The sequence below is a fragment of the Rhopalosiphum padi genome, chromosome 2, assembly GCF_020882245.1.
Source record: "Rhopalosiphum padi isolate XX-2018 chromosome 2, ASM2088224v1, whole genome shotgun sequence".
Lineage (NCBI taxonomy): Eukaryota > Metazoa > Arthropoda > Insecta > Hemiptera > Aphididae > Rhopalosiphum > Rhopalosiphum padi.
The window spans coordinates 67,327,373-67,399,461 of record NC_083598.1 but is presented as its reverse complement, the minus strand read 5'-3'; the positions used below and the strand labels follow the sequence as shown (position 1 = coordinate 67,399,461).

The 72,089-nt window shown below is 28.0% G+C and overlaps 3 protein-coding genes and 1 long non-coding RNA gene across 4 annotated transcripts; 1 reads left to right on the top strand and 3 right to left on the bottom strand.

Annotated features, from left to right (window-relative positions):
• Positions 1 to 10,329: 10,329 nt before the first annotated feature.
• LOC132923144 (medium-chain acyl-CoA ligase ACSF2, mitochondrial-like) lies at positions 10,330 to 21,980 on the top strand. Its single transcript, XM_060986978.1, has 13 exons — positions 10,330 to 10,595; positions 13,270 to 13,447; positions 13,544 to 13,672; positions 13,757 to 13,980; positions 14,040 to 14,157; positions 14,276 to 14,371; positions 15,097 to 15,245; positions 15,654 to 15,831; positions 19,210 to 19,317; positions 21,017 to 21,165; positions 21,256 to 21,397; positions 21,453 to 21,563; positions 21,652 to 21,980. The coding sequence occupies exons 1-13, from the start codon at positions 10,564 to 10,566 to the stop codon at positions 21,784 to 21,786; spliced, it is 1,749 nt and encodes a 582-aa protein (XP_060842961.1). The 5' UTR covers positions 10,330 to 10,563; the 3' UTR covers positions 21,787 to 21,980.
• Positions 21,981 to 25,689: 3,709 nt separating this feature from the next.
• Positions 25,690 to 38,602, bottom strand: LOC132923145 (elongation of very long chain fatty acids protein AAEL008004-like). Its single transcript, XM_060986979.1, has 8 exons — positions 38,217 to 38,602; positions 32,567 to 32,646; positions 32,229 to 32,419; positions 28,315 to 28,395; positions 27,543 to 27,599; positions 27,379 to 27,484; positions 26,569 to 26,705; positions 25,690 to 26,459 (listed from the first exon to the last, which is right to left on the bottom strand). The coding sequence occupies exons 2-8, from the start codon at positions 32,628 to 32,630 to the stop codon at positions 26,283 to 26,285; spliced, it is 813 nt and encodes a 270-aa protein (XP_060842962.1). The 5' UTR covers positions 32,631 to 32,646; positions 38,217 to 38,602; the 3' UTR covers positions 25,690 to 26,282.
• Positions 38,603 to 46,235: 7,633 nt separating this feature from the next.
• LOC132922511 (uncharacterized) lies at positions 46,236 to 48,275 on the bottom strand. The gene is made up of 3 exons (XR_009661025.1): positions 48,001 to 48,275; positions 46,754 to 46,931; positions 46,236 to 46,464 (listed from the first exon to the last, which is right to left on the bottom strand). It is a non-coding gene; the product is annotated as an uncharacterized LOC132922511 (long non-coding RNA).
• A 15,655-nt stretch (positions 48,276 to 63,930) lies between these two features.
• On the bottom strand, positions 63,931 to 71,365 carry LOC132919048 (uncharacterized). The gene is made up of 2 exons (XM_060980399.1): positions 71,312 to 71,365; positions 63,931 to 67,992 (listed from the first exon to the last, which is right to left on the bottom strand). Exons 1-2 carry the CDS (start codon positions 71,363 to 71,365, stop codon positions 63,955 to 63,957), a joined length of 4,092 nt encoding a protein of 1,363 aa, XP_060836382.1. The 3' UTR covers positions 63,931 to 63,954.
• Positions 71,366 to 72,089: the final 724 nt, after the last annotated feature.

Genomic DNA, 72,089 nt, shown 5'->3' with positions numbered 1-72,089 from the left:
CGCTCTTCAAAGGTTAAAGAAGCCTTGTGAAATCAATCAAAATTTTGAACTGCGTTTCTTCCCTTTTTTTAAGATTATTCTTAGTGATTTTCTGAATTTCTCAAATACCACCGAAAATTTTTCAAATTTGATTAATTTGAAATCGATTTAATGTTGTATGAAACTTTTTGAGGTTTATAAGTTATAACCATCTCAAAAATATATGGATAATAATGTAATATATAACTTTCGTATCTCCCTTTTCACTGTTATTAGTATCATTTCGCCACTGTCACGTTACATACGTGTGGAGAATATGAATAGTTGTTACTTGTTGGTAATGTAATAATAAAAATATATAAAAATGTTGTTCATTTATATTAATGTAAAACAATTTTGGGCGCTGGTAATTTAAACGCAAAGAGTTCTAATATACTATTACCGAGGTCAACAATTGCCTGTGATCACGGCTGGTATATTCGCAAACAATTGGCATGCATATTATTATTGTTCAGTGTTGAGTAAATGTTGAGTCAATTTCGAGTATTTAGAAATTAATGACTCTTTTGTCCCAAACCATGTATACCTTAATTTTAAAAATAGAATCGTCTTCACGCACCGGTTGATTACTTAATTTGTCAAGGTAAAAAATTAAAATTGTATAGACCAATGACATGTCGACATTTCTTTGGCAATAAGTATTCTTTCGTTTAATTTGTAAATGTTTAAATTATCGTGATGAGTACTTAAATCTCGCATTAGATCGTATAGAAACACATAATCGACTACACAGGGAAATATTAAAGAAGGGCAAATTATAATCATGAATAACATAATGTATTTAGATTACTAATGTTTAGAAATTAGATGAATTTTAAAAATTCTACATATAATTTATTTGTAAATAACTATTTGATTGCATGATGATGCATATTACAATAAAATAAACTTAGCAGAAAATCAAAATTACTGCATTCATTTGCTCCAACCGTGACTATAATAGTCTATGTATATACTCTATATATTAGAGACTGCATGTACGTGAAGCAGAAGTTTCTTGAAAATATTTGGTACAATATTCAAACTCACTAAAGTTTAAATGACTCAAATAATAAACAATTGGTTCAATATAAAATACTTATAAATCAATACTATTAGAAAATTATTTATCTTTAATATGAAATATTGAAAATGCGGGGTTTACAATAAAAAAAATTTTTAATAAAATAATATACATTTTTTTTGCAAAATGTAATGTTTAGTACAAAGTTCAAAATTTTCATTTACATTAAATATTTTTTTTCAAAAAACAAAAAAATTTAAGTATTATTGTATGTGAAATGTATTACATTTTTATGCAGCTATATTGAAAGCCGAAGTGCTGTACACCGATGACCGATGATTACAATACTTAACGTTACCTAAATTATAATTAACATTTTAATTTTTGAAAATATTTTTTTTAACAATAATTAATAATAAGATACATTTTAATATTTCTGCATTTATATTATACTATATAGATGTTTAACCCGACTTCGTTAAGGAAAAATAGAACATTGGGAATAAATATAAAATACAGCACTATATCGTCTATATTAGTGTATCTCGGTTTTAGCGCAGATATGGATAAATCTACAGCGCCAGTGCACCCCATTTTATAAAGTAATCCTACCGGATGTGTATTTTATCTATGTTGGATTGGATATAACATTCTGTTTATTTTTAAATGCGGTTCAAGCTACGAGTATATTCTAAATTTTTCTGATATATCTATAAGAATAATTTCCGAAATTTTTGTAATAATTGGTTCAGTAGTTTTTACAAGTCTATATACAAATAAACAATACTGTTAATGATAAATATATGTGTATATTTTAAGAATTTTATAGCAAATGATGAATTTGATCGCATATAAATAAAACCAATTTAGCGTGTTAGATGCGTACAATCGCCCACACCCTATACTCTATAGGATCACAAAATATCTGAGCAGAGTTTTACGGCGGAAATCATCACACAGCAAATTATTATCGTACATACATACTCATTTAATGCAATCAACATTGCTCAACTGTTTGTGTGCTGTCGTATTTTTTATAAATTTTTTTTTTTATATAGATAGTCTATATTTATTATTTGTATAAATAAATATGGTACCCCGTGGTGGCTTGAGACACTTGAGTCTTCAAAACTCAAGGAGCAAGTTTCAAAACAACCTAACCACCAACTAAATTTACTAGGACCAATGTAATATTTTTAGGTTCTTCTTTAGTTAAATTTTTTCATTAACTTTTACAATTTATGATATGAATACACTTATTTTTGACTTGAATGATCAATCTTGTGTTATGAATTATGAATTATGATTAAACCGGTTCAACTTAAAACATTTTTTTTTCATTTTTGAGGCAGTCACTCCTAGTATTATTATTACAAGCCGCTCCTGAATTGGTAGGTACCTAAATCTATCTCATGGAAACTGTTGCCGAGAGTTGTCTTGAATAATAATAAAAGCATGTATATCCATTATATATATATTATATCTATATGACTACAGAATACATCTTTTACCTATCAATCAAAGATAATATTGATTTGTTGTGGATTAGTGGTTATTATAATTCTCAGAAATTATTGAAAAATTTAACACAATTATTATTAATCTATAGGCTAGTAACGCATATAATATATTATTACCTATAATAACTGCACAGAAATGTATATATGTATTATTAACAGACTTAATGGATTTATAACGATTTATAGCTAAATTTAAACTACCTATATTTTAGAGTAGAATCATAAGATTGAATAAATCATACGGATTTCTAGTATATATGATGCATTTTTCATTAGAATTAGATAGTTTAATCATAGAGTATATAATATATATAATTGTATTTTATTAAGTATAATATATATATTTCATTGGAGTATAATTCAGAGGTGTATATAAGATTTTCTTAAGGAGGGGTATATGAAATAATTTTTTGGTGTTGTTGTTATCTTTTAACTTTAGTTACTCCATACAAGGCATTTTATAACAATAAATGTATTGATCATACCCGGTCAAAAAAAATGGAAAGGGAGGGATCCATCCCCCCTAAATACGTCACTGATATAAATAGGTCAGAATTGTATGACTATTATATAATTGTAAATAATGTATTAATAGTTATAAAATATTTTATACAGGAACTTAAATTTAATTAAATTAAAATATAACATAGTTCTTAATATAGGTAATGCAATAATATCAAAACAGGAAACCATATAGAAACGAAACTTAAGAACGGGTACAGCCTCGAGCATGACTGTATATTTTTGTATCATATAATAATAATAATAATAATATATAGGTAATATATTATTATAATTTTATTATAATAATAATTATATAACTCTAAAAACGGTTCTATGGAGTTTTAAATAGGCATCTATAGTAAAGTATTGAAGTATAATATAATTTATAAAAATGAAACGCAGGATACATTCATTGTAAATAGGCAGTACACTGTTTAAAATCAAGTTCATAGTAAATAACTCTGAGGGTTTCTACATTGGTAGGCCTCATTTCTCGTGTAATTCATGTTATTATTTTCTTTTTTTGAATGTTTATTGTGTGTGTGTTCCGTGTGGACTGTGGATGTGTAATAACTAACAACTGTGGTAACAATAATATAGTTTAATGACGACATAGCAATAAATTAAGGAAGTAGTTTAATGATAGCCACGATGAACAGTCATTTAGAGAGTGTTGGAGAGTGCTGGCCGAGTATCAAAGGAGACAGTCAGGGAAATGAAGACTTTCCATCAGCTAGTTCAGTAAATCAGTAAAAATTAATGTAGTTAGTATCCAATTAATTATTTGTTTAGAAATAAATAATACATTTAGTACGTGTAATTAAATTATTATATTATATACATATACAAGTGACAACTTATAATATATATAGTGGTTAAAATACTCAACCGCTGTTGTTGAATTTATTCCCGAGTTTTACCTCATGTATTAGTTAATTCCCGGGCTATTAAGAGGTATGTACGAGTTGATTCCCTTATTAAATTTAGCAATTGCATTTTATTTTGCACTAGGTAAAAATTTGAAAAACACTGTTTTTAAAAACTGATATCTGGTATTTGGTAATGATTACCAGTAGGTATACTTGTTATACTTGTTCATCACTTATCTCATTAAATTTTTTTTTCTCGGTTATTCTTGGATTTAAATGGATTAATTTTATTTGAATGGTTAAATGGATTCTAATACCATTGCTCCTGTATTTAATATAAGTTTCTGACTGCAATTCTAACAGCTCATCTATAAATTGATAAATATTTGGGTGCCTACTATAAAAATAACTGTTGAGTTTCGAATGATAACTCTCACAACTATTCGTAGTTATGTTTATAGAAGTGGAGAATTGAGCTCATATATATGTACTTGGTGGAAAACTTGCTTCTGGGTTAATATAATTATCAAATACATAGCTCATAAACTCCACAATTCTTTCGTCATCTGTTGGTAGAACTGTCATCAGTTCGTCATAAAATACCTGTTATTTTCGTTACTGATATATAACAATAAGGGAATTAATTCGTTCATACCTCTTAATGGTCGTATCCCATTTCGCCGCATAATTCTCAAATTATTTTTGTTTTATAATATGGTTATGAATTTGTGATTTTTTAAGTGATAAATAGACATGTTATATTCTTATCATTTGAAACGATCTTATTACTATTATACTATTTAAATTCTGAAGTTATCGATCAATAAATCCCCGATAATTATATAAATAAAATAGAAAGAATAATATGTCGTGGTAACGATAACTGCAAAGTCAATGGCACAGTCAATGTTGTATGAATAGATAAACTGTAGTAATTGCATAAGTACGGAGTAGTTACTAGCATTGAGTATAATACCAAGTGATCTATTTTACATATTACACTCGTAATTTTATAAACTATTACGTTGTATTTTACGTTACATGGATCATCCCGTATACATTATACATATTATACTCAATGGTACTAAGTAAGTACCTACTATAGTGGAATTTCTTGAACTAATATAAGTCAACAATATAGGAAATATCTGTTACACGCAATCATATTGTGTTTTTTCAGGTAAAAAGCTAAACAGTGCGCAATAGTGTTACGTCCAAAAAAATGAATGTGTTTCTACAGCATATTTTTATTTTAATATAATCAAAAAATCGTTCAAAAAACTTATGAGGAATATTATATTAAATTTTCAAGCTTTTTACTCAAAAACAACAAATTCTATTAAACATAAATTTTAAAATAACTAATAAATATAGAATATTTCAATACATAAATAGCGCAAAAAGTAATGTATTTTTACCGTTATTAATTTTTTGAATTATAACTAATAAAAAAAATTAATTTTTAAAAAGTCTCGTTTATCTTTAGGTAATTTTAAAAAGGAAGCATTAGAATGTTTTGGTATACTCATAGAAATAAGAACCAACTTGGATACAACAATAATTTGCTACTGCTACTGCTTTTAAAGATGATTAAATGTGACTTGAAAAAAAGAACATTCAACGCTCAACTCGTAATTTAAAAATAAAATCTAAAAAAAAAAAATTCAATTTTTTCATGGTAGATTCATTTTTCTATTTAATAAGTATTATTTATATTTTTAATTCTGAGTGGAGCGATTGTATTGACTTTACAATTATGTTTTTTTTGTACGACGTGTATACAATACGTAGTCGATAAAATACATAGGTTTTAAACTTTGAGGATGAATTTGGATGGAAAATTAAATCTAGTTTGTACTTTGGAGAAGTCAAAATTAAAAATGTCTAGTATTTTTTTTAAATAATTGGAAAAAACAAACAAAAACTTAAGGAAAAATAATAATTTTTACACAAAATCAGTTTTTGACAAATTTGATTTTTTTGCAATTCAAAAATATTCGTAGGTAATTGAAATTTTCACCAAATGTTTGTATTACCATTGTCTACATCTTGTTTAATTTTCATAATATTTTAATTATTTTTAAACTTTATATAGACATGATAAATTTTCGATTTTTTTTCTATAATATCGATTAAACATTTTTCACTGAGTCATTTCCTTAAAAATTGAACATAAGATCCCTTATAAGTTGTTCTTGTATCTGTTTAAAAATATATCATTTAATTAAAATTTAACACACACATTACCGTAACCTATTATTCGACACCTAATGTACCACACAGTTGTACCTACTTCATACTTGCTTACTTTTTTGAATTTAATTTTTATTTCAAGTTAGTACATACTTCATAATTTTGTAGTTCAATAAATCATTTTAAATTAAAACGTTATTTCGTTTTTTTATAATTCATTTAATTGTGATTTTTTCATACTTTAAATTATTTTAAGCGTAAAACAATTTTTTTTAAATATCTGATGTCTATTGATTAGCTTATTAATAATACCTTTTTCAGTTATCTGTTTTTTAAAATTATTTTATAAATAGTTTTTTCTGTTCTCTATGAATAGAATACGTATACTGTTGTTATACTATTATCCAAGACATTAATTATGAGTTAACGTAGCTTGGTATAACCAAACACGACCACTATACTGTGGTAAGAAAGGTCATCAGCGTGCCGGAATATATGCAAATATTATACGCATTACTGTGTGTAATATTTTTGCTGGTGTAGTGGAGTGCAAGGGTCAATGACTGTTGTTTTTGCGCGTTTACTGCAAATTGTTCTGATGCCGATGGGATGTATGTTGCCAGTGCTGTTTGCATATTTTGGGTCCAACTGTGGGTGAACAGGTTTTTCGTTACAAGTCGCCTGCTTTATTCTCTCACATAGATTGGATATTATACAATTATGGTTTTTCAACTACAACAGTGGTAGTAAAAACAGAACGTTTGTGAACGTTTTCAGAACGCATGTGCAAAAAAAATATATATAATGCAGCTCTTCGCAAAAAAATTGTTTTATTATTGTTAAAAAAAAAAAATTAAATTGAAATGATTGCGATAGTTTTTTAGTTCTTAACAGAGATGTAATGGTTAGGTGATTTTTATTCATCACAGTTTCAAATTTTCACCACTGTTGCTTGTCACCATAATTGTTTTAAAAACATAGATTATACATTGGACTAATTTGTTAACAATGTTATTAACCAATAGAGTTGAATTGGAAAGTTTTATTTCTATACTATTTTATTATTAGATAAATTATACAGAAAAGAAACAGTGTCACGTTCATAATACAATGTTTTAATATTATAATACTTCTAAGGTACTTATATACTATGTATACATACCTATATTGATGCGCAGGGCTCTGAATTTAACGTATTAAAAAAACTGTTAAATATGAGCATAATGCATTAGAAATTAAACAATAGATTATTATCAAAATATTTTTTTAAATACAATATTATCAAATAAATCTTTGTCAAGATTACCAATATTTGTTGTTGTTCTTTTTTTATTGTTTATATTTAATTTATTGTTTAGTATTTAAACACAGCAATTAAATACAGGATGCATAATATTTTTTTTCGCTAGGTAGGTATTCATTAACATGTAATATATTGGCAATAATACCGTAAAAATTAATTTTTCTATTATTAGGAAAAAGAATGCTGAAGATAATTTGTACGATTGCTTCCTTATCCTCACAGATAAAAAAAAATCAAACTATAATAAACTATTAAAATATGCGAAACACACTTTGGTACACACGCAAAAAGATATATGAAACTTAACTAAACTTAAACTGTCTATTTTATTTTTGACTTATTGTTTTATAGGTAATTAATATTGTATTATGTAAAATTCAAAATGTATAAAATTATAACTAATGTGCCGAACATAATAATAACTAATAAGCATACTTAATTAATGAAATGTGTTTTGATTTATTTATTTTATTATAAATAGAATGCCTAGACTGCATTAGTCATTAGCCGCTATTAGTGTGTATATTGGTTTTTAGTGCATCATTAGGATACAAATTTTTTTCTTTTGATTTATTATGGAAATAACTAATTGTATAATATTATGAAAATTTTTTTAGTTTTATCGTATCTACATTCCACATCATGTTTCTACTGATTTCAAAACAGTGTTCAGACGTTCTACCTTAGACTATTGAGTGGGATATCAATGTTTAATTTCAGCTATTTTACGGCGATGTTGTATAAAATAGGTTTATAACGATTCGAATTAAAATAGTAGACAAAACTGTTTGTATGTCAAATGTCAATGACCTAATGATGGGTTAGGAAACTTAGGGTACAAAGTTTTTATTTTGACACATATTATACAGTTTATATATTTAGTTTATTATGCTGTTATCTTATTTCAATATAAATATTGATTACTATATAGAAATATTAAATTAGTCTTCCTAATATAATTTATAATAGTAAATTTGTAATTTGTTATAATTAAATATTTTACAATTTACTCGGGTTTTGGATTAAAATTTGGGTGTTTATTAAAAATGTTGGATTAATTTAATAAGTATAATCGTGCAGTAGAAAAAATAATATTAGTTTAATGATAATGATAAACATTAGGTTAAGTTAAATCTATTCTATTAACTATCTATGCTAACTGGCTATTAGTAAAAAAGTATTTAAAACGATTTTTACTCTAATATTAATTGGTTATTAATTAATCTTTTGTTTAAGTTCTGATGAATTTGACAGTGAAGCTAAATCATATTATTATTAAAATAAATATTATAGTCAATGTAAAGGATTGTGAGTGCAAATCTTATATAATACTTTCGTTACGTCAACAATTACAATTTACATCCTTTGGCTTGATAATTATAATTTATGTAAATTGTAGTATTGTGCATAATGCTGAAATTAGATCGATATAAACTATAAAATGATGATTTGCCATGTTCATAATAGAGATATAATATTGGATATGTATAATATGCGTAAATATTTAATTATGTATAATATGTCAAAATACATTAAAGTATGATATATATATATATATATTGATGCTTTATTAATCGTTTTTAAACTACTATATTTAAATTCCTATTCGTTAAGCTAACAACAAAATTTTTTTATGTTAATCATAATGAGCTATCGATAGTAGAAAGTTGATTGATATTAAAATGTATTGTTTAAATATCAGTTTAGAAAAACAAGATAAAACTGTAAACATTTTTGGAATTATTAAGTCTATGTGTATATTGGTGTTAGTTATTTGACTTATTTTATATCTATATTATAATAAACTTAATTTTATAAAATATATTTTAAATACAAATAAATTTGAAAAACGGCAGTCACGTCAATAGTACTAATACCTATGCAATTAAAAATATTTATTTTGTATTATTAAAATATCCGAGTCTATACCTTCACGTATTTATTCATATGAAAAAACACATTAGCACTTATAATTGTTTTTTGGTACTAAAATAACTTACCTTTTATTATTTAATTAAGGTAGGTACCGGGTACCTATTTGTGTTGGTGACCATACAATTTTTTTTTAAATGCATTTTTATTTATAGTTTTTGCAAGTATTATTATTTATTATAATACAAATATATCATAAGTAAATTTGTAGGCACTTATTATTTATTTATAAGACATGAAAATATGGGTAGAGTTATTACATCAAATAGACATAAATATTTGAGAAAAAATGACAAATAACCTAATAATATGTTTTTTATTTTAGTTTTTGAATATAACAGAAATATAATATGCAGTGTTAAAATATAATTAATGATGTCTATAGGTAGGTACCGATCAACCAAGTACGTTCTACCCAATAAATTAAATTATATAGTTGCAAAAATTGATTTAAATTAAATTTAAAAGTAATTTGAGAAAATTTCTGCTAAAGTGTTTAGTTCCATAATCATTATATATTTCTACATATTATAACTAAATACCTATGTATAATTAATTTATTATATAATATAGTATTTATACATGTATTTGTATTTCATATGTAATATATTACACGTTTTAATAAAATTGTATTGTGCTGCAATGAACAACTTATATAAATTTGTATTTATGCTTAAGAAGTCAATTTACTTAGAGACGATGGTATGCTCAAGGTTTGGCAAAAAAAAAAAAAAAATTATAGAAAAAAATAATAAATTGACACGTGTGTCAAGTCAATTCTAAAAATCAACCTTTGTAATGCTATATTGATTATTCATAGAATTAGGGGACTATAGAAAATACCATTATAAATTGAATTCTGTGAATCATAACAAGAAATAAATAATTTTAAATTATAATTTCAAATAGGTAACTACTATGCAAATACAAATAATGATTTAAATTTCAATGGAACGTTATTGTTTTAGTTAGTCATTTTTTTACGGATCTACATTTTGTTGAAATATATTCGATCAGTATTTCATTTGTGTATAAGTTTATTTGATGATTCAAATCACAATAGTTAGTTGATTTTTTTAGAAATTTTGCAAGTTGGATACAAAATCAACTGTAGATTTAATAGTTTACAGTGCGTATCGTATTCAATTATTATAAGTTTGTCATCAGGTCTACATAAAGAATAAACCTAACGCCTATAAAATGATTGAAGATTATTTTGGAAAAGGAAATAAGTAAGCATAAATTGCAATTTTATATAAGAGTATAAGGAGTTAGTTCTGAAATTAATCTATTAATAACAAACCTCGACAAAAGTGTATAAACATATATTAACTATAATATTGGTACAGAAATAATATTCAATGCATTATTTATAACGATATTATAATTATTAGGTACAATTGTCTATTCAGCTATACAAAGCCTTATAGTTATTATTGATTATATAGCAATACATTTTTTAAAGTGATTTTTTACAATTACATAACAACATACGTTTAGTATCTAATGTAATGACGTAGGTACGTGTAAAATGTAATTCAAAAATACAATGGAAATTATTACGAATTTATGAATATAGCTATACCAGTTTAATAATTTAATAGATAGGTATGTATAAACGTATAATGTATCTTACATAAAATATATTTTATAAAACAATTTACTTTTATTATTGAGGGTTATACATCAACACGTTGTACTTGTACACGCAAATAATATTAAAAGGCAACTTTTCATAATACAGTTCTAAGATGTATTTGAATCGTAATACTATATGCATCACAAAAATTTCCGATTGTTTAATTAAAATGTTGAGATATTAATTATATTATAGTAGGTAACTATATACTAATTGGCTGTTGGTACCTAAGGGTATATTATAATATAATACTCAATACTGTTTAAGTATAAAAACACCATTATTTTAACATTAAATTGACGTTTATTTAGGTAGGGTACGTTATAAACAATGAAGTATAAATCAAAATTTGAAATCCAATATATAAATAATAACGTTTGAACTTATTGTTATAATATTATAATACACGTAATAATAAAGGCTAGGCAATATAATTTTGATATTGAAAATATGCAAGTTTGGTTACATAAATATGAAATATCATATTTTTACTAATTAAAATCATCTATTATTGTTATGCATTTATTTTGTATGTACTTATATATATATATTTATTTAATGATAAAATGATAGTAAACATTTGCATTATTATTATGTTTTTAATTCACAGTTATTTAATCAGTAAAATCAAATCATTCTATTAATTGTATATCGTCTATAATAGTAAAGTATGATATTTTAAAATAAATTTCTCTATTTGTCTTGACATTTAAGTGAAAGTCAATAGGCATATTATAAATTGCCTATAGTAATAAGTAATAATAACAGTACCTACTACCTGCTAACGATAAGCAAGCGGCGTGTTTAATACTGCATCTATTATAATATTAATAAGTAGGTAAATTGTTGCATAGTTAAATTTAAAACTAGTTTATAAAAACCTAAAAAATATATGTGCATATTAGATAATAAAATAATATTTTAAATATCATATCTATTATCTATTGCAGAATTGTAAGAATACCCGAATATCTACAATATTTAGTTGATTATTAATTTAAAATAATAATTAACTAGCATAATATGCATATGCCTATCCCTATATTTATTTAGAAATTCAAATTGAGATGTATTTTATTAATTAAGGTTTGTCATCTACTTACATGGCTACATTTATTATGTTCTTTGTTTACGATTTCCGAGTATCACCATGTTCAAACGTTTTACATATTAAAACGATGTAATATATTGCAAATACATATATATATATATAGGTATGCACTTGGCGTACAACTATCTAAGTTAAGCATAATTTATGTTTACCCACAAAGCGTCTTCCTTATAACTCCATCCGGCCCATCCCGCCAAAAACAAGACAAATATGGTTTTGTGTAAATGTATTACAATATGATTTATGCTTAATGGTTTTATGTCACGTATCATTGTTGTTTTTGAACAAGTACTACTTAATAGGTATAGTTTGATAAAATGTTGAAAGAAATTACTTGTGTTGTTAGTACAGGAACACTAAACGATATTTATTTTTAAGAACTCATCATAACCGTTAACAAAATATTATTATTATTGTAATAATATGAGTTATTTTAAATCCTTGAAAAGACGAAATATTTGTCTATATTCACGATCATATTTATATAATATATCATATTTAGTTTTTAGTTAAATTTAGTTTAAAATTTTATGAAGGTTATAATATTCTTTAGGTTGTGATATGTGTTATCTATAAGATGATCTGATGATTCATTAAAATATAATATGAGTAATACCCTAGTATAATATTTTACCGTATGTTATAATAAAGTTGTTTGAATTGGTACATTAATGATTCTACGATTTAATTTATTACGTGCTTTATTTTATTATTATAATTTTTTTACCTCAACGTAACACGATACAGTCCTTGTTTTGAAGGACAATTTTTAAAGTCTAACTTATACTATTAGGATGTATAAAATACAAATATATATTATATTTATTTACAAAATATATTTAAAATTATGCAAAAAGCAATTAACTCGTTGTATACATGTTAATTGTTAGTTGTCTATGAAGATACGCTATCATAATTTAATATTTTAAAACTATATAGATATACATAGATTAGTCCATAAAAGTTTAATTTTTTTTAGTTTTTGTAAACTTAATAAAATAATTTCAAGGATTATTATTAGATGTCGCTTTTATTATTGCAATTGTCCTTTAATATACGTGTACTTAAATTTTATTTTATAGTATTAATGTAATTTTAAGCAGTATTAATAATCTTAGAATATTTTATATTTTTATAATTGCATGATTATCCACAGATCGACTGCTTCTATTATTCCAAAACCTAGTTACTATAAAGGCCCTAAACATGAACCGTTGAAAAACATGACCGTTGGAAATTTGATTGATGAAGCGGCAGAAAAATATCCGAACAGAGAAGCTATAGTTTCTGTACATCAAAACCGAAAAATTACTTTCTCAGATCTTAAGCATGAGGTTGTAAAAATTATTTTGGACCATATCTTTTTCAGCAATAAAAAATAAAATTAATTAAATATAATATGAAAAAATTGTGTTTATTAAACTAATTAGGTAGACGAGTTAGCTGCTGGTCTTTTGGAAATTGGGATGAAACCAGGTGACCGGTTATGTTTAATGGGTTCGAATTCAGTAGAATGGGAAATCACATTATTAGCATCAATTAAAGCTGGCATAATTGTGGTAAGTTTGATTTCCAATCTCGGTACTGTACTTGAATAAGGTAATACGAAAAAACGAGTTGAGCATTAATTTTTTGATACGTAGGTAAATATAAATCCATTGTATATGAAAAATGAACTTCATCATTGTCTGAGCAAAGTTGACGCAAAAATGCTGATTGCCCTCGAATTTCACCCAAATCAAAACTATTATGAGTTACTGAAAAATATTGTTCCGGAAATTGCTCAGCAACCTCATGGTAAACCAGTTACTACTAGACACTTGCCTAATTTAGAGTTTATAGTGATGAACACAGAAAAAAACCTACCGTAAGTCAATGAAATTAAGTTTATTCAACTAAATCACTGTGTCGCTTATTGTATTCTAGTGGAGTCATTAAATACTGGGACGTATGTCAATCGGGCACGATCAAATCAACATCATACTTGAAAAAAATTAGCCGCGAATTAAATCCTCAAGCAATATGCAACATACAATTTACTTCTGTAAGAACATGTTTTTTTTACAGATTGTTATTTTTTTTTTTTATAACAACTAGAACGACAGCAGTCTGTATTTACAATTGATATGTTATTTTCGCTATAATAATTATAAATATTACAGGGGACAACTGGTGCACCGAAAGGAGCGTGTTTGACTCATAGTAATATTGTGAACAACTCCTATTTCTTTTGCAAGAGAATGATGTTAATGGAAAAGGTACTTAATTTTGGACAGCACTGAGTGTTATAATAATCATTGATAAATTTTAATATGAGTTTTATTTTGTGGACTATGAAAATTTCATCACTCACAGTACACCTAAATCGAAATTCGAACGAATAGTTTCTGAGTTATTAAATTTTGATAACCAAGGATAAAGCACTTTAATAATGGTTAAAATTTAATATGTAATATTTAGTATAATGCTTATTCTATTCTAATAATATTTACGAATAATAAAATGTTAATAAATCCATATTAGTTACTATAGAACACTATGTTTTCCAAATTTATAATATCATAGGTTATTATTCTTTGGATTTTGGATACAACGTTAATTTAATCAGTAATTACTCGTTCGAATTGACATATCAACATTTTCAAAAAAATCAAAAAAACATATGCTTAACCATTTACAGTAAGAAGGGCAATTTCTACTTGAAAAAAGATCACAGGACACTCCTCATGTGACATATACTATCTAATTATTTGAAAATACGTACTAAATCCTGAAAATCCTGATTTTTAAGTAAAATTAAAAAAAAAAACAGCAGTGAGCATGCTTGGTGAATCACTCTGTATATATAGTTATGAATAATTATGATGAATTGATTGTTATAATATGTAATTTAAAATTATTTGAAATAATGAGCATTTACGTTTAATACTTATACTTGTCTATATAGTATTGATATATTAATTCATTTATTTATTTGAAATAGGAACACCGAATATTGTTGCAAGTTCCATTCTTTCACACTTTTGGAACTGTAATTGGCATTATGGTAAGTTTAAATAGCGGTAGTGCACTGATACTGCCAGCATTTGGTTATAAACCAATTGAATCTGCGAAGGCCATTTTTGCTGAAAAGTAAGTATTGATAAATTAATTTATAATATACACTCGATTGGTTGTTAAAATTATGATTTTTATTAAAAAATAAAAATAAATAAATAAACCCTATACCTTACCCCTATACATTAGTTTATTTATAATTCAATGTAATTCATTTCATTACTATTCATGAACAAAATAAACGTAATAATACATCATGCATGTTAATTTGTTTAAGTAGAAGAAAAACATCATCACGTGTACATACACTTTATAGGTTACCTATATTAATTTAATTTTTTTTTTTTTTAGTTTTTTCATAAACGGTTTAATTGATGTTAGTAAATTATTTAATACAAATGAATTCGTTTTATTTTAAACTTATATAACAATATAATGTAAGAAAATTAAATATGTAGTTTGTAGTATATCATGTTAATCTAGGTGTACAATTTTGTATGGAACACCAACGATGTACATAGATTTGATTAACGCTTCCAAAGAACTATTGGATCAAGGGCATACATTTACTACTCCTGAAATTGGATTATGCGCAGGTGCGCTGTGTTCGCCCAGTTTATTCAAACAAATTAAAACCACATTCAATCTCAAAAGAATCGCGGTAATATATTTTATTATGCGGGAAAAAACGATCTGTGCTTGTATTTGTATATACAATTTGAATGCGTTTGATCTGAGGTATCTTTTGCAACGTTTTCGTCACAGATATCTGATAAAATAGTCGTAGTGCAAAAATTGATATATTCCACTTCATTAAAGACAAAAACCGTATTATAGGTCAAATGAAAAGTTAAATTTGCAGTTATTCAATCGTATACGCTACGGCGAGAACGAAAAATTGAATTGGTATATAATAATAACCGACCAGAGGGGAAATATTGCAGTAAAACGTATTCTAATAGGTATTATAGCGCTTCACGCGTGTAGTAAATATAGTTTATGATCGAATTTGGAAATATGTATTGAATTTTCGCAACAGCGTCTAGACTAAAATGTTCCATCTCATAGCACCGCGTACTATCTATTCGCAGTTACCTACTCGTATAATAGTCGTATATCACAATATCGCATATAGGTAATTAATTTCAACTAAAATAGACTGGCTAGCTCGTGTTTATCTATGGAGTGGTTATATAATATTATTGCAAATTGATACTTTTCTTATAGTTGTTTACTATACGTATAAGTATACAGTAAACACACGTGTATTATATATACAAAATAATATATTATGTACATAACGCGATATAATGTCATATAATAATATCATTTTATACACGGAAAGCGTATTCCGTCAGACTTCAGATTAACATACAAAGTACGTAACTATTTTTGTATACAATTGTATAACATCTATAACTAAAACTCAAAACCTTAAAAAGTAAAATGGCGCTGTTTGTTTTTAATTTTCTTGAACGCATCTTATTATAATATATATATTATCTGTTAATTATACATTTTTAATATAATTGTTTGAAAATAATAATCAATGGGTAAGTGTTTAAATTCTGATCGGGATTAACAGGCAGATACTAAAAAGGTCGATTGTTTATTCCGATTCGATAATATTTTTGCATTGATAAAACTATTACGTTTATTATAATAATTATTCAAAGCAACAAATAATGTGCATACATAAATTGTGTAAAACTAAAAAAATCGAAAGTTTCTGACAACTACGTTTACAAAGTACAAAAATAGCGAAATATCAATTTATATAATATGCATCATCATGGTGTACTATTTAAAAATAAATTATTTCATGATTATATAATCACGATTTTGAAATCAAAAACAAACCCAATTATGCAATTTCGTAAATTTTTCAATAATATGAACACAATAAATTTATTAAATAAATTAAAAATTCTTTTTGATAGAAAATAATGAGATTTATATCTTCTCATTCTGTTGTTCTTTATGTAATGTTAAATGATTTTCAAAAGTAAACACTATGCGAACTTTACATAATGTACCTTCAACATTTTACTAAATCGAAAACCAACTAATACATCAACATTTCATTGCTCGTAAAATCGGTACTGAGCTTATAACAAACTGCAGTCCATTATACAACTTACTAAAATTAACGAGTTGAGTTTACAAACGTCATAATTAATACCAAGCTTATAGGTATTCGTTAACATAAAAACAATATCAGTATTGATAAATTAACACAAATAACGAGCATTTAAATAGTAATTAAATCACTAATTTAAAAGATATAATATTTTATGATGTAAACAGATTATGGAAAATTTTTTAGTTTAATATTATATTATATAAATTTAATTTTTTTTAAATAATAATTAAATAAAAAACAGTTAGGAGTAAATAGTTAAACAATTTAAATACAATAATTAAAATTTTTTTTTAAATCACCAGCACTAGGAAATTAAATGTTTTGAATAGCATACAGTTTTTTACAATTATTATAAACTAATATCAATATAATATTCATGTGTGTACCTATGTATTTATTTTATGTTGTGTACTTACATTCTATTTTTTTTATCCCCCGCAACCTAATGTAACAATACACCACCTAACTTAAAGATGAAAATAAATTTATTGTAGCCAATGGCCCTAGTTGCCGAAGCAGTTACTATAATGAAAAAACTAATATGTTTATCAATATGAAATGGTAGTTCAATGACCCGTTGTTAGTCCTTATCTGGAATTTATGTAACAAGAACTCATGACTAGCAGGATTCTCAAATTAGATAAAACCTTTATCAATTTCTCTGGCTTTTGTACTGTAAGATTAGAAGATCTATAATTTGCAGTTCATTAAAAAGCACAATAGCAAATGAATTAATCAACACGAAAATAAATTGTAATTATTACAATAATATCTTGTTTTGTATGTTTTGAATATAATTAATAATAAACTATTACGTATTAAGCTGAATTTCTTCAAGACAATTAAAACCTTAGCCATAATTTCTAAATTTCCGAAAGTAGGACTAATAATCAAACAAACATGAAAGCATACAAATAATTAGTTTAAAAAATAAATATTGAAATAGAAGTGGGCAATTTGATAGTTATAATTTTTATAGATATTGTTTTTTGTAAATTGTGAACAAATTAAATACCAATCAATAATATAATTTTAACTACCTATAGGTTATTTTATAACTATTTTCTGTCGATTTAAATTTTAATATGGGTTAAATTTGGTTTTCAGTACAGTTATTATAATCTTTTTTTTTTTGGCTGTAACAATTTTACATTATTAATATTAATTGTTTAATCTAATTGTATACTATTAAAAATATATTTTGTATGATACACATTTTAAATAAAAATAAGTTCTTTTATGTTCATAGTAAAATAAAGTTAGGTCGGGAATTTTTTTATAGAATAAATATTAGATATTTTTTTTTATTGTCCCGGCTATTTTCCAACATATCTGATTGTGAAGTTATTGTTAACTAATTAATTTACGAAGAGAATAATATGGAATAAATTAGATAAATTAATATTTATGTTCATAATTAGGATATATTATTACAAAATTAAAATCACGAGTAAAAATAAAAAACTCAAAAATAAGATAAAACGTGATGGTTTCGATTGCTGTGTATACAGATCTGTTGGTAAATAATAATAATAATAATTAAAAAAATGGACACTTTACACCATGTAATGTTCTTGTTAAATTTCCTTGGAACTAAAATATGATCAAACACATTTTCTATTTTGCAATAATTATTGCTTCAGGTACTTACACGCGTTAAAAATAAACTTAAAGATTTTTTTTACCTCAATAATTAAATAACAGGTTTACCTACACGGTATAGGTACTTAGTAAAAATATATTATTATAACAGTATAATTCTATGTTTATTAAGGAAGTTTAATTTATATTTTCTTACGATAATAAGGGCAAACGTTTACATTTTGGCTTATATTTTAAAATGTGTATATTTTAATGTTATTTATTATATTATCTATACAATTTTTTTGATTTTAGTCGATCTACGGCATGACAGAAGCGAGTCCTATTGTGTTCCTTTCTAATGTCGATGAGTCTGAACACAAAGCGTTAACTACAGTTGGTCAAGTGCTCGATCACTCTGAAGTAAGTTGTAGATGAAATTAAACACAGATATGCTATTTATTTGTGATATCTTGCAGATATTTGTTGTTCACCTTGAATTGGTGCTCACATAGGAAAAAATAAACTAATGAACAGTATATATTTATATATTAATTTGTTTTAATGATTTCTGCAGTTTTTTCTTCTTATAGTATGTACTTAGAATGTCGTTTCACAATTTGAGATTGTAATAAATAGAGCTGTGAATTTAGTGCCCTAAAAAATCTTAATATACGGTCTATAAATGCTACATTTTTTATTTTGCTAGTAAATAAATAAGAATCTAAAAATATAAATATAAAATTAATAATTTAAGGTACCTACATTTTATTAGTTATAGCAGTTAATAATAGTAACTATTCGGTAGGTACTTATGATACTTGTATAATATTGAATTTTAGTTAAAATGAAGACACCAATAAACAATTATTTGAGTAGGTAGGTACATTAAAATACGAATTTTTTTTTTAATGTAAAGTTAATAACAGAAAATTTTAGTAAACATTTGGTTATTATTATCGAATATGTTGCATAGTCAATTTAATCTAATGTAATAAATATGTATTCCGAAAATGTTTTGATACACGAATCCGTAATCTTGTGTCAATCACGAGATCGGGTCAACGTTGGCAAGCAACGAGCAACATAACTGGTAGGTACTAGCGATTGTTGATTTTTTTTTTAACACAGTGCATTCCTGGTTCAATCTTCCGAATTCGCATCTTGGTCAATATACAGTAAAGTAGTTTAGGGTCCGGGATATAAATAAAGGAATTGTATCAAATAATAATTATATTTCTTAATCATATTTAACTAAACATCGTCATACAACGATGAATGAAAACAAAATTTTACTAGGATTTTATTAGTTAAGCACGCATGCATTATAATATTTAATAGTATTTAATTACAATTTATACAAACAGTTCTAAATCGTCATCAAAGAGGTGGCTTAGGGTCATTTAGTTTTTCAGAGACACCGGCTCTATCATATATTCATATGTATATATAAACGAACTTACAATTGTATTACTGTGAAAAATACATACAAATAAAAAAAATAAACTATGCTAATACAAAATAGAAACATAAGACAGCCATGAACATGCATTATCGTCTAAAATATTGTGCAAGCGAAAATAATATACCATGCTAGGTAGATTACATTTTGCATATTTTGAATGCTATTGACTTGAATGAGATTTGTATCTCATTACTATTTATCACAATTCCTGAATAAATTGATTACTATGTAATGCCATGTATTGCCAGAACCAATTAACAACTATTATTCATAAACTATAATATTAATATAGTTACTCAGTGCCAAGTTTGATTTTAATACATTTATAAACCCCTTAAACGTTATAACTATAGATCAATTATACATATTTCTAGTGCAAGGTTGACTACTCAAAGCGCCGTCCAATGTATTTATCCGTTTTATAAAGCATTATAAACATGTATTAAAAAAAAAATAATAACGAATGTATAGTATAATCATTATGAACGTTTCATTAAAGCTTCATATTTAAAGATTTCATAATACAATTTTTCAATTATATCAAATGCGTTTGAAATATAAAAATTACATTACTCTTTATAAAATAATATATCGTTTTAAAGTTTCAATATGATTTATTTATCGTAATACGAGTATAATACTATACTTTATATCCAGGCTAAAGTTGTGGATAAAAATGGGATCACTGTACCGATGGGCAGACCTGGAGAGGTTTGGTTTAAAGGCTACAACGTTATGCCTGGCTACTGGAATGACGAGGAAATGACGAAAAAGGCAATAGACGACGACGGATGGCTTAAATCTGGGTACCTATCTATTATAGTTATTATAGAAACGTTATTTTTTTCTACGTATGAAAATGATAATAGTAATAATATTTTGTTTTTGATGTTTAGTGATATTTTAATTATGAGTGAAGATGGTTATGGTGTGGTGACGGGCAGGATTAAAGACATTATAATCAGAGGCGGTGAAAACATACAACCGCAGGCAATCGAGTATTTTTTGGAATCTCATCCAGAAATTATCCAAGCACAGGTTTGTATTGAAAACCAAAATTTTATTTTTAATAATTTTGTTGTTCTTGTAAAAGGTGTTTGGAATACCAGATGAGAGACTTGGTGAAGTAGTATGCGCCGCTATAAAAATTACAAAAGGATCTACCATTGACGAAGAAACTGTAAAAAATTATTGCAATGGCAACGTGAGTGTTATTATTATATTAAGGGTTTATGCAGAGCTGTATAAGAGTTCATATACATTTCAACAAGTTTTTTTTCATATTATAACAGATCGCAAGATTTAAAGTTCCAAACCACGTTATGATCATAGACGATTTTCCAAAAACAGTCTCTGGGAAAATTCAAAAGTTTAAACTTCGTGACATCATGCAGGATTATATAAGAAATATGAAAAATTGTCAATGATATTTGTTAATTATTTTTTTGGTTCAGCGCTAATATGAGTGAATTAGTCTTATAATAATTTATTGGAAACACCTAATTGCAAATTATGTTTTGAGTTCATAGACAAGTAGGAACAGTTGTTAATATTAATTATGATGGTCTTTGTTGAAACATCAAAAAGATAGTTACATTATATTATGAACATTGAAGTATAATTATATAGTTTTACATATATTATTACATTATATACTATCAAAAATGACATGTATTACAATTTAGTTAGTATTATATTGTACTACAACAATATAATACACGTATATGATGATATAATATTATGGTATGTGAATTTAATAAACTACCAGGATAATGCAATGCCCAAGCAGACACGACGTTAGGAGTTTGCACGACTAAAAAATTAAATTTTACAATTTTGACGATTAAGGTTGGAAGATGAGCATAACCTTGTGGAAGTTTTCTTACAATATTTTTCCATATATTAAAATAACAATGTATTTTTAAGACCTTCAAAAATAAAAAAATGAATAAAAATATAAAACTACGCATATTTAAAAACTTTAATATTGTTTTATAAAGAAAATGTATATAAAAAAAAACAATCATTTTAAAATAAAAATTGATCTATGATGTGGAATACATGAAACTTGATAATATATCAAAAAAAATGAATGAATACTAGACATGATATTATTCTCAACAATATATCATTGTAACGATACTTAAAATCAAACTATGAAACAAATTTTGAGTAATCATATTACATCATATTATTATTCATTTCATGATGAAATGTACTGTTATTTGGATATCTTTTCGATTCGTTATTTCATGCAACCGATAAAGTATTTTTATTTTTCGACTAAATCGATTTTTTGATTTTTCTGTAACTTAAAAACGAATTATTGAAAATACATTAAATTTTCACAAAATGTTTATATTAGCGTTATCTATTTGCGATTAAATTTTCAAAATATTTAGAATTTTTTAAAATTATTTATAGACCATTGAAATTTTCGATTTTGCTAAATTTTTTTTCTTTAAATGCGACCAAAAAAATTTGGCTTTCCAAAAAATCTTTAAAATTTAATACAAGGTTTATTTTAAGTTGTTCTTATCGTAGTAAAAAAAAAATCAAAAATCGCTAGTCACAATTTTTGTTTATAAGCATTAAAAGTTCAAATGTTTACAATATATGTAAGAATCGCGAAAATTTGCAAGGAATTTTGAAGTTGAAAATTCATAAAATGTCTGTAATTTATGTCTAAGGTTAAAAATCCCAACACAAGGTTCTCCATAACTTTTTCTTCAAATAACTGTTAAATAAAACTCCAGCGTCAATATATAGAAAAATGTTTTGAACGTATGAAATTTATTTTTTATGAAATCGAATAAAATAACGATATATTACAATTTAAATATAGGTAATAATATAATACGTATATCCAACTAATTATTCTAGACTTACAAATTATCTCCGTTTAGAATCGTTTTTCGTATACCTGTCATTGCATTCAAATTTAACACATCCATTATAGTGACCTATTCTCCATCTCTACTGTACAGCAGAGCGATACCCACTTGCCCACCTTTTTTCATTTGTAAATAATATTTATTTTAAACCCCATATTTTTAATTCATTACACACGGGTTTGACGAGTTTAGACACTAATTTGTTCATACACTTTTTTATAATTAATCATTAATCATTATCTATATTATGTCATAATATTAAATAGACAGAATCAACTAGAGTAGTCACATGCAATTTAATGATTTTGCCCACGAACTACATAAATATTATTATAATGATATATTTTCGATCAAACAATACCTATAACTATGGCACTTAATTTCGCGTTTGTCCCGAAAAACTTCAATATTCGCATTTAAAAATAGTTAAACACATTATACCGTTGTAAAAACTAAAAAATGACACTTCAATCAGAAATTACGAAGTATAAAAATTGAAAAGCATAATTTGTATAAACACTATGTTATTAACTTCTTTTATCTTAAAATAATTTAATATTATGTACAAATTAACATTTTAAAAGTATAGGAAATAAAAAATTATTTTGTAGGTAGGTACCAACAAAAACATGTCATCAATTTTGTGTAAGATATTATATTCAAATAAGTTACCCAAAAATGTTTTTTCGTCTTTTATTTTTTACATACATTTCATAATTATAATATTCTTTTATACTTCTTGCTAAAAGGGTAAGAAAAAAAATAATTGCAAGTTATTCAATTTATATTTTGTTGTAATAATAATTCAAAAAAGACTTAGGCTATCTGTAGATATTTCTGATATTATACAGGTAGATAGGTGTCTTTGATTTGATAAATTAAAAATATCGACTGAAGTTCTTTTTGCTTTTTAAATGTATCAAAATGATCTAAATGAAGGTACCTACTTGATGTATTTGTTTCCGTTTATCTGAATATTTGGATAAATGTAAACTCGGCTCGCTTTTTTTTTTTTTAAACATGGCCTGAAAATTGCAAGTAATAAAAAAAGATTGATTATAAACGCAGCTCAATCATTTTTACCCATGAAATATATTAAACTTGATGCGATTTGATTTGTGAATAATAAATAATAAATTAATAACATTTAGGTACATATATATTTTCGTTGAAAATAAGCTGTTAAAATAAAATAGTAAACATTAAGATAATGTATTTTTCATATTAGAATTTCGAATTTATGTTTCAGTGAGGTTATTACCGTTTATTTAATAAAATCATTTTTGGAGGATAATTAGCATCACCACTTCATGGTCTTTTCTGGATAATAATAAAATAATGACAAAATAATGGATTTAAAAAATAATAATATAAGTTAATACCTAATTTGAAATGAGAACTTCTGGGCCTTTTTTTATTTATGTATTAATTTTTACATGAGAATTTCAGGACAAAATAATTTAAATATGGCTAAATTGAAATGTTATAATATAGCATAATTAGGTACCTAATAATAATTTATTAGGTACCTAATTTATAGCTAATATTATAATTTGAATACGTAAATTTTTGAACTTTTCGAATTTTAAGAATAGACAAAAACAAGATATTTTGATTATTATTTTTATTTTTATTTATTATATCACAAAAAAAGTGTTTTTATTAAAATTTATTCGTAGCATTCAATGGTTCACTATTACTTATTAGTTATTTAATATTTAAAAATTATACTTTATTTGATTGTAAGTATGCATTTATTACTCAATTACGTATGCCAATAGTATACTATATATATTATATCTAATACATTTATATAAAACATACTTGATACAATTGATAATTATACTTAGGAGTTACCTAAAATAATATAATATTATTGAAACATTCATTTTATTTAAAAATACAAAAAAAATATTTTAAGACATTGCTAAATGTTTCTGAACAATAAATGTTTAGCATTGAATAATTGTTTTTTTTTTTATAATTTATCGAAATAAACAACTATTAAACTTAATTTAATAGGTATTACATTATTTCTAATAATTTACTGCTTTACATTTTCTTAACATCTACAACTTTATCTTTGGTAACGTTGTGTAGTGTGATACTTTGATTTGCTTATATGTTTAATAATACTCCTTAATATACGCGTTTCGCGTACATAAGAGTATTATGTTTTGCATACATTCATATAAACAATACGGTCATATTTTCATGATCTAAATGGGTGATAGACGTCAATATACATATTTTAACTATTTTAAGATTTCAAAAACATGCATTACAGTATTAAATGATTTTGATTACATGTCATTAGCAGTCATTAATTATTATAAACAAATTTTGATCAGAAATCGAATAATTTTGGAAATATTAATTTTAAATAAAATGTAATAGCATAATTATTATTCGTCCTTATTTAAAACAAAAACGATATAGACATCTAGTAAACCTGTTATAGGCGTATCATTTATTTGTTAAAAATTATATTGTCAGCGAATATAAACATGAAGTCTTATTTAATCATTTATAAATTTCTAGTTATAATATAATGTCTATTCGTTTGCATTACATAGTAAATTTATAATTGTATATTGTATATTCTATAATATAGTTATAATAGTATCTAGTAAAAATAACTCATAATTTATAGTTTAATGAGCATACATCAATTTATAGTTGAAAACAATTATCACTAGTTTTTGATTATTATAATTATTTATCTTAAAAACTTAAAATATCGATGCATCGATTTGATTGCCTTTATCGAACAGCGAACCAACGTACATTCTTTACTTATATCTAACTTTTTGGGAACAACTTAAATAGGTCACATTTACAAGTACAAAAATATATAATACAAATTAGCTGTGATTCGACACACAGTGCATAAATAATCCATCAGTTTCAACTGTTTAAGTAGTTGATACAAAATGATTATTTTCTTAAACATTAATTTTGTAATAATTGGATGGTTTGTAATGGTATTATTGGATTTTAGTCGCTTCATGTAACGCTCTGCAGCGCGTTTACTGTGATTTGGATTGGAGTAGCTTGTTCTTTTTATAAGCCTGTTGATAGAAGTCGAAAAATAGAGCGAAGAAAATGGTCGAGTGAACCAAAAGGAGGGCGGCCACTAATTTTGGATATCCGCAGTCAAAAAATAGCACTTGGGCCGAATGGAAAAATACTAACGTAAATTGAAGCTGTGGAAATCATAAAACAATATTATCGTTAATGACTGAAGAAAAAAATGTTGTATTTAGTTTTTAATTTATATGAATTATTATGATGTAACATCACGTTAATACAGACCAATTGGATGGTAGTCAAATGCTTCTTCCACCAGAGGTACTTTTGATATTGAGGTCCCATTGCAGACATCATATAGTAAAAGTACATGATTACGTGTACCATGTTATTCACCAAGTTTGAAAATGTTCCATGGCCGCCTAAATAATATCATAAAAACCATTAATCAAATACTCGTTCGTGTTCGATTACATAACATTATACGAATTTATCACTTGGGTTAAAAATATATAACAAATTGTCTGTGTATAATATTTTGTTAAAAAAAAAAAAATAAAAAAACATAAATAAAAAATAAAATAGGTCATCGAAATTAAAACGGTATAACACAATTTGCCGTTGTTTTTTAAAAATTATTATTTTATTACGAAATTGCGTGTAAAGCATTTACAAAATATTAAAAAAATATATTTTTTAAACAACTTACATAAACACAACGATGCTATAAATTAATTATGAAAACTAATTACTATCACGCACTAATGACGTAGGTACTTTATGTAACTAATTCAGATTTCATGATTGAATTAAAATATTAAATACATCACATTATATTCATGTATCAATGTATCATGTACATGTATTATATTGGTGGCAGTGGTGCTATAGTTCCGTGACTAGAATATTTGTTGTAAAACGATTGTACGGAACCTACACTTAAGCTCGATTCCTTAGGGTATTTAAAACGAATTATATTTTGAGATTTCCTAGCGCTGCAGCTCGTGGATTCGAACTGGGTCCGAATTACTTTTTGGCTAACGCACTGATATAATTTTCAAACGTTTAAACAAACGCAGTAAAACATATATTTACCGGCAATGAATTTGACGCAAATCCATGTTTCGATAGGTGTAAGCGAATGGTGGTACAGATGAAGTAAGCTGATTTGGTTGTCCTTTTTCCTCAAAACGAAAAATGCCTGAAACAATACATGTGTATGAGTGTTACGTAATATGTGATGATCGTTTTTAATTTACCGTGTCAACGAATTCTGTTAATTTGGATATGTAGTACCACCAACACAAGTTAGCCATCTGAAACATGACCGAGTCCATAAATATTATTTAGTACACACATAAATATAATAGTACCTAATATACATTACGCGTAATGATATTCAGCATTTATATAATATTAAAATTACTAATTAGTTGGTAGGTAGGTAAAGAGAGATGATGGCCAACTGTATAAAAAATATCGATATAATCGTTAGTTTTTTCTGATATTTTATTGCGATATTGAAACATAATATTGACTTGATTAACTATAAAAAAAAAAATCATTTATTGTGTATATATAGGTAATTTAATGAAAGCTGAACCGATTAAGTTTATTATAGTTTGACTGTAATTGTTTCTAGTCTCTGTAGAATTCTTTGGAATCATTTCGCTAGTAAAATTTAATTTATTCCCAAATCAAATTTTTAAATGTGTTTAATTTTCTGATAATCCAAGAAACTTATGGTCCAACATAGCCATTTTTGATAAAGCGAGCTATCTTTGTGACAACTTTTAAACAAAAGTTTAATTTCGTAGATATTCAATTTTATAAATGCGTATTACACACATTCGACGGCCGTACCTTCGCCTTATATAGAATAATCTCAAAACGATAGTGGTATTGAATATTTGTCTCGATTTCGAATATTACCCGTTGGCCATCATCATCATTATAATATTATAAATATTATAGTGTCATCGTAAACGATTGAATCTCGCGCGTCGACTTTAACCGTCGTTATATACATACCCTCAGTGCAGTAGGATTGTGTGAATAGTCGACCGGTTGGCATTTGTAGCTGTAGTCCAACAACCATCCACTCATCAAATGCTGAAAAATAATATTAGAATGTTCTTTTTTTATCGTTTCTATTATCAAATCGATGGTTTTTATACTGCAAATACCTATAATATTATCTCTCAACTGTACGGAAATAATTATTATTCTCAAATCCATATTTCATAATATGTGCATTTTTCGACAAAAACTCGAAGGCACTATATATTATTATACCTAACATTATATACGCCTATGTAACTAACAATATTATATACGTATTTTACACGATAGCTCGGGGCGTGCACAACGCGTATGTATACGTTCCAGTGGTCGACTGGGTGGCACAATAATTATTTTATTCATTTCATTTCTTTTTTTCCTTATCATTATTATTATAATTAATGGGTTCTCGGCAATTTTTAACGTTTCGTAACACTAAACACTGGCAAAGTACAGTCACTGCGGTTTGTCATAGGTAGATTAATGAAACCTATCTGCACAAAACCCATCGAATAAACGATGGAAGGGTTATGTTTTCATTTCCCTATGTATACGGTGTATGGGCTGTAAAGGTTACAAAATTCCTCAAAACGCACCGTACCGTCAAAATTGTTGCGTAAATGTTATACTATACAATTTAACTGACCTACATATGAAAATTTTTAAACGAAAAACTGATATAAAATTATATTATTATCACACAAATAATTAATTGGGATTCTTCTATAATATAAAACAAAGAATATTGTAGCACACATATAACATTATTAAATTAAATTTAACTACTAGTTTAATTAATTTTGTTCATATGGTTTTTTTTTTGACATGTTTTGTTTATGCATGTAACCAATTAAGTTCATGTGTATAATTATTAAGTGTTGTATAGATTTTTGGAAAATATGTAGGTATTCTTGGTTTTTGCTTATAAAAAAAGTAATAGTAGTATAATTTTGAGTTTAAAATGATATTGATCTTTTTAAACGTTGTTTGGACTTTGGACTTAATTACACGGAAGTAAACAAAATATTAAGACGACTATGATATCGTTATATATATATTTTTTTATTTGTTTGATGAGCTATTTATTGGTACATTTCAAATAATTTATCACTTACGTGAATAATATGGATAATCAAAAATTAAATCATTGTTGGATTTTTAATAACTATTGTCTAGTTAAAAGTGAGTTAACATTGATAATATTTACCATTTAAAATAACGGGAACTTTTTTTTTTGACACTGATATTCTGTGTACATAATATCTATTGACAAGGCCATCATGCAATTATACAGGTTAACGGAAGATAACTAACTACATCAACAAGGACGAACAGAGAAAAAATAATTACGGCTAAGTACTATAAGTGATCTCAGATCTATCACTTTATCCTTAATTCGCTAATTACTTTAACGAGACAAACAAATTAAATAGTACGGTAAAAATTATTTTATTTAATAGTCGTCTTTAAATTTGTCTATAGTAAAATTAATGGGTACATAACAAATCACATATAAGTAAAATTGTAAAAAAAATGTTCTAGTAAAAATATAAAAATGTATTGGGATTGCGTGTTCTCGTTTTATGATAGGATAACAAACAGCCACCAAAATTAAGAAAAAAATATCTAAATACTATAATACTATTATTTATTATGGACTCCTATACGAAAGAAAAATATTAAATACATTATTTTTTTTCAATCTACTACGGACATTTAAATACTCTACATACTATGATTTGTATTAATTGCTTAAAACAAGAATTTATATTTTATAAAATTTTGAATAGAAGGGGTATATTGCCGCCTCAAAATCTCCTCGGGTGATGAGAAGCGGCGACGCCATTAGACAACTTAGGGACGTCACGTCTGGCGGATGGTAAGTTTATGTCGTTTGCGTGTACACAGTCTTTGCCATAGCGCGTACCAACGATAAACACGGCCGATAATAGTCCGGTCGGCCGTTAGCGCGAGCAGCGCGACGACTGCATAACACGTGGACCGCGCGTGATCATGACCTCGATGCAAGTGACCTGATGCCGACAAGCTGCGGATCGAGTGAAAGTGTGAGCAGCGGCAGAAGAAGAAGACGACGAAGAAGGAAAAAGGAACGTGAGCTGGCCGGGCCGGGGTTGGGTCGGCGTGGAGATTGCATCACAAGGACGGCAGCAGGGCGGGCGGGCTGGAAAAGAGGGGCGTTTGTTGTTCGACCGCGTGTTACATCACATCCCGGTAGATAGGTACACGCTGGTTGCATATATGTTTAGTATATATATTTAATAATAATATACGCGTGACGGTACCGAGCCAGATAATATTGAAATATAATAAAAATTCGGTTACGTTTTCCTATTCGCTAATTTTGATGTTACATTTGGTTATTTTAAATTTGTAATAATATGACTGCATTAAGAAAAAAAATCGTACAAAATTTAAGGTAAAAACATTTTGAATTCGATGTTTTTATCACTGAAAATTGTACAGTTATCAATCCGTTAAGCTGTTTTAAGCTAAGTCAATATTCTCATCGACAATAAGAATTTTTTCGTATTTGACTGTAATACGCAGTGCACATGTTATATGAAAATAATTAAATGTAAAAATTAAAAAAGTCGACTGTAATGGACATACTGATTTTCTAAATTGTATATATTTCGTATCCATTTCAGTGCAGACAGTTGTCGTCTGCATAGCATCATCCGATAAATAAAATCTACGGGAACGCCATTGAATGTATAATAGTAAATAAATTCTTTGGGAAAATTGGGAACGCCACTGAATATAATAAATACGTATTCGTATAAAACAGGTAAGTACGCTCGAAGCGTAACGAGTTGTGCTGCGAATGCCGAAACCACACTGATAGGATCGTTTTCAGGTTTTGTACGTCTTATTCAATAGTATAGCAACACGGCGTGATCAACTTTTGAATGGCTGAAAAGTCAGGAACAATAAACGACGATGTGGTAATACGCAGTGTATCCATTTTTTGGTATTTATACGTTGAGTAATATTGTAACAATTTTGCGGATTTCAATGTCAAAGTTTGATTTTTGATAAAACAACGAGAAAAAAAACTATCTGGATAGAAATGGGTCAAGGTCAGGTACGTCTACAAATTCTCCGTAAGCGTAGAAATCGCGACAGAGCTTCCGTAACCGTCCGTTCGTCCTTTCTTCACCATTCGTTATCTACATCGTATCATTATTACGTGTGCGTGAAAAGATGTCTTCAAATTTATGAACTTAATTTGCTATCTACGAAAAGAAAATAGTCAGAGTCTATTTTTAAGTTTAGTCCCAGTTTACATCTTTCCTTATAGTCGCTTATATAATTAATTATTAAATATATAATATGCTGATATAGGATGGTCCAAAATTCATTCATAATAGGTGAAATTTTTTTTTTTTTTTAATGATTAAAAAATAGTACGGACTATACGTAATTTGAATTCCGGTTCTCTATAACTCTGATGAAATAACTATTTGTGCGTGCCACATCAAGCAGTAAGATAAATATAGGTAATAGTTGATTATTATTGTATATATTGTTAGACATTCCGATAAATTTCAATTATACGGAATAGGCTAGCTTGTATTATGTAACTGAATTAACTATTATTATTTACTATTTTATACCTATGGAAATATTATTATATAGTATATACCTAGCCGAAGAAGATTCTGACCCATTGACACTCAAAACCATAATATATTATATTTCATGCTATCACACACCTCAGTGACTTTCGTTCTTATGGTGTTAAAACGTGTTTGTATTATGCAATGATTTATAATATGATTGACAACAGAGTTTTAAATCTTGTGAGAAATTATGTTGGAAATCGCGGTGATCGTTATTTTAATTTTTGCAATAGATCCTACCTCCCACAGCATGACGAGACTGAAGATGACTTGGCCAGCATTGTACCACACTAGTATATTGTTCAGTTTGAAGGGTTTTCGGTTGGCCATTACTTTAGGCCCCAGGTATGTGACGATATATAGGTATGTGATGACCATGATAAGTGTTGGGAACGGGCTGTCCATCAATGGCCAGTCGTTCACTCGGGGGTCTGTATTAAAAACGAAAAACAATTTTTTGTTTTGTAAGAAAAAATTATTATTGGGATTTAAAAGAATGATTAATTGTATAGCTTTTATGTAATATAACTAACTATATTACTTAAAGTATAAAATTTAAAAAAATAATTAAAAAATACCGCTTATGGAGTCCACGAGATTTATATATCTGTCGATGGCCATGTTTACCAGAACCGACGCCATGTTTCATTCGTGTTATCTAAAACAAAATAAAAAAACAGATTATATAAAAAATATATATTTTTTTTTTTACAATGGAGGAGCTGATATTTTCTCTGGGTCGTTTCAACGTGTACCAAGGAAATTATTGCAAGGTCTTGGCCAGTTCTGTGGTGAGAAGTACCCACAAATCGTTCTCATTGGTGAGTCCGATTAACATTGACGGAAAAACGTTTGAAAGTTGTTATTTATATCAGATTTCCTAAATTCACAGTATATATATATTCATTTATGTCTGAACATACTATTGCCTAAAATAGTTCCTAAACTGACAATAATATCGAAACTAATATTTTACATAATATTATCTTACAGCATATGTAAAATCATGGTTTTTGTTGACTCTACAATTAATAAGTTTGAAATATTAGCAATATATTGGTTTACTAATAATAATATCTAAAATATTTATATTTACGCCATAATTTGAGTTAGACATAAGTTAGAAAAAAAAGTCAAAATAAAATAAGATTGCTATCAGTTTGACAACGTATTATTTTTATTCTATTATCTGAACGCTGTACATTATAATAATATGATAAGATCGAATGTAATAACCAGTGACGTATGATTTTATTCACCCCGGACAGCGTTTTAATCGCACACATTAAAAGACAATGACGATAATTTAGCTAAATGTTCCTTGATGTAAAATTGTACTAGAACAATATATATATATATAGCTAGCGTGAATGAAAAACAAAAACACAAAACAAAACAAAATTAATAAAAAGTTTGCTGAAAAAATCTAAACCCCATTAATAAAAATAATAACACAGTGTTGAACGCTGCAGTAAGGTCATATTATTATCATTACAGAAACGACAGCAGTGATATAAGGTCACATGTCGAAGACGATATTATTCAGAAGGTACCTACGTACTATCCGACGTCCTGTAGTGCACTGCGATCGCGTACAAATCACATTATTATCATGGATTCACTAATAATAATGTAACATTTGTAAATTGTAATGATTAATATTTCATACTGCCAGCATGTAGGTCGAGGTATCGCGTATCGATCGCGTAATTACATTATTGATGGTCAATTTATTAATACAACAGCAGGAATAGTGAAACTATATAGACATAGTAGCGCGTTGATTATATATACACATAATGTGTACCTATATCAATACCATAATATAGCGATAATAATTATAGTAGGTTGTGTAAACCTTTAGTAGATCTGTTCTCCTGGGTATAGCTATTAAACTATAATACATGGAGGATACTATATTAATATATAGTTTTGATACATGTTATAGATGTTCAATACTTAAATAGATAATGGTGCGCATTGTTGATCAAAGTTCAAAATAAACCATAACCTTATTGAAAAAAAATCATAATTAGGTTGAATAAGAAACGTATAAATTAACAGTATATAAACAAAAAATATATTAAAATGTATTATGAGTTATAACATATTAAATACATTCGATATAGAAAAGACAACAATTACTTAAACGAGACATTTATTGGGTGTAACCAAACGCGAAACCACGATAAAACCTATATTATCAATTATTAACAATATTATGCGGCGTTCGACTGTTGTTCGATGAAATCCAATAAAAATTTTGTATAGTTTTGTCGAGATATGGTTTACTAAATACAACCGCGCCGGAACGTATCAATACAGGAAAAATTGTACTTCTCTATTCTCCGTGATGTGGTAGGTACTTCACAGAGCAGAAATACGCAAATCATGGACACGAGAGTACAAAATATCAGTTGATTTTAAAGTTCTCCATAAATTATTTAGGCTATTAACGAATACTGATGTGTGGGTTGAGTTATGGATTTTTTCATTTTTTTTTCTATCGGTTTCGTAAATAAATTAGGTACACTTTTAACTGCTGATAAATTTTTTATTATAGTATGTTGTCCATAAGTTACAATGTTTGTCCTAAACGCTATTTCTGTAACGATTGTATTGCTTTGTAATACAAAAACATGTATTATAATGTGATTTGGGTTTGATAAAAAATAGCCGTATGGGCGCTTAATCGTTTTTGCAACCCAATCGGTACATATAATGACTCTAGCACTATTATACTTTCACAATTAGGCAACCGATACCATTTGAGTCAAACAAATAAATTAATCTTAAGTACTTAAGTAGAGTATCCTAAAATATTTATAATCCTATTTAAAAATAATAACAATCTATAATAATTGTAGACACATCGAAAAAAAAAAATCCCATTTGGAAATAATAAATATGTGATAAACTGGATACAGATTATTTTTATTTAATAAAATGTCGTAACCGCATGTGTTGATTCTGTCTTATTATTGCAAAAAATATAGACTTTTACGTTCAGCAGTGTATAATTTGTTGTTATTAACTAAAATCTTAGCGTGAATTGATGAATTATCAAACTTAAAGGTGATAATATTATTTTTGTTCTTTCATTGATCTTGATAATATTTTTATTTTTAATTTTTAAACGAATAATGAGCATTTATCTTACATATACTTTTAGCTCACAAGAAAACACAGTTAATGTTTTTATATTTGTGTTTAATAATTGGTCAACTCACTCTAATATTTAAGCTAATAACACAAAATTAAAACGGCTGAAAAAAAGATTTGCTAAGTTGTCTATTTGTAAGTTGTAAATAACACATACACTGAATTTATAAGCTACGAATTATTTAGATTTCAAATAAAATAGTATTTTAAATAATGTACTAATAACAACATTTTACAACGAAGATCACATTCATTCGTACGATGAAAATAATTAAAATTAGCACCCACTTAATGATTTAACAAATTAAAATTAATTTCTAAATTATTTTAAATTTCAGGTTAGAAAAAATGATGTAACATCACTAAGATAAATATAATGTGTTTCTAAAATCATAACGTTCAAATGGGTTAATGAAACGTAAATTAAATCATAATATATCTATTAACTTAAATTGAATTTCCAATTATATAAACAGTTATTATAGTATTTACCGGTTAATTAACAATAAACGATGTATTGGGTTTTGAGTATTTTTTATTGAATAATAGGAAAAGAATTAGAAAGTAAGTTAACCGTATTTACCTTGCGATGCAATAATATTATAAATAAGCAATTATTAAATCGTTATTGTAAGTTATAACAAATATAATTATAGAAAAAATAAATATATATGCTATATAATATTTTTGAAATTATACTCACAATATTATTGTTTATTAAAATACATTTTATATTAATATATATATATTTATCACGGGAATATGAACATCGTCTTTTGTGGTAGTTATTATTTACCACCTGACCAACCTCATTTATAGGAATTTGCCAATGCCTACAATAATGTATGAAGACCTTGTACTTACATTTTATTGGCCATAAAAATCTAATAATTGAACTTTTACCAGGAGAACCTTTGTTTAAGTCTTAGGATATTATTCAAGGCTCTCGTTATACCAGTACAATCAGTACATATATTACATATATTATATTCGTCCTATTTAGTACTTATAAAATTGAAATTTTTGTTGTACATCGTTAGAAACATACGTAATGCGCATACGAAGTAAGCAACCTCTTTCCTGCGATCCTTTCACTCTCGAGCCTGTCCAAGTATCAAATACGTCTGAATCGTATAGAGTTTACGTGATATTATTTCATCAGTAAAGGGTTTTGCTCATCAAATAAGGTATAACGAAATATATTGGAATATCGTGACAATTTATTTATTTATGAAGAATTAAAAATATCTACTAGGTGCTAAGATAAACGAGATACGTCCCACAATTGTAGAAAATAAATCCAAAATTGATCATTAAAACTATAAAAGTGTTATTATTGATTTTTAAATAATATCGATTTTGGTCGAATATAAGTTTATTTATTTTTTATTGTTTTCAACCGAAACTTTCAGTTATCGAACATAAGACATTTAAAATAAATTCATTTTTATCAAGTATGTAGTTATTAATTTTTAAATCTATGAAGCATAATAAGTAATATTTAACATTTTTATTTCCCACTTTTGATAGTTTTTATTATGTTATTACAAATGTATGATATATAATAAATAAATATTATTTATATAATATACACACATTTGTACATAATGTCTTATGGGAAGTAAATCATCGACTTGGAACCGGTTTTGATGTTCAGTGTTCACTATATTAGATATCATAATAATAATTACTGATTAAATGTACAGTATTTGTAATCAGTGTATAATCAATGTAACAGCTAACTAATTTATGCATTTTGCCGGGCAATTTAAAATTGCTCATTATTACGAATGTGTTCAGAAATATTGATTAATATAGATTTCACAGTTAATACATATAGAATAGATCTATTACATTTAAATAATGTAAAAAGTCTTCAAATAAATATATTTATATAAGATTTTGTTTGTTAACATTAAAATAAAATACATATTTTATAGTATATTGTAATATCAGACATGTTAATAATATTCTATAATTTTATCAAATAAACAAAATTAAGTTTATTTGACTGAATTATGAATCAAAATATTGTCAACTTAAGTATCAACAGTTATGCACGTTTCAATATAGTGTTGAATACCTTTAAACATGACTTTTTACAATCATTGAAAAAATCTTTCGATCATTTATGTAATTAGTTACATAAATAAATAAATCAAAATATGTACATATGTCATATAGTTAAATTAATGTAGGTACCTATTATGTAAAATAACATTTTTGTTTTTCCCCGGCAACTTGTAGTGTAAAATACTAAAATATACACAATAATATATTATATTCGGTGTGTTTAACACGGACATAAGCAGTTAAATAATACGCGATTCATAAACTAGTTTAAAGCATATTGACCTAGTGTAACGATTTCTATAAAAATACATATGCGGTTATGTAATTTTTAATAACTTGCTATGTACTTTTTAACGTAACATTCACTTATATTATGAGAGTATCAACTTGTAATATTATTATATACCTACACAAATGAAAAAAAAGAACATTATATAAAGGCTTTTTACAAACTTTTGTCTTTTTTGAAAAGCTATCTTTTTTAATAATACGTAAGTGTATTCAATTAGACAGGCGTAATGCCCGAGTAATAATCGAAATCTACATATTTTTTAATGGCAAAATTACAAAAAATACCTACGTTGATATTCCAATCATATTATTTGTAAAACTCTCCTAAAAAAATAATATTAAAGTTATTACCTAGTTAATATTATACATTATTCTGTATATGATTATATAGTAGGATTGTACGTATTAGTTATAATAACGGGAAAAAATACGTCGTTAAAGTTGAAAATATTTATACTATCTACTGTAGATATATTATCTACTAAAAAGTTTTTTTTTTAAATCTAACACCATATTATACCTACCTACAATGAATTTTCAAAACCGTATGGGACAAAAATAAAAATGCTAACAAATACTAGAATTATAATCGATAATAAAACTGATTTAATTTAATAAAATAATATTCTAACTGCCTTGTTATATTTTTATTTATAGACTATATATAATATATTTATATTATTATTAACAAAATGTAGATACCTGAGTTTCGTTGATACAATCACTAAAATCGAAGCTCTCCTGATGAGTTTTCAGCACACCTGCTCGAAATATTGTGATAAAAATGGACGACGTTCGTATCAGGTGAACCACTGGAATTCGTCACCATTCACAATAATTGCGATAAAAAAACATTTTGTCACAAGCATAATTTGAAGTTAAACACTTTTTCAGATAAAAAAATGAGAACATCAGTAAAAATATATCAAAAATAATGAGGTATGTAGACGAAAATGAAAGAGGTACGACGACGAGCCTGCAGCGCCAGACTGGTTCGGTTTTAGGTTCGAGCTCGCGGACTCTCGACAGAAATGAAAGTGAAAAAAAATGTAAAATAAATATATATGGTTATTGCAACATAGGAGGCATATGTCTGTCCGCTCGCTGGTTTTATACTCGCGTAATCCGCATTAACTTCCCCACTCAGGTATATGTATATTATGTGTATACCTATATAGGCTTGCTGGCGTAATTTTTTGTTTTGAGGGTCAGAACTAGGATGAGTCGAAATCCACTCCTTCTTTCTTTCCCTATCTCTCACTTACCCTTTCCCCGAGTTCAAAGTATACATCTCTATATACATACCAATATCTACGCCTAATTCATAATTGACCTTTACAGCGCACTTGACTTCTTTTTTGTCTGGTCGCTTTGTCCGATTGCCTTGACTTGTGGAAATATATAGCATTGTCGTTTCCCGAACAAATTGTTTCAAATATTAACTGTAAAACAACACAAAACACATTAATAATATTAGCGCGCAAATTATATTATATAAGTATATACATTATTTGTAATAGAGTTATGTATTTAATTTTTTTATAACCTATATTTTATTTAATGTCTTCATATTGGACAAACATACTCTTTGTTGGGTCAGAGCTGCTAAAATAGGTCATTATTAATGAGTTTGTAACATAGTAAATAATATAATGTGTATTATATGTTCAATTTTTAAAAAATAGAATAAGAGTATGTATTTAGAATTTTTTTTTAACAAATAATAGCTAAGTATATGATTATTAATAACCGTCAAACTAAAGAACTTATTGAATAAATTATCAATTGGTTTTGAACTTTTTCATCCAAAATAGAAAATGTGCAAATAGTTTAATACCTAAATCTAATTAGAGAAAGCACATTTTTTAGAAAAAAAACATTTATTTATATAATAATATATAATAATAATTTCTATAACGATATTTAATAAAATCAAGTATTAATTTGTATGTTCAATGTAAAATAGATCTTAAAAACAGTAAGTTATCAAAATAATATAAGTAAATGAAAAAAAATGCAAGTTAGTAAGTTTAAAAATATCAAAGCATGTGCTCCTTAAGTACAATAATTTGTCTCATAGGAAAAAAGTCTCACGCCTCATGAAATAATTAAATTTTGATCAATTTTTTTAAGATAAAGGCTTTAGGTATGATGAATTGGTTTTTAATTTGAAAAATTTAAGTTTCAGAAAATGTAATAAAGACTATATAGGTATCACATCTTTTTTAACATTTTGAAATTTATTTTTCCGGCATTATTTAAAGTTAATTCAAAAGTGGAAATTCTTCATAATCTGAATAAAATTATAATTTTTAAAATTGAGAAAATTATCAAAGCCTAACTATTTTACAATGCGTGATTATTTTTTTTATCAAGTCATTGTCTGTAGATAACTATATGTCTATATTTTTACTCCTTAATAAAAAGCCTACTCCAACAGCATCCAACATTATATTTTTATGATTACTATTTAACGACAGGTGGATTTGTCTTTACATATTCATTTTTTAATTTATTTTAAAATACAATTTTTAGTATTAAAATCTATGTCATACATTATAAAGACTTTGTACTACTAAAAATTGGTCTAAGAACGCTGCATGGTGAAATATTGGTTATTTTACATAAAAAACCATAGTTATGCCACAGTGTCAAAGAAAGAAGTGTTTAAGAGGGAAGAAGTTGCCGTAGATAGCGAAACAAATAGTTATTTGATGTTTCTGTTATGTGAAACGAATTATGTACTTAGAATGCATTGTTCTAATAAGCACCCATAAAATAATAAACTTTGCATTTGAATTCGGGACCGACTTATATGGTATCTTTACATTTTATAACTTTTATAACACAGTTTTTTGTCAATACGGATGGAAAGTGAATATAATTAAGTGGTATGTATATATTATATATATATATATATATATATACTGCATAGGTATATATTAATTAAATATTGTATTAATGTGGTTATAGTTATTTTATTATTACTTTAGTGATGGGTTGATGAAAAGTAAATCGTGATATTTTAAAATCTACGCCCTGCTCTGTTGGCATATTCGTTAACACGGCATTGTAATATTATTGTCAGAAAACTAAATTTTATACATTTATCAATGAATAACATTTGAATATGTTTGTTATGTTTAGCCAGAATCAAAATATCCAACTAAATAACTAAGTAATAAATTATCAGTGGGATGATGATGGGTAATATAAGTAATCGGCCATAAAAATACGAATAAAACAATAACGTTTTATTGTGGAGCGTTTATGTTTATTAATCATTTCAATTTATCCGGATTGAATACCTTATTATTATCTGTAAAATCTACCACCTGCTACTCCATAACAGAATTCTAATACGTTCCTTTAGAAATTTTAAAATAGATTTTATCTTTACACGGATAATGACTTCTGTTATTTTTTCATATTCACAGGTGTGCTTGACTCTAATCACAGATGCCGCATAAAAATCGAAGCTGCTCAAATGTATTCTCAAAACGCCCAATATGTTTAACTGCCTACCAAATAAATACTTTTAAGGAGATTAGAACATAAGCATTCAGATATTTTTTAATGCCAATGTACCAATTGATGTATACAGTGATTAAAATTATGAAAATAGATTTGAATTTTTCATTTAAGTCTACTTAAGACACTTGATATAAATTTCTTCAAATTTTTATTTTATTTTACTAAATCCTAAAAAACTATGTGGAATAAGTAGAAATTGAAAAGTTGTTAAAGTTAAATTTTCAAAGAATTCAAAATGAAAATTTACTTTCAATACAACAAAAACAACAGGTTCTGTTAATTCTTTTCGGATATTTCATAATGATTTATGATTAATAATATTGTTTATGGATTTATATAAATATTGGCATATAGAAAATACAAATTACCTACCACAGGGTGCTCTTTAAGTAGTACAAACGTTTTTCAATTATTTTATAATAATATGTTGCTTTAGTATCTAATATCTATGTTTAAAAATTCCAAAAGTCAGGATTTAAATAAATTCATTATTAAAGAAAAAATGGTGAGCACAACATGTTCAGCATATACCTATTTAGTAAATCATACTGTTATTCGTTTAATTATAATAGAACGGTAAAAAGTAATTTAATTAAAGAATTTTTAAGACACGGGACACACAAATCCTAAATAAATAACTAGTTTGGTATTATAACCATTTAGTAATATAATTTATAATGTATTGTGTAATATGTATTTATATAATATATTAATTTTTAATAATACACCAAATAGTTATCGTTGTCAATTTATTTTTTATAAAACTATACAAAATCACTTTGATTAAAACGTATACCTATAAATAATTACAGTAATTACGTTGTTCTATTGATAAATATTTTGTCATTGAAGTAATGAAGTGTAATACGTTATAACAAATAATTGTTTTTATATACACACCTAATGGAATACGAATTCCAATACGATCAATAACCAATTATTTGAAGTAATATCTATGAATTTGTATAGTAGGCCCTTGGAGAAGATCAACACATCAAGCTGTTGTCATTAACAGTGGGTGAGCAGATAATATCTCAGTGTAGTATTTATTGGCCAACATCTGTCATGGTCGACTTGTTAACGAAATTTGTCAGTAGAAATACAATATTGCCAGTGGAACAATAGAAATTCTGGGTAAAATAATTTAACTTGTAGGCTAAACTACAATTGGGTGTTGTTTTTTTTTTTAAGAGTATTCAAAATAAATGCACGATATATATAAATACATTTATACATAATTTAGATAGTGTTATGTGTAATCATAATATTAATAAATGATAAAATAACAAACTAATATATTTATAGTAAAATACAATTAACAAGAACAAATACGTACTTTCGTATGTATTTATTTTCCAGTATTTTTCAGTTAATCATAATGTACCTAATAAAAAAATTGCTTGCCTAAATGTCTAATAATATTGATTTTATATTTATTTTTTTAGTTTATTATAACTTTATATGCAGTGGTTAATTTATGTTTTTCTGAATCTGAGTAAGAACTTAAATAAATGCCGTCAAGTATAGTTTACCGTTTTGGTTTACAATAAGCAGATATTGAGTGTATCTCGCCATTACATAGACATTGTAATTACTAATTAACAAGTAAAATTTTGAAAAACGATTATAAGTGATGACGATCTAATTTTTTGATAACCAGTCTCACTTTTTGGTAACCAAGGTTACCAAATAAATGATAATAATATTTAAATTTTAACAAATGTTCGTATTTATTATGACTATAAATATATTTATTTTACAATGATATCTGTTTTTTAGTTTTAATTTTTTTTTCGTGTGCCTGTAAAAGTCACATTTATAGTAGCAAAAATGTTCTGCTTATCAATTTTTATTTTAAAAGATTAAAATAATTGTTTTGTAACCTTGGTTTGGTTACCAAAATGTTAGATCATCCCAGCTCAGAATCGTTCTTAATCGTATAATTTATCATTAAATTAAAATTAAACACATCCATATCATACTCAATGATAGAATACAATTGACTTCTACTGTTCAGCAAAGTAGTTACCTACATTCCCCACTTTTTTCCTGATTATTTTAAAAAATACTTAGAATTTTCAACATTGCCCTCACAAAAGCACCAACTATACCAGGATATTTCCTCGAAGTTAATGGATCAAAGCAGTTTTCTGATAGAAAAGATGTCTTCATATTATATTATTATATACAAAAAAGAATATTTATAAAATAAAAACACACTACATTGTAAAATCAATAATACTCCGCTCACAATATTAATCGATCTTATAAATATGGACTTGTCCCCTATTTTAGTAGTTATCAGTTAAACATAATACATATAATTATAATATTATCCTGCGCAATTGAAAATGTTAAATATTACAATATAATATAACGGTCAGGGCCAGCACTAGCTAGGTCCTACGGTGCCTAGAGCAAGTTATAATCCTATTGCAGAGTCCTTATAAATATTGTAACTACGAGTTAAAATTATATAATTTTTGTAATAATAGTAACTAACAAGTGATATAATGATTTGAAAAATTCCCAAATTCTATATGAGTGTTCAAATGGTGGGGAAGGGGGAGAGAATAGGTGTATGCGTATAATTTATCTCAAAAGTGGGGACTGTGAGTAGAAATATGTAGCAATATGCATTTTGTAGTTTTTATATTTTTTATATACCCACTGGTCATTACAGTTAACGTATATTGGATAAAATGAATGTATTGTACAAATAGTTAAGTACAAACGTACAAAATAATAAAAGGATTAAATATCAAAATCATTTCACGATTTACATAATAGTGTGTCAAAGCGTATCTAGTAATAACAGTATTAGACTGCAGTGTATTGGTGTATGTTATAACCATTATATATAGACTCACTACTTCAATTATAAATTTATAATATATTGTTTCCCGTGGTGTATTGTGATCATTAAAATATTGAGTGTTATGGCGTGTACCTATACAAATGCTTAATATAGATGCTCACTGCACACGCATTACTCGTGTGGCGTTTAATACAAATCAAAAAATACGGTTAGTTAGTTTGTTATGTTTAGTTTGACTACAAAATTAATAAATTAGACGTCGTAATTAATTTAATAAGGACCAAGTTTAAGTGAAATATTCAATGGTTTGATTGAATAACATGGGTAATTTAACTGTAGTTGGTTTCAAGGCAAGTTTTCCAAAATAATATAGCACTAGCTGCAATGTAAAATTATTTACGAAGGTTACAGAAAAATAGTAAGATAATAATTGAGTCATAATATTATAAGTTAATCTTTGAAAATATTGATTAAATTAATATTAAAATGCCAATGAGTACTTCTATCAAGATATTTTTAAGCCATATAATCTTTTTTGTTTGTAATTTAATTATAATATTATAATGGCGGATAACTGTATGATATAAAATTTCATTAATCTTTAAAGAAACTACGAAATACAAGTTAATAAACTCTTATGCTATTTTAGTTATTTTAGTTACAATAGTCAGTGTTTTAACTTATAACTTAAATAATTAAAGATGAGTTACGACAAGCTTACGAATTACAACATGTATGGGTAAATTATTATTAAAATATATTTTTTGAACCAATTAAATAAATCATTATATAATGATAAACTTAAATTTAGATTAATATTTGATGTTTTTATGATTTAGATTGCATCGATCTAATTTAAAATTATTGATTAGTCATCTTTCAGCATTAATAAGTATCTATGTTGTATACCTTTATTTTACGAACCATAAACAGTCAAACACATTTATACCTCATTTCATTGTCAATGATTGAATATTCGTAAAATTTTATTATTGTGGTTTGATTAATTGAGTGATTACAAAGTAGTATTCGTCTACTAATGTTTAATATCATAAATTATAACAAACAAACCACATTTATTTAATATAAACTTCCTTGATATCCTTAAAAGATTGCTTATTTAGCATTTATTATGAAGCGAATTAATAGGTAAGTATAAGTTTTTATTTAGTTGGTCATGATACAAATCTGTATATAGTTGAGCATTAAACTAAGGATAATTTTTATAAATTGTATAAGAAATATAAGTATTTGAAAATATGACGTTTATAAAGTACATATACTTAGACATTTCAAAAATTAAAATTTGAATAAATTTATTATCAAAGGAAAAATGGACGTCAACAGGTTTGGTGAATCATTCTGTATATTACAAACATATATTGGTAAATATTTATTGGTTGTTAACTTCTAACATTGATTTTAGTATATTTTAAAATCAATGCTTCTATAAGTATCGCCATTAAATAAATAAATTACATTCATGACGGGTTTATCGAAATAATTAAATTTGTTTACAGTACATTTACCATAAATTGTTCATTCCAATCGAACGAGTTATGGTCAAAAATAACAGAGCTTTGTATATGACATCAGTTCAATTCACCGTGAAGATTTATTATCTAAATCTAATTAAAGTAAATTAGGAAAAGTAATATTTGGATCTTATATCAATCAATCCAACTGCCTATATATTATTTTCGATGTTGCCGTGTTGGTTGTTTTTTAATGTTCACAGTTGACACACTCACATATTATTAAATCATTGACAAACAGGTGGTATGTATATGAAAATCCCTCTATTACTTAAATCAGTTAAATCTAATAATTATTGAAAACATTAGGAATATTTATTTTTAAATTGTCTACTGCAGTTATATAATATAATTAAATTAATAAAATTACAAAACTTTTTATGATGCGTTGATATTATATTTTATTTGTACGACCAGCAAGTTGAAATGTACATTAAAATTTTAAAAGATTTATTTGTTATAAAAATAAAAACAACTAATACCAGTAATCTAAACATTAGAACCTATAATTAGTTTTCTATAGTAAATTAGTTGTCAAATCATTACGCCTTGTAATTATTTTGTCTATAATAAATCATTGAACATTAGAGAAATTTGTTCTAGTCATTTTCCCACATTCGCGGACTTGTTATTCGCTAAACACAAATGTTTGTGTTTGTGTAAATTATAATGATTTTATTTATTAAGATTATATATGAAATAGGCTAGGACATAGTATAAAATAAAACACAATTTTTTTGATAATATTAAATATCAGGACGTTTATTTATTTTATTATAATGATAACTTATATAGTAATATTTTTAATTTCATAATCTGAAGATGAGTACTTTTTTAAAAACACATAAAATACAATAAAAATCAAATATTGAACTAATAATTTATAGTTATTTATTAAACATTTGAAATTTAGATAAGTGGAGTTGTGAATATTACAAGTAGCTAAGTAGACATTGTTGGTTGGTTACTTGGTTGATAACCATTTAACACCTTGCGTAAAGTTATACCTCTACGCAGTTTTGTTTTGAGTTGGATATTGAGATTTTTGCCGTGTGACGTGCACCTGTAAGCATACGCAGTTGTTATCAAATCAAATATTTTAATTCGAAACTATACGTTTTGAGTATTGTACGCGGGCAAATGAGTGACGATATGAAAACATTATAATAATAATATGATATTATATATTATTTCCTAATTATAACAATACATTTAAGAACTCATTAGCACATACGCACATCACATAAAAATCATATTATTATAAGGTCCTTGTCAAATCATTGCTGGCCGCTGCAGCCACACACGGACATATTATATTATTTTATTATCGCGGCGCAACGCAATGTCCTTACCTGCTGTATTGTCTAATCATCACGTCTGTCACATTGCATAAATTCTAGCTAGGATGTTGTGCCAAGCGACTCTTGTCGTCTCCAAACGACAACAATATGTCAATATTCTTCGAATGGATTGTTCTACGGCTGCTTGTTACCGGTCGTCAATCAACGGGTGGTCTAATCTCCGGCGACTCTATAAGAGGTAAACAACAATATAAATCGCTGACATCGTATGCCAATTACAATATCGCATTATTGTTATTTCAGGATGATACTAATATATTATTTGAATAAAAAAACAACAACTAGGTATTCAAAATCATGAGTATATGATGTGGTGATTATTATAGCGGTTAATAACACCAACAATATAATAAGGATATAATTGTCGTGTTTACTTTATACTTATTTATTGTTTACTATATTAATATTATATAGAATAAATGATGGTGTCAAGCCAGAGCTAATTGCCACATAGTGGCAAATGATTTAGTGGTCAAAAATGTTTAATTTTTTTTTTTTTTTGGTAAGTTATATAATTATAATTTTGAGCACACACCCAAATTCACAGTCTAATATAATATACTATTTTTTAGTAATGAAATATACATAATAAAAAAATAAAACAAATGTAATAGTTTATGTAAAACTATTACATTTGTTTTATTTTGTGCTATCAACCTTATTATATATAGATATACTTCTAACAAATTGTAACTTGTTTTAGCAATGCAGATTTACTTTGCTGCTTTTAATCTTATGCTGTAAGATCCAGCTTGTCTTAAGAATTTTTAATTATTAAATAATTTCTGCTCGATTCTCAACTTGAGTGTTTTGAATAACTAAGTTATTTGCATAGACTTGCAACCACGTCTATAATACAAAATATTCAAATTAATATCTATAAAATAATTTATCCATTTATACATAATATACAAGTATAAATCGTTGTATACAATTATATTCGTAGACTTGGAGAGTGTTTATAGTTACATTTTTCAACCCACATAAGTTGATATAGGGTGACTCACGCAGAAATTCGTTTTGGCTCACGTCTTCATATATTGTATAGGGTTACCATTGGTTAAAGAAATAAAAGAGACTATTTGATAATTCATACATATATATTATATTACATAAATGAATGTGTATTTGTAGCTTATAATATACTAAAAACTATTCAGCCGATTTTGACGTTTATTTTAGAGATATCAAAAAAGTGAAAGTGTAAAAAGTAGTTCTAAATACGTTTAAAAATATACCAAGTACTATATCCAAATCGCCACAGCCGGATTGACCATTTCAGTTGAATTAGTTCACAAAGTGAGGTACACCAACGCTGATTTGCTTGTAAACCAGTGTACACTAAAACCAAGTACATATTTTATAAACCATCGTATTTTATACTTGTTATATTTTTTGGCAGGCGGATCGGGTTATACAGCTAGTTATTATAAAGTATTATAAGAATAACGTATATCATACATAGAATACAAAAGCAACACATTTAAAATACTTAAATATTAAATATCGAGTATCTATAAGTATTGTTGGTTTAGTTATTGGTTATTAATATTTTTTATTTTTATAATCACATAAAATCTGCTAAGTAACATCCGATAATTGAAAACTAAAAGTAATAATAAAATATTTAGCCTATATTTCTTAAAATTTTAATATGTATACTATGTACTCGTATACAAGGCTATACGGGAATATATACTAGAATATTATCATAAAATTGGTTTTTATATACACTAAAATAAAAACCTAGAAAATTTAATAGGTATTAAAACTATACTTTATGCCTTTTACCTTATTCCTAAATATTTCAACAACATTTTTTTTTTAAATTTATAATTTAGAACCATTAAGTTATTATAATAGGTATTAAAATGTCGATTAATTTAAATCTGGTGCTAAAATTATATGGTTACATATAACATGGTTATTATACCAATATAATATATGTAAATTGTACTATTTAAAGTTATACCTACTTGCACAATATTTAGGATTAAATCATTTAAAATGTCTTAGATGTATGTATTTCAGTACCTACTCACTACTCACTTAGGTCAGTCCCCCCTAAAATTCCACTTTATTGCAAGGTTATCTGTCAAAAATATTTAGTAGTACTTTGGAGCGGAACACACGGTTAATTAATTCAATAATAAAACATATTGTGTTCCATATAGTTCATAATTGCTAGTGTAATTTTACAAAGTTTTAGCGGAATGACATAGACAATATAATAAAGGTACCTTCATATAACTCACTTTTTAATGACAACTTTAATTATAGCATAATTCAGTGCATTATATTTTAATTGTGTAGTTTAAAACATCGTATCAATAAAATTTTTTTGGTATATACGTATTTTATGACAAGTCATATTAAATCATCACAACTCACAAAACAGTTTATATTATAATAATTCATTTTATAGTTTGCTTTACTTCGCGTCTTCGCAATACATTTTAACGATGAATTGACTTTATTTTGTTTAAAGAGCTCAAAAAAATTCGACTATCTATTGAAATGTATATTTTAATATTAATATTATTTATATTTTTTTTGACATCACGTTAGCTCGAGTATCGTATCTCGTGCGTTTTTACATAGAAAAAAAGGAAAAAATGCTTATTGATATTTTTCTAAGTCAAACATTTTTAAAATTTTTTAATTATATTTATATAATACTAGCATACTTTGATGCAATAATTTTGAATAATTGTCTGCTGTGATTGTCTACTGACAAATGGCCAATTATATTATATTTTTATTAATTTTAAACCACATATTTTGTTCCTTTATTAGGTCGTTGTTAATGTGAATGTTATACATTATACATTTTTTATAAATATTCTTAAATTATAGATTTCAAAAACATTTTTTAAAACTTTACTTACCTAAGTTTTAAGTATAAAAAAACACGTGTAGGATTATTAATATTAAGTTGCTCAATTTCGGTTAAATATTGCTTTACGCAAAGTACATAATATATTGTAAAATGATTGCAAGATATAATAATAACATTTATGATTTATCTACATAGACGTGTGTTACAGATAACAGATATTAGATATTATAAGGTATAGTACTCGTATTATACTGTTATTAAAACTAGACAATTTTCCTATAATCGCAATTGAATACGACAAAAAAACCGAAGTTTCTTATCAAATAAACTGTGTTTACTTTATGATTGATAAAAACCAAATAAAAAATTTCAAAACATAAAAAAAAAATAAATGTTATGGTACTAAAATATTAGATATAAACACGTGGACCGCGATGTTTAAAAATGTCACTTGTCAGCTATTCTCTCAACTTCAATATCACAATAACTCGTCAGTTATTCTGCAATAATTGTAACTTGTAATAATAATATTGTTTTGTATTGTTTTAATCATAACTCCATATCTCCACCACTAACTGCATAAGTTTACAGGAGGTAGGTTAATCCAATCTATAAATAATTATAAATTCTAATCTGTAAATTATGTTTGATTTTTCAAATAAAAATTAAAAATAAATAAAATATATAGTTACAAAAGAAAATATGTTGCAGCGAAGAAAAAAAAATATGTACATCACAGTGGCTTAGCAATAAACATAACACTATATTTATACATTTTACAAATAGAAATATATTATGTTTATGTTACTTACTTACCTATTTACCTACACTGTTACGGATCAGACTATTCAGACTGCATATAATAATGACAGATAATTCAAAATTGTTTTTATTTAAAATTAATAAATAAGGAAAATTATTGAAAAACATTTGATTCTAAATTAATAATAATATTTAATTATACTATTTACATCGTTTTTATTTTTTAAAATAGATTGAGAAATGTTTAACAAGCATTGAAAAAATGACGAGTTTTCTTTTTTAATATTCAGTCGGACCCGTGCAGTTGTAATCGATGTACTGTTTACACTTCGGAGACATTAACATTCGGTGACCTTTGGTGTTTTTATACGTTCGCAAATAAAAATAAACACGTGCAGTAAAACTGTTTGCTTGCAACGCCAGCGTATAACAAAAGCGAGAGTGGCGTGTGACCAATGAATGCGAACGGCTACTACGCGACCTATACGTGTATAATATTATAATAAATACTATATATATATATATATATTATGCATAATTCGTATATTGTATATGTACCTACGCTAAAACCGAATAAAGTAGTGAGTAGTAATTATAATTCAATAGCAACTGTTGACCTATACCCGCTAGTAGCTAGGCATAGTAGGTATATACCTATAATAAAATTCACATTCGACATCTTTTAGACTGCTCACGTACGTCTATATAGCATGTAGGTAGGTATACTACGCATACCGCGCCATGCAAGGTATGTACATATGGGTACGATTATATAATTCAGTATCCTATCGCAGACAGAGAATACCAGTACATCACTATATACGTTATAGGCGAACCGAGATAATAATAATTAATAACGTGACATCAATTTTATTATAAGGTATCGATGTACGAGTTTTAGCAGAGAATTAGCATTTTAAAACATTGTGTACGATATTATAGTTTATAGTATACGAACATATTATACACGTTACATCTGACCGAAGTGTATAGACAGCTCAGCGTACGATTTCGCATGTGCGCAGAACTATTCGTATTACCGCAGGACCACGTCCCATTAGCCAAAATATGGTTAGACGATTTGTTGGAAATTCGTCAATATAATATTATTGTACTACAAGCCAATTTGTAAATAATAAGAGGTTAACAGCTATTGATTTATTATCAGTTGCGTTAAAACAAACGTTTAAAAAAAATAAATCGTCGACATTTTCTCAATGGGACTTGCAGTAAGTAAGCGCTTATCGGCTCAGGTCAATTCGTATTTTTTTTCTATAATATACTCAACGCATGAAAATGCTCTATGTCAATCCGATCTGACCCGATCTAATAGTGTAATTCGTCTCCAGGTCTCCGATTTCTTTTTGGTTTTTGTAGGTACATTGTGTACATTGTATATCGTTATATAATATTATATATGTGCAGCGTTAGTGACAAAACGTTATAGCGAAATTTTTGTTTTTCTCGGTAATTTAACATTTTATAATAAATACATAATAATATTATAATAATATCATCACATCCACACGCAAACCACCGACCGACGAATCCGGTCGTCCGCCGTCCGAATATTATATCGTACAACTATACCTACATACAATGGCGGCAACGCACAATATTACAAATACACGCGCGCACGCACACGCGAAGATTGTAAACATCAGTCTCGATGGGTTATATAAGTTGGACGCGCACTGTCGTCTGCGCGGAGTCGCCAGAGTTGCATCACGCTTACACACCACACGCTCGCGCTAGGCAACAACCCAGTAGCACACTTAGAGCCGTGTGTGTTCTTCCTAGTTTTTGACCTCATTCCGCGCGCGCGGTAGAATCACTTTTTTCACTTCTTATCCCTTCCACGACGGTAGTACCTATACATATTATATATATATTATTTTCGCGTATAATATACAGATATGCATATCATTATTATAATTATTACTATTGCTTATTAGTAACGAGTACCTAATAAATGCCACGCCTGGTATTGCGATCATAACACAGCAATAAAATTGGGTATGATATGTCGTCCACGTCGACACAGCCGCGAATATGCACGGAACGCGGCCGAGAGATGTGTGATGCGATGATTGGACGTGAGCGTGCGTACCTATTATGTGTGCGAGAGGAGAGACCCTAAGGATAGCGTCGGACGTATTTATAGTATGATATTATTTGAATTGTACAACGCTCGCGATAATACACAAGTACTTATTACAGTTTAGTAAATATGATTTATCCAAATATAAATTATATATACATGCGAAAACTCTCGTTTTTGTTATGCATATTATACATTATATCTATATGCGTAATACCAAAAATAATTGACGCGATATCATTAATGTTGTAATAATTGTGTTTGCGTGTCTTAATTTTAGTAGGTATACATGAGTCAAGTCTGCACTCTTAAATTCTCTCTTAAAAAAAAAAGAGACATTTCAATCTATTTTGATCACTTTTAGCGCTGAACCTTTTCGCAAGGAACATAGATGTTAATTTTAAGATATGAAATTTAATTTAATAACATTTCATTGGAAAACACTATGTTTATAAACAATATACGCTACAAATATTTACGAGTAGCATATAAAATACAATAGTACAATATTTCCCTATACCATTGCTATCGTTGAGTGTTTAGAAATTAGTCAACACCCGATGTAATAACTTGTCTTTTTGAAAAAATATACACCGTAAATGGGAATTGAGTGTTTCGATAGCTATAGACTGATAGCAGTCATCACCTGTGGTAAATATATAACAGGCTAAATGTATTAATCGATAATTAAATAAATAATTTTTTTTTCTTTTAAACAATTCAAGCATAAATGATAAAAATGCAACTACACTATATACGTTTTATAAAGCAATATATAGTTGAACGATGGTATTAAATATTTAAATGTAAGTTACTTATATCATAAAAAGTACATCATAAGACTCATGGAATATCCGTGTATAGCTATTCACTTATCAATTTATCTATAATCTATCATATTATGCATACACATATATGTATATATGTATATATATATTATAATATACGCTCAAGTGTATAAATATAGAAATACAGTATTGTGTGATATGAATACTGTCGAGAAACACTTTTATGCTATAGAGCGCAACCCGTGGTTGAAGATATTATGTCTAAAGGTTAAGCTACAGCGAGAACAAAACAATATATGTTAAAATACAACGATATGATGCAATTTATTGAATCAAAAACAGTAGTGTATTTATGAGTCTTTCGTGAGTATATGAATACTGTGCATCAAAACAGACGTCACCGTTCTACGGAGACCTGCAACGTGACGTTCACAGTACTCTATTAAAATATAAACAATTAAATAAAGAAATACATACCATATTATTAGTACAAAGACGTTTAATTTTCTCCGTCGACGTCGATGGTCTAGATTTTGTCTTATTTTGACGAATAGATCAAAAACACGTAAATCGATTTAATATGTGCGTCAAACTGCCAGATTTAAGCAAAAAGTATAGGATACCTACATATCTCGTACGTCGGTTTGCGTCCGCGATTCTAATCGTTCGTTATTATCATATGAACGAAATCGGCGTACAAATTGTATACTTACGATTGTTAAATGACACGCACTACACAAAATACGGACAGAACGTATCTGAAAAACATAAAACGGATCTGCAAAAAAAAAAAATCTGGAGGAAAAGGTCCGAAAAACTGTCGGTCGTATTTGTTACCACGATTGCGACCGCTACAAACGAAATACGAAGAAACAAGCACATGTAGACTGTAGTACAGCTTTTAAATGACACGCTCAATGCGAATACAAACAGAATGGAGTCAAAAAAGGCCGAAAAACTTAAAATCTTGTCAAAAAACCAAACTTTTTGAAAAATCACGTTATAAGATATAGTACCTATTCATATTTATTTAACTATACACAACTTACAAATATAGGCTATTAAATTGTTGTTTTCTAGATTTATCAAGAAAATCAATACTAAAAAGTATATAAAAATAAATATATAAATATATACTTAATAGGTACTTAAATATAATAATGAATGACTTTTTAGTTATTTGTTATTTGACACCCTTACTCCTTGAATATAATGTATTAAAAACACATTTTAATAACATTTATATAAAATAGTGTCCTATCATGCATAATATGATAGGTACCTCAGTATTTAAATAATCACTTATCCCACATAATCATAGGCCATATAATATGTTTGGTTGGGTGTATTATTTGGCAATACCAAATATCGAATAAGGCGATCATTATGACACCTTGTATTGGTGAAATAAAATAAGTTCTATAAACTATTTAATCATACTTGAAATGGCACGCCCTTTAGACCTGAAAATAACAGATAATTAATTATTATAGTTTTAAACTGTGGTTCAGCGATGTATTAGGTGCCTATTTAGGTATATACTGTATGTATTGCTTATAATTTTAAGAAATAATTTTTATTTTTTATGTTCTATTTGATATGATATAAAAGGCTAAAAAGAGTTCATGTTTAATCTCAAACGATAATATGCCTCTCTATGCTGTCACGTTTGGATTGTATAAAGTAAATAAATATATATACTTATTTACTATTACTATATATTGTACTTATTATTAATATATGCGAGCTCCTCGAGCTTATAACATTGCATCAATTAATCATTAATTAAATTGAAACGACATTCTATGGAGCAAATCTGCCAACCGTAAGTATGCTCACCACGAAAAATATATCTAGACCGAAACAAGCGGGTCAGACTACGGAGGATATTGTGCAATAATTATTATATTGTGTCTTCTAACGAAAGTGATTTGTAATTTGTCATTATGTTACTTACTTCGTATTTACTTATAGTATTTTAAACCTTGTGGAGAAGACATTTCTTTTTTTTCACTTAAGCTCTATTTCGCAATAAAATAATAACAAATATCATAATCATCGTAGCTAAATAAAAAAAATCTCGTACAGGATACAGAGATCTAACTTAGCTTATTTTGGCGCAAGCTAGTACCTATGTTGTATTGTTAAATAATTTAAAACAATTATAAATCGTTGCGTTTCAAAAACAACTCTTATTAACCTCCGTTTATAATTTATCTTTAAATAGTTTATCAAAATTAAGACTTTCATAAACAAATTATTTTAGAACAATAATTAATTTACTTAACATTATAAGTAGGTAACTACCTCATTATGAGAACTTGGAATAACAAAGGTAATTATTTAAAATTTTATAAAATATTTTATACCTATTATATAATATATTATGCAATTAAAGTTAATATTCTACGAGAATGTGTTGTATTAAATGTAACATTTGCCAAATCAAACAATTTAGATAGAATTTAGTTTTCGAAGTAATAAGTTCGCTATAAAACGATTCTGTATTATGTATGTATGTACATTTTTTTATTATTAAAAAGCCACTTGTATACAACTACGATAGTTCAACAGTTACAAAAATATATATTATATTATAATCTAGTATTACACGCACTTGCGATATTATTACCTGTCAGTGACAGATTCCCTACATGGTAACTACACCAATGTGTAAGACGACAAATCCTTTTGGTTTTTTTTTAAAAAAACCCGTCGCCTGTGAGTTTTATGGAATATAATATGCTACACTGCTACATCGTATTGAATAGTTTAAAAATATTGAAATAATACAATTTAGATAAAATTAGTACTCGATGTTATATGCTGCTGGACAAAATAACATCGAGTACTAAATTTTTCTAGCACGTGATTACAGTCGTCTTCCTTTGCGATACACGTGAATAGCAATAATTATGTTATCAAACCTACGTTGAGACTTTGAATGTAGAATATTATTATGGTGCAAATATCGATGTTATTTTATTAGTAATAAAACCATTTGGAACTCGGAATAAAGGATTTGGTGCTTGGGTCGATACGCATATATTTTACGATCAAATTTATCATTATTATTATTCTAATTATTCTGAATTCTTATAATATATTCTTATTCATCAACTATTGATGGGAATATAAGATACGTCAAGCAGAGGAGTGGATGTGTGGTTGTCGCCTCTCCATATGTACACGTCAATGTAATCGAATTCGTAATACGTCAAATAAAAACGTACGAAGTCGACTTCATAATGATTTGCGGATTGATTCTATACAGGTAATAGGTATTTATGTACATTCCACCTATAGGTACATGTGTACATGTGTACTAGTATACTATTATTATATTATATACTACCGAATGAAAGTTATATGATTATCGATTTCTCATATTGAATATTTGAATACATAATTAAGTATTGCAAATAATATATCTATGTTATGTATACATACAATTTTTCAAAATAAATTGAAATGTGTAACTATCTATAAGTTATTATCGTCTCAAAGTGAAAAACTGGGGATGTCACTCTGCTGTATAGTATATGTCTTGTGTACTTCACTTCCATTGAGTAGGTCACTGTAATAGTGAAATATATGGTGATAAGTTTAAATTCAATGATAAAATCATTGTTTATGAAAATACACATAAATTCTAATACAAATATATATAAAAATGTAAAAATATAAGTTTTCAAAAAAAAAAATTCTTTGGCCAAAATGTATTAATTATGATAAAAAAGATTTTTATCTGTATAAAACAATATATTTATATATTTAGTTCGTTAAAACATTAATACAAAATATTATGTTTTCATTCATCAATCTATACTCGTGTATATACATTATATACATATAATAGGTATATAATGCTTTACACCGGTTGTTTTGGGAGGAGGGATTTTATTGTATGACGTCTATATTATAATTTATAATGATTCGTTCACCTTTCCGCTCTTATAGACTATTCTGAGGATGCTCCTCTGTAGGCATTTGAGCCCAATATTCACTCAGGTGTTATGAGTTCAAGGATAGAATACGAATTTTTTATGAATTAGTAATGAGTTGAACGAGAATTAATCAACTTTCATCTAAGTAATGATTAATGATCAAACTTGATAAATCGTTATAATATAATACAATAGAACTTAATATTTTAGGAATTTCTACATACATAGTTGATAATATACTGTCTATATATATAAAGTACCAATATAGTACAAGTATATAATTTACCACGTTATATGAATGATCAAAATATTAAGCGTTTTCGTTAAATTATGATAATTTTTAAACTTAAAAAACGTTGAGTATACATATAATATACTACGGGTTTTTACTAATTTGCGTTATGTGTCGTATTAATACTGATGACGCGAACATGAAAACCGTTGCAAATGATAAATTATTATTACACCTATTATACGTAATTTAATTGGTGGGATTTTGAGACATTTATCATTAAAATGTGCAAGATGTGCACCAACAACTTACAATGAAACATAGAAACGTGTATGAAAATAAAAATAAAATACATTATAATATCCAAAGCGCGGTCATGGTAATAATAATGATGCACGGCCTTGGTGAGGGCCGCGGGTACCTATAACACGCGACTAAAACGTCGGCGCGCGAGAGAAAAAACAACAAAATGCAGTTTCGAATGATCGTTGCCGAACACTTTCAACTCGTTTGTGTACGGAAATATTTATTACCGTAAAAACAACAATGCATTATCATTTTATTATATATACTGTTTGTGGGTAGTTGTAATGTTACTAAATAGTAAATATAATACGTGCAGTGCTTATACCTTACGTCAATGTCCAATAAAAACAAGTTTACACAAAACGTGATAATGCGAGCGCTTTGACTGCCACACCATAGAAATAACCGAATACGTAAGCTAAACATACATGTTCGAAATATGATGTGGGGAGGAAGGGGGGCTGGTTAATTTAAAAAAATCGTAAAAAATCACAGTCACTCGATTTGTAATTACTTTCAATATTATCTGGTGGTATTTTTAAGTGCATCGGACAAACAGTGTATATAAGGGGATAGCTTCATATAGATACATTATTGTATGACGCTGTAATTCCGTTGCGCTTAAACTCGAAAAGACGAAACGGGAATGGCTTTTGCGACCAATCAAGTGTTAGTCCGTCAGTGAACCCGTTATTATTTTGACAATGGTATTTAAAATATACCAATATGTTATCGTATAAATAAAATGAGATATCGTCTCGGGACGACAAGAGAAATTATATATAATTTATTATAATATGTCATGTACTGGCGTGCTACGCATTGCATCGACTTTCGACATACATTGGATTTCGTTTGTCATTATTAGGCGTGTTTTGGTGTTGTAAACAGTTTAGTTGGTAAAGTAAATGGTTATATTATAATATAATGATTTTCAATCACCAATGTATGCTGTATGCATAATTTTTGTTTGCTGAAACGTTTATAGCATTATTATAATATTAAAGATAAAGAGACTTGTAGACCAACTTAGCTATTTGGATTTGAGTCATACTAGTATACTACTATATATAATATTACCCTATGACCTAGCTCCGGCTCCACAGTTGAAAAACGCCCAGAGAAAAACCACACGGTTAAGTCACCACCGCCCACCGATATCGCTTAAGTCATTTTCGTAGCAAGTAAACTGTACAATTTGCATTGTAAATTACTTATATTATTTTAGATTTGAAATTTATATATTTAATATACTTTACCCTGACCTATCACGTATTTTATAAGTGGCAAAATTACGGATTTACGCATAATAGTTTATCATTTACTATCAGTATACACTATACCGTATTGATTATGATTTTGCATTTGTATTATTATATGTGCCGTTATTTATGCTTTGCTATGAATATCGTCTTGTACAAAAAAGGCACGACTATTTAAATGTAAAAAATTGATTTTAAATGACATCTTTTGTTAACTTCATGCCCATATATTGAAGCTTATTGCATTATTATTTGTTTGTATCAAGTAGATATGTGTGAATTTAAATTAATTTATTAATTTATAACATTTATGTAGAATGATAAAAAATTGATAATGAATAATGATTATACACAAATTATTATCTTAAAGTTTTATTTGGAAAAATATTGCTAAAATAAAAACATTTTTATTTAAAAATTGCATTGTTACTAACACCTACACCTATCTATAATTAAATTAATAAAAAAATGTAAATTACTCGAGTTAATGTTTGAGTATATTCTTAATTGTATTTATAAAATCATTTGATCATATTTTTTTCTACAATGTATGTATTACTTTTTTATTCAGAAATATTTATTTATTATTAATGTATTTATTTAGAAGTATTTATTTGTAGCTAGTCATATTTAAAATGTAATTATAATAAGTCATCAGAAATAATCAAAGTCTAAATACTCAATTTTTTAAATTTTTTGTCGATGTTTATGGTTTTAAAATAAAGTGCGTTGTTATAAATAATCTAGTATCTAATAGTTTTTGTCTTTATGTTCAATGTTCATTACAACCAACAAATGGTTTAATGGTTATTAAATACATATTAATTGCATACCTTTATTCTTATCTTTACAATGAAAAAAAATCTTTTCCATTGTAGGTACTACAGGTATCTATATAATTTATCTATTAATTTTTTTCTATACCTTTCTCAAACTAAAAACTGTTCTACGCAAACGACCGAAACGCTACCAGTGCTCACTTAAAACTACGATTTCGTGGTATTTATAACATTGACCACTATCATTTCATTATTCATCCTTAGACTATCATAATAATTAATAATTAATAATTCAATAACTCTTCTAACTAAGTCAAAATAGCTAGTTATAAAATGCACTTAATTTTTTTTTTTATAGAACGTATGATTATTATTATCATTTATCACTTTACAATAATAATATTCAACTCAAAGAATTTAAAATAAATTTAAAATAATATCACACAGCATCAGTAAACACAATAGAAAAACTATAAAAAAAAAGATACACCAAAACACGTTTACGTCGAATAAAATTGTATGAAACTCGTTATTACAGAATACCGTCGGAGGTCAGAACGAAAGGCAAACGACGTTAATAGATAGTCACCGGTACCAGGACCGCAGCAGAAAACACGACGGCCACCGGACCCGCGGCCGATCGCTGGACCCGATGATATGACGGCAGCTGCGAGCTATGGATCCAGCGATCGACCGCCGCATACACTCCTAGTCGGAATTTAGATCAGCAGTCGACGAAACTCGGTCCGTCATGTCGACAATTATTATTTTTTTTATATAAGTAAGTAGGTATATAAGTAACGGACGAACGAAATTATGATAAAAAATTAACCAAAATGAAAATAATAATGTACATAATATTATTATTATTATTATTTTCGACGTTATGATCGAGAGTGCCGTCGCATTGCTTCATCATAATGGGCGTAATCTAAAAGTTGAAAACAGTTTGTCTGGGACGCAGCATATTCGGGTATTATGTTATTGTTTGTATACGTGTACCTATTATAATTAGAGCACGAACTTTAACGCCCTAAAAAAATACGATTAAATGCCTTGTACAATAACGTATAATATTATATAGCCGATGTATATAATATAATTAATCATAATTAATTATATATTATTATGAATTATTAAATTTGAAAGCAGTCTGTACATCAGATCTAAATATTATGAAATGTACATTGGAAATGACAAAATATGCACAAAAACCGATCGCGGTTCTTGTCTGATTTTTGTTACTTTGGTGTTTGTTATTGTATTATCGATGACTGGGTTTACTCACCCGTGTACTGGTGGTAATTTTATAGGGGGGGGGAGCACACTTTCATATGAGCAACTATCCACTAATAATTTATAATTGAGATACATTTTAAACGTTATATAATTCAAATATTATTTTATCTATATTGTTATCCTAATAATTCTTAGCTTACTTGGTCATTATTGAGACAATAAGAACGGTCATGGAAATCTTCCCTTAAAAGACAATTGTGAACAATATAAGATACCATGGTCCAAGGTGTTATCAAACATTATTATGTTTGCAATCAGCGTTATTTGGGACCGACGAAACGATCGCCTGTTTCCAAAATATTACGAACAGAGAGCGAATTGCAAATTACATGTTTGATATTTATAATTATTGTAAATATATATTATTATCATAAATTATGATAAATATTAATATTTAAGTGAATTTTGTGTAGTCTATTAAAGTTCTAATTATTTTTAGGAATTATGTATTTTTAAGAAAGTAATATTAAACGTAACCTGATTTACTTGATTTTTTTATGTGTTTTGTATAATTATGGTTACATTCAATATTCAGTGTGCTTATATAAATAAAACAATTCTTGTTTTTAATTTTAAAAGGCATATTTTGGGTATACTTAAGGGTTAAAAATCACGGTACACCCGGCCATACCAGGCCTACCACTGGACACGCCTTTGGTAAGTAAACATAATTAGTTACTATGATGTAACTAATACTATAGACACAACAATTCGTGTTATTATTATTAATTATATTTTTATTACCAGTATAATCATAACAAAAAAAAAGTTTATGAATTTACCAATGTTGATTTTTAACTGTAAAACGACAGTGAAAATTTCGAATATTGAAATAAACATGACGTTATGTTAATAGTTACTATCGTTTGTTGTACCTAAACCCGAATAAAAACTCATATAGCGAGGAAACAATAACTATGATTACGCCGTAACATTTGTAATAATTACATTCGCATTAATCATGATGTACGATACACCACGTTCACGAGCAAACATTTAACACGAAGATTATGAACTATCGTGTTGTACGTTTGTTTACATTGTCATACATTTATATTAATTTCAAATGCGTGATTGGTGAAATAGAATATTAGGGCTTGCTTATTAAAATATGATCGTCATCGTTTAAATGGCCAAAGACAAGGTTAAACAATGCGGAATTGTGTATATTATGTATTAGACACATGTATACAAGTAAATTAATAATAATAATGCTTGTTTTTAAAAAAAACTGAATGATAGACATAAATAAGTGATAGTGTACTTAAAAATTAATGAGTTTGGCGTATACCCATAAGTAATTTTAATTACAAAAGACACGAATTTAATGGGGTTTTTTGTTTTACTCTTTGATGGCTGTTATATTGTTCAAATAATATGCGTTATTATTGTAATCCTATCCCAGTGACAGTCACACGATTATTTTACTATGATCTTAAAATCGTTCAAGGTAAATTTATAACTTATGTAAAATAGATATATAAACAAAATTATATTAACAGATAACAGAAAATTAGTAAATATATGCTTAATATTATTTTATAAAAGATTCATAATACTTAAAAATGTAATTGAATTGTGTACTTCAATAATCTTCAATAACTGAACAAAACTATATTTGCCCATTATTATTTTTGTATTAATTGTTAGTGTATAATAATTAGTAGTTAATTAATATCAGTTGTATTAAAAAAAAAAAATATGATATTCAAACAAAAAATAATAAATATAGTAAATAGAATAAGACTACATATTTTATTTTATTATCAATGACAAATTTACTCTTTCAAAATAAAATAATTGGTTTTTTAGATTTATATAATAAGTAATGCACTTTTGAGTTTTGAAAAATGTATATGTACGAGTATGATAAATTTTAAATCGTTGTATACACTTGTTAGGATTTTCTTTGATTAAGTTTCTAGTATCAAAATTGATTCGTGAATTATGATTTTTAATTTATAACCCTAGTTAGCATACCTATTAGATATTAATATTAAAAATAAATAAATAAATAAGTAACTATTCAAGAATTTTGATAAACTTAAATAAAACATATGCGTATATGTAAGCTACAATAATTATACATTCTATAAACCATAATATACATAACATCATAAACTATCAAATTATTAGTAACTAAACCTAACAATGTATGGATATAGTTATATTTTCAAGAAATTATTTATTTAAAATGATTCACAAAATGTGTGCATTTTTATAATGAGAATAATTTAAAAAGTAATGATTTATATTAATTTTATTTTTTTATGTTATTAAGTTCTATATTTTTATTGATACAAGTTAACTATTAAATTGTTTTAAGACATTATTACCTTTAAATATGTTAAACAACTAATTATATTATGTTTTAATAAAAGTGTTTGACTATTATTCAATATAATTATTATTATTTGTATTTCATTGTTAATTTGTTGTTACAACTAAAGTGTAGAAAATAAATCACATAAGATCATATAAATGTATATTATGCACATTACTATTGTAGTAAATAGTTGATGGTTTAATGTAAAACAAATTCGACTATTATAATATTTTACTATATCGTTAATTTTACTTATTTTAAGATTTATAAATAAATAATAAGAATAAAAAAATAATTACATAATATTAATAATCAGTATTACAGCTATAGCTATATTGTTGTAGTCTAAAACATAAGTGTATACTATTTTTAAAATATTTCTAATTAGAAATTAGTTAACTATAAAATAAGTAGGTTGGTATTTTATAATATCACACTTTACACAATGATAATTATATTTATGTTTTTATAATAAACTACCCACTTTTACAACAAAATTGTCAATTGTCATAAGATACGTATGATGTAGTATTTTATTTGGTTGAAATTATTTATGTTTTGTTGGGAATTGATTGTTTTTTAGGAAACTCATATACTGTAGTTGTTCCTGTTGCATTTTCCGGATGAATTATTTTTATTTTTGAATCGGTTTTAGAATTTTCAGAATTGTTTTCATCCGAGAGGGTTTGGGAATCGTTTGATGAGAAATTGTACACCGTCACCGTGTCTGCACCTTTATCGTACGCATGTGTTTTTCCGTTCGGAATCGGCACCGAATGATCGTAATTGTTGATGACGGTGAGATTGTCGAAACGATCAGTAGCGATGCACGGCAGACCGAGTCCGATTGGGACGACTTGGACTCGGGGAATGGATTCGGGAGATTGGACGTGTTGGATGAAGGTGAGCAGTGTAGTTTTTGGAGTGTCGCTCAACAGGCGTTGGTTGGTCGACAGGTATGCGATGAAAGCCGTCAGTAGTGTCGTGGGCAGGGTGAGTATTAGGCAGGGTGTCTTGTCGAACACCGATATCAGTAAGGCAACCGTCGATGGCGTGAGCGTGGCTAGTGCGGGCACGGTAGTGATGGCGCCGAACAGGGCTGTGACGATTGAGGCCGGTATGGCGCACAGGAACTTTGGTGACACAGTACACAGTGCCTCTATGAATGCGATGAGGGTGCCAGGTAGTAGGGCCTGGAGAAGTGTAGGCATCGAGGACAGAACAGCCAGGAACTTGAGCAGCGTACACGAAAGAATGGAACCAAGGATAGCGGGGGACGACGTGAAAAACTGGAGCAGGTCCTCTAAAACGGACAGCGGAAGATTGGCGAATAGGTTGGGAAACGCGATGAGCACGTCCAGGAGACTGTTGAGCGTGGGCGGCGGAAGCGAGGCGAACGCCTGCTGCGAACCGAAAACTCCCAGTAGCAGGACCGAGACCGTGGCCGAAGGTACGTCGAGTAGGACACGGGGTTGAGCCTCAGCGATCGAAATTAACAGATGAGCTACGTTGATCGGTTGGAGTGTTTCCATCGCAAACTGCGAAGACGCAATCGCCTCCAAGAAAGACAGCAATAGACCGGGTGGCAGATTCTGGAGCAGGTATAGTGACGATGACGCCTTAATCACGATCGTGTTGAGTATGTCACCTGCCAATGCGTCGAGGACATGTGGTGCCGTGGCGGCGATGCGCAGTAACGAAGCGACCACGGTTGGTCGGAGCTCGTATACGGTTTTCGCGTCAGACAGCGCGGCCAGCAGAGTGTATAGGACCATAGCGGGTATGTTGCGAACCGACTCAGGTTCAGCCACGGACAGAAGCGAAATGATGGTGGACACGTCGATTCGTTTCAGTGCGGATGGCGTCAAAGCCAGGTTTGTACAGAGGTCGGCGAGCGTGCTGCCCGACACGGCCTTGGCCGCAGGCACCGATGACAGTAGGCCCAACAAGGAGTCGAGCATGGCGGCCGGTGCAGCGTCTAATAGGCACTGCGATGAGGATAGGGTGGCAATGAACGCAGCTAGGCACTCGGGCGGGAGGTAACAGGCCACAGACTGTACACCGATCGTGTCCAGCAGATCAGTCAGTATAGCTTCCGGTACCGCGCACAAGAGACACGGTGATGCCGAGTTCGCTGATGCCAACAGGTAGACGATTTTTTCGCACGGAATGGCGGCGAACCGATTCGTTATCGCCGTTAATAGGTTGACAAACACCACCGGCGGCAACCCGGCGAGTAGTTCGTGGTAAGCATTCAACAAGTCCACCAGGTCCACCACGTCTGTTGACGTCAGCCCGTCCATCATTATGTCCGGAGACGTCAGCGATGTCAACAGCGCCACCGCCGTGGTGGTCGGTATCGAGCACGAAGTGGTCGGCACGACTGTGCGCAACGCTAGCAAAAACTGCACGAAACATCTAACCGGAACGGATGTTAGAAGCTGTTCATTAGCTAATAACGAAATCATCAGGTCAGCGATGATTTTGGGTTCCAGAGCACTTAGCGTGAACTTCGACGTCGACAGAAACTCTAACAGAACTCGTATCGTCGCATGATCCAAGACGCACAGAAGACGTGGACACGTCGAGATGGCGATTAACAATTTAGTCAAACACTCTGTGCTCAGGCTGCCTAGCGCGTCGAACGAACCTAACGATTTGACTATCTCACCGATAGACTCGGGTGGTAGTGAACAGAACACAGATGGTGATAGTGACTGTATGGCGATGATAAGTTTGATTTTTTCTTCCAGAGGTATTGCGAACGACGACTCGGCGATCGCTTCGAACAAGATGCTCAATGTTTTTATGGACAGCTGAGCCAATAAGCAACGGACTTTGGACAGCAAGCTCACCAAAGCCGTCAATTCGACCGGCGGCAGTGAAGCTAACGCTGCAGCATCCATTCCGAGGAAATCGGCGAATGCGGCTATCGCGCATGGAGGGATCGCGCAGAACACGTCTGGAGTTTGGTTTTCAATTTGATTCAACAAGTCCAAAAGCAGCGCTAATGGGATTCCAGACAAGCAGTCGGGCGTCGTAAATAGTTGCGTCAGTATGTTTACGTAAACCGAGTTGGATGTTGCTTGTAATGCACCGGGAACCGAAATCAGAGTGGTGAGTATGTTTACGATCTGAGTGCCTGGTAACGCAGACGCGAGTTTCGGGCCACACGCGATACTCGATAGCAGTTTTGAAAAGTGAATCGAGTCCAACGCCTTCAACGAGGACGTAGAATTGAGCAGCGACAACAGTTTTCTGATATTGTCGGGTGGAATTTCTAGTAACACGCTCGAGGTGGCTACGGAATGAATGAAATCGACAATGTCCGATGGCGACGTAGCGCTCAAGAGCGTCTCGTTGGATATCATGAAAGCTACAGTCATATCCACGGAACTCGCTGGTAGTTCGGCCAAAAATAATTTGGTTTTACATAGTACACCGATCAACTTGACGCTGTTCTCTATCGAAAGCGTACCAGTCACCTCGGGCGAGGTCAATCGCGTCACATACGCGGACCGGACGCACGTAGGTATATCGCTGATCAGATGGGGTGATGTGCATGTAACGCCGTAGAGTAGGCCGATGATCGCTTCCGCGGTGACAGCATCCATCAGAACGGCCGACGACAGATCGGTCAACAGCTGGACTAGCGCGGCGGACGGGACGGTGCACAGCACGTCGGCTTGCGACAGCGCGGTCAGCAGCGTAGTGACCGTCGCGGGGTTCAACGAGCTCAGTGAAAACGGCGGACAAGTCAAGACGGAAACCAAGTCGGCGAGGATCGCGGCTGGTATTCGATGGGCGGGTGTGGTGAAGGGGCCTAGCAAAGCGTCGACGACATTCGGTGGGACGCAGCCGAGCAGGGCAGGGACCGTTTTGGACAACCGGCACAGTAAAGCGGCCGTTTGCGAGACGGATATGGTACGGTTTCCTAGTCCCGACGACAGTGCTATAGTTTTCAGGAGTTCAACCAGATCGGCGGGATTCGCCAATCCGGTCAACGAGCATTCGGCCGACGCAAAGGCGTCGACGACGGCTGATATTTCCGCCGGTTTGAGCGCGCCAAATGCTTTTGGCGATAACACGCAACGGATCAGTGACGCTTTAACGGCGGGCGACAGTTGACACAACACGGTTGGCGCGATCTTGGCCAAGAGATAGACGACCGTGGACGGCGGCAGAGCGTCTACGATTTTCGGGCACAGAAATATTGCGGTTATCAGCTCGTAGACGGTGCGGTCGGGCGTGACTTTTAGCAGAGACGGTGACGCGCACAGCGTGTCGACCAGACACACCACGTTCGGCGGTTCGATGGAGTTTAACAGCGACGGCCGCCAAGCCAGTTCGTCCAAAATGTTGCAAACCGTCTGGGGCGGCAGAAAGGACAGCAGAAACCGTGACGTCGGCAGAGCGTTTACCAGCAACAGTATAGCGTTTTCGGGCAAGGGCAGCACCGGGTCCGTGCAGCACAACATGGCCAGTTCCGACGAGGAGAGGCCGCCGTACGAATAATTGGAAAAAGTCGACGCATATTTGGTAGGCGGTAACATCAACGTCGTAGTCACGTTGTTTGTACAGTCGAAACCCTAAAACAAACACCACGTATTATCGTTAAATATTATAAGAAATTAACGTTTATTTATTTTTTATTTATTTGAATAAACGCCAATCGTCTATTAACAATGCAGAGACAAAATGTATGCAGTACACTTAAACTGTTGAACACGAATTGTATCTTATTTGTATAATATAAACAATGCATAGTGTTTAAGGAAACGAAACATGTAATTAATAAATATAATTGATCACGTTCAAAATACAATATGTAGATGATTTTGAAGTATACAAGTCAATTATACTGCGCAGGTATTATTCAGAAATACCGCGAATTAAAGGAAAAAAGTCGGGTATGCTTAGTCTGCGGTTTGAATTAGTTGGATATCATGGAATCGATTCATATATTTTAAAAACAAGTACTGTTTGATAAGAGAGTCGGACAAGGGAGCGTGATAGTACTCAGAAAATATATATAGGTATAAAAGTGAGGAAGATTAGATTTTACCTGTAGTTAGAATGTCGGATAGAAATTAAAGATTATAACCACGAATGAACGATTATATACTTTTTATAGTAATTTAGACTTAAACTATAGATATTTTTATATGCAAAGTTATTAGATAATTATATTTAATATAAAATTGTAAAAGCTATAATGATTATGTATTGAATTACATATGTATCCATAATAACATGAGAAGAAATATTATTAGATAATGTTTTGTATACTATCTATAGTTTTATTATAGCTACAAATATTGAAATTAAAATATATTGACGTGAAAACAATATTATATAATTTATTATATTCAGCACTATATATTGAGCGGCAATTACGATTTTCCATTCGTTAAAGTTTGAATTTTAAAATAAAGGTATAATAATGACAGCTTAAAATATATACCTATGTCTACCCATCGATTATCGGCGACACAGTCTACATCAGGTCATCATTATTATCTCGAATATTATTATTTTATTATGAGTTATGACAGTTGTCAATTACTGTTCAGAGCCAATGAAAATAATATTTTAAAAAATGGCCAAAAAATGTATACAAAGTAAAAAGTAAAACAATACAAGATTCATTTAATAATTTAAAATAGAAATTTAAATAAATTGAAAATCAAAAAGTAATATCAAATAATTTTCAATTATTACTTAATACTGAAACATGGTTGAATTTTACATTATTTATAATGACCTTGGATGACTTAGGTCTTTGGCATACAATAATTTATTGCCACCTATCTAAACAAAAATGCTACCTGACTATATAATGTATATATATTTATAAATAATATTTTTCGAAATTTAGTATTCGTGAAAACGTGAAGTTCTCCATCACGAAGGACAAATAAGTCATTATACATATATTTGCCTACGTCTCGTCTATTTCCTTGTAATAGTTTTTATTTTCTCTAAATAATAAGCATTAAAATATATATTACTAAATTAACATAACTAAATATAATGTTCATACCAATATTTTACTTATCATCAGTAAAATTAATTAAGTAGCATATTAACGCGCAACGAATTTTTAACACCATACAAAATGTAACTACGATATACTACCATCAAACCGATACTTTAGGCTCTAGGTCAGTATTAGCTTATTAACAGAATATCAAAATTAACTTTAATATTGACCTATAGCCCACAGTACTGATATAACTCGAGAGGCGTTCAACTCTCTGCCGAAATGATCCCGGTCTTAGCGTTTTAATATAATATAATATCTATACATCCGTTGTTTCATGAGAAAAATACTGAGAATCTACCAAAAATGAAAAAAAAAATTTCTAGATACGTAGTTTCTGAGTTTCTGATTTATCGAGTGTTGATTGGAAAAATTACTTTTTTATACATATTATAATATACGGAGATAACAATCGAATATAATTTAGTGACATTCACTAGTCACGGATTCGACTAACATTCAACATCTATATAATACATTTTTTGTATTCACGCTCATTAATTCATTACAAATCAGTTGTACTACATTATTGTTGAATTTCGACAGTATTATTGATGTAATATTATAGCTATGTATGTATTCAAAATATAAAAATTTAATATACCTACATATGAAAATTTAATATTCTGTCTGGTCTACCGATTGAAACTATTGGTTAAGAAAACCAATCGTTATGAAGGGAAATTCGAATTTTATTTTAGGAAAATATTATACTATTTTACGTTGTTTCATAAGATTAAATGCATAACACACGACAGTATTTTAATCTAATTTATGACATTTTTGGATAGCATTTACTTCGTGTATTTAGTGCACATTATGATATAATATATGTTTATAAAAACGATATATATATAAAAAGTATTTAAAAAAAAATTATCGATACTCATTATTTTTCGTTAATTTAATTTAATTTTAATAATCATACGAATGTGTAAATTGAAATTGTTAGCTTATTCAACAGTGTGATATTGTTTTATACGACTGGATCCTCATTTGTTATATGTAATATTAATAAAACGCACTGGTAAATGGTATATATTATAATGTATGGGACAGTAAGATAGGTTACCATACTGTAAACACATCAAAGCCGGAAATTAAGTTTGTAAAACCACACGTCACACTCGATCACGTGTACTAGTTCCATTCATGATACAATTATTATCAAAAATGACAATGGATAAAACGATCCAGATAAATGAACAATCCTTAAATCCATAATGCTGTACGATCACTGTTAAAAAAAATAGTATTTATTTTTATACGATTTTTAAAAAATACATTTAAATACAATTAATTATCGGGCAATACTATGGCTTAAAACAAAATGTATACAAGTGTAATTTATGGAATTGGGACATCAAGATGATTAAAGATTGAAACAAAGTATTCTATTATGGATATAGGTAGAGATTATTTATATTTTACACAAGTCAATAATATCAATGAAAAAGAAATTGTAAAATAACAACTATTAGGTAATGAAAAACATTAGTTTAACTATATATGTATTAATAAAACAAAATATAAGTATATGTTTATACGATAAATTTATCATGTATATACCTCATCGTATTACGGAGCGTCTAAAAATAACAAATCATTGTCACGTTTAGATCGCCCAAAATAATAATAATATAAATTGATGACCGTCTACGACTTAAAAAATCTTAAATACTAATAATTAATAATATTGTTGTGTAATAGAAACCCAATAATCGGCTAGGTTTAATGGGTAGTATCTATCTTACATGAATATATTGCAGTTGTCAGGGCTCGTATTATAAATTTAAAAAAGATAAAAGGTCATTAAGTTTTATTTAAAACATTAAATCGATTTTAATAATAAGATCATCACTCACCTTTAATTTCAACAGTATTATTACGACGCATGTGATTGCCGTTAATCGCTTCATTTTTATTGTACGAAATCGTTGGACCATTCATACATGAATGTCCGGGTCCGAGATTTGACATGTACTTATAAATAAAATGTCGAGCAGTCTGTGAATCTAAAACGATAATGGCGCTTATTGTCCGATAATGGTGTAAAATTGTTGATTTAGCCATGAGAAATGTGCATAGCAGTGATTTTTATCGCGAGTTTAATCATCTCTTCTTCGATAATATTATGGTAAAATCAGAGAAAATTGTATAATTCATCGGTATGTATGGTTGGTATATTGTTTTAGTTGAATAATTGTCGTGGCCTCTCGCTGTAGTGAATGTAGTTGACAAAACATTTTAAAATTTCGAAATAATAAACAAATAAACGTTCGACAGAATATTGTAAAAATTGCATCTGTATTGGGATATTGGATGTATGTATGTTTTAATATTAGCATAGAGACAGAGTATAAGTAGTAGTAGTAGAAGTAGTACTATAGTAGTTATAGTTGGCACTTATACATAGTACTCATAGGCACTTGGCAGTTTATATTATCTGCAGCATAACGATATATTGCGTTTGTTTTTTATTTTAAATAATAAATATTTTAAGTAATAATAATATTATTTATCACTATAGTTACTTGTCTAGTTCTTAGTTTTTATTAAAAACTTGGTCATAAATACTATATTTTGTTAATGCTGCCGACACATTTGATTTTTTAATAATTCGAACGAGTCAGTTTTTCGAGC

What these genes read in the sequence shown, in the direction of transcription:
- LOC132923144 (XM_060986978.1), top strand. Translation starts at nt 10,564, where the DNA reads ATGATTGAAGATTATTTTGGAAAAGGAAATAA. An exon ending in GAATGATGTTAATGGAAAAG is followed by an intron (nt 14,372 to 15,096) that starts GTACTTAATTTT and finishes TATTTGAAATAG; the next exon opens with GAACACCGAATATTGTTGCA. An exon ending in AAGTGCTCGATCACTCTGAA is followed by an intron (nt 19,318 to 21,016) that starts GTAAGTTGTAGA and finishes CTTTATATCCAG; the next exon opens with GCTAAAGTTGTGGATAAAAA.
- LOC132923145 (XM_060986979.1), bottom strand. Translation starts at nt 32,630, where the DNA reads ATGGCGTCGGTTCTGGTAAACATGGCCATCGACAGATATATAAATCTC. An exon ending in GTCTCGTCATGCTGTGGGAG is followed by an intron (nt 28,396 to 32,228) that starts GTAGGATCTATT and finishes ATTATTTTTCAG; the next exon opens with CATTTGATGAGTGGATGGTT. An exon ending in TAACAGAATTCGTTGACACG is followed by an intron (nt 27,485 to 27,542) that starts GTAAATTAAAAA and finishes GTATTGTTTCAG; the next exon opens with GCATTTTTCGTTTTGAGGAA.
- LOC132919048 (XM_060980399.1), bottom strand. Translation starts at nt 71,365, where the DNA reads ATGAAGCGATTAACGGCAATCACATGCGTCGTAATAATACTGTTGAAA. An exon ending in TAATACTGTTGAAATTAAAG is followed by an intron (nt 67,993 to 71,311) that starts GTGAGTGATGAT and finishes TGTTTGTTTTAG; the next exon opens with GGTTTCGACTGTACAAACAA.